The 69,316-nt window shown below is 50.5% G+C and overlaps 4 protein-coding genes across 7 annotated transcripts in view; 2 read left to right on the forward strand and 2 right to left on the reverse strand.

The window, feature by feature from the left end:
• Positions 1–8,476: 8,476 nt before the first annotated feature.
• map3k8 (mitogen-activated protein kinase kinase kinase 8) lies at positions 8,477–15,692 on the reverse strand. 3 transcript variants are annotated; one of them, XM_084703895.1, is made up of 8 exons: positions 15,383–15,692; positions 14,523–14,859; positions 13,962–14,132; positions 12,895–13,156; positions 11,344–11,450; positions 10,516–10,668; positions 9,483–9,729; positions 8,477–9,374 (listed from the first exon to the last, which is right to left on the reverse strand). In XM_084703895.1, exons 2-8 carry the CDS (start codon positions 14,838–14,840, stop codon positions 9,250–9,252), a joined length of 1,383 nt encoding a protein of 460 aa, XP_084560021.1. In that variant the 5' UTR covers positions 14,841–14,859; positions 15,383–15,692; the 3' UTR covers positions 8,477–9,249. The 3 variants fall into 3 exon arrangements, with proteins under 3 accessions (XP_084560021.1, XP_084560022.1, XP_084560020.1); XM_084703896.1 differs by lacking the exon at positions 15,383–15,692 and having other exon boundaries at positions 13,962–14,129; positions 14,523–15,060; XM_084703894.1 differs by lacking the exon at positions 15,383–15,692 and having other exon boundaries at positions 14,523–15,048.
• Positions 15,693–16,005: 313 nt separating this feature from the next.
• Positions 16,006–25,549, forward strand: mtpap (mitochondrial poly(A) polymerase). 2 transcript variants are annotated; one of them, XM_084703875.1, is made up of 9 exons: positions 16,006–16,197; positions 16,500–16,666; positions 16,884–17,117; positions 17,538–17,759; positions 18,995–19,206; positions 21,154–21,380; positions 22,520–22,612; positions 22,763–22,836; positions 24,318–24,802. In XM_084703875.1, exons 1-9 carry the CDS (start codon positions 16,044–16,046, stop codon positions 24,669–24,671), a joined length of 1,737 nt encoding a protein of 578 aa, XP_084560001.1. In that variant the 5' UTR covers positions 16,006–16,043; the 3' UTR covers positions 24,672–24,802. The 2 variants fall into 2 exon arrangements, with proteins under 2 accessions (XP_084560001.1, XP_084560000.1); XM_084703874.1 differs by lacking the exon at positions 22,763–22,836 and having other exon boundaries at positions 24,318–25,549.
• A 19,706-nt stretch (positions 25,550–45,255) lies between these two features.
• jcada (junctional cadherin 5 associated a) lies at positions 45,256–65,695 on the forward strand. The gene is made up of 4 exons (XM_084703572.1): positions 45,256–45,313; positions 55,442–55,890; positions 57,888–62,941; positions 63,063–65,695. Exons 2-4 carry the CDS (start codon positions 55,571–55,573, stop codon positions 63,095–63,097), a joined length of 5,409 nt encoding a protein of 1,802 aa, XP_084559698.1. The 5' UTR covers positions 45,256–45,313; positions 55,442–55,570; the 3' UTR covers positions 63,098–65,695.
• A 79-nt stretch (positions 65,696–65,774) lies between these two features.
• cubn (cubilin (intrinsic factor-cobalamin receptor)) overlaps positions 65,775–69,316 on the reverse strand; it is a 33,356-nt gene continuing 29,814 nt past the window's right edge. The window contains exons 60-67 of the mRNA XM_084702810.1: positions 68,747–68,952; positions 68,270–68,432; positions 67,937–68,145; positions 67,599–67,743; positions 67,300–67,481; positions 66,821–66,986; positions 66,325–66,560; positions 65,775–66,086 (exon numbers count right to left, since the gene is read on the reverse strand). Of these exons, the coding sequence (XP_084558936.1) occupies positions 65,979–66,086; positions 66,325–66,560; positions 66,821–66,986; positions 67,300–67,481; positions 67,599–67,743; positions 67,937–68,145; positions 68,270–68,432; positions 68,747–68,952 (1,415 nt within the window). The 3' untranslated portion in view covers positions 65,775–65,978. The remainder of the gene's footprint in view (positions 66,087–66,324; positions 66,561–66,820; positions 66,987–67,299; positions 67,482–67,598; positions 67,744–67,936; positions 68,146–68,269; positions 68,433–68,746; positions 68,953–69,316) is intronic.

Below are 69,316 nucleotides of genomic sequence, written 5' to 3' on the forward strand. Positions count from 1 at the left end.
ATTGACTTACTCTAGGACCAAGAGGCAGAGGGCGAGGGCGAACGGTGGGAGAGGCACCGTCTACGCCAAAAGCCGGCTCCAGTGCTTCCCTGCGGGTGCGGGCATATTTTTCCTGCGTGGGTTTCGAAAGTCACACATTTTCAGTGTGCTTAGGAGGCTAAGCCTCACGGTCACGCCGAGTGCTATTCATTTCGAACAGCGGGCTGAGGGAAAGCGTCCCTGGTGTTTATGCGTTTGGGCTAAAGGAATAACATAAATCCCTAAGTAAACGTAATCTGTCCGAGATTGTAAACAATCCGTCACAGTAATGGTTTGGGGAACAAATGAGGACCTCATGGTGCAGCGAAAGGGGGCCTCCAGTAAAAGCCCCCCCACCACCCCACCATATCACCCCCCCCCCCCCCCCCCCAACCAAACAGACACACTAACCCCCATCCCCCTTACCTCACTATCAACTAAACAGACCCCAACCCCCAACCCCTCGATCTAAAATGAGTAGGCCAGAGGGAGAGAGGGTGAGAGACAGACAGACAGATGGATCCCTGCGCTAGATAAGGCAGTCAGGAAGGAGACTACCCAGAACCCCGCAAATCCGCCCTAACGTGACAGAGCATCTATTCATATTTCAGGAGGAAAGAAAGAAAAACAACATCCACAATTTCCGAGGCAGTAAGAGACACAGAATCAAGGGGAGGGAGGGGTAGTGTGAGAGAGACAGAGATAAACAGAGAGAGAGCGAGAGAGAGAGAGAGAGAGAGAGAGAGAGAGAGAGAGAGAGAGAGAGAGAGAGAGAGAGAGAGAGAGAGAGAGAGAGAGAGAGAGAGAGAGAGAGAGAGAGAGAGAGAGAGAGAGAGAGAGAGAGAGAGAGAGAGAGAGTGGAAAAAAGAGTCAAGTGGGTGACTCGCCTTCTTCAGACTCTTTCATTTCCCATGATACAATCTACTGGCTATCTAACAAAATGTTTTTACAGTGAAGAGAGAAAGAGCGAAGGAGGGGATGAGGAGAGGGATATCGACATTCAAAGTATCTTGTCCTTTTATCCATGTCCCTCTGCGCATTGGATTTAACTGTGTCGGCATGTATCTGTGTATAAATGAACTAATGCTAAACAAGCATTCTACAAAACAACATCTTGCACCCAGACTTCCACATCTACAATAAACAGGAGGCTTGGGCTTCTGGGCTGGAGTCAGTTGTCTGTAAAGTTTGTTGGCGCCCTAGCAAACTAAACACTGGCTGTGTCAATTGCACGTAAATCATTCTACTCTCCCCATCGTCTGCTTGTTACACAGGAGCCCAGAACAATAGTAGGTAAACAGTGGTGGCGACACACACACACTCACAAACACACGCACGCTTGTACACACACACACACACACACACATTGTCCTCTCCCACACACATTCCTCTGGGCCAGGGTGTCTAGTTAGGGCAGATAAATGGTGAGAGCACCATACATCAGCCAGGGCAAACAGGCTGGACAGACAGGTCTAAGAGAGACAGAGCCATGCACACACACACACACACACACACTCAAAAGAATAAGGTCAGAGGCAAACCAGATCACGGGCGCGAATCCTCCTTTTCTTCCTCCTCTTCAAACTTGACTTCCGTCCTCTGAGTTGTGCCTCCCTCTGCCGCCAGCAGACTGACCCAAAGGTGCTTTCCCAGTACACAGGACCCGCCGGGACCCAAATAAGCAGCGCTGCCCTGCATACAGACGTGGAGGGAGTGGAGGAGTCTGGCTCAGGGGTCAGCAGGAGAATAGAAGTTTGAACGCTCTGAGCACATTGATAAGGTGCTGGCCCCATGACTGACACAGCAGTGGAGGAGAGGTTAGCGTAACCTTGCACAGTCCTGCAGGGCGTGAGGGATGGAGGAGGGGGGAGGTGGAGGTGGAAGGGAGGCCTCGCGCACAGGGGGTTGCAGGGAGGACGGCGTCCGCAAGTGTTCGGTGCCTCGTTTCGTGTGAACGTGTGAACGCTTGTCGCTCGAATAGGATGAAACAGGCACCAGCCAGGCCCTGGGGTCAAAGGGCAACACACATGCAAATCGTAGTTTATCAGGACACCCCCGCGCCTTCCCGTCTCCCCTCACACACACACTTAGACAGACACGCTCTTCCCCCCCTCATCTTCCAATAGGTTATCATAATGTAAACCAATGCACAGGTGGCTCACCCTCACATTTCGAATATTTCACACGTCATGTTTTACCCGTCGCAAACAGTGGAACATGAAACTGTTTCCTCCACAAGGTGAAAAGTCTGTTTGGACTCCACGTCCTTGCTCCTCATTGTACTCCATTCCCTGAGTTATGGTTAGCTAAAGATTCATGAGTTTGGACACCACAGAATAGGTTTCCTCCCTGTTCATTGAGATTTAGAGCGTCTCTTCGCGACACTGACCTGGGCTGTGTCTGAAAGCGCTGCATGCGTTGCCAAGTCCTGGGGAACGGAGAGGAAAGGTTCATGAGACAGGGAACATTCTAGCAGTTCTAATGCAGGCTCCACATTTAACAATACACTGTTGAGTGAAGGCAGGGTCTATTCTCTTCTCCCACCTTGCCAGTGACCCTCTCTCCTTTTCTCCTGTTAAAAAAAAAAAGCAGGGAAAAATTGAAAGACAACAATGTAAGAATTATGGCAAGTCCTCCAACCCCCCAACCCCACTGCTCCTATTTCACCTGTATTTACTTAGACAGGGCCCGCAGTCTGCTCAGTACATGTGAGATTGAATAGTGATTAGCCTGATTTGCTCAGGCGATTTCCAAAGCAGGAAAAACCTTTTTGGAGTTTTGAGTTTCAGCGGAGGGGAGTGAAGGAAGTCGTAAAGTTAACTATCTTCAGTATGAGACCGTTGATGATTAAAGCAAAACCAACAACGGTATCCTGTACAGGCAAATTAAATTTGAAGCTTGTCTGGCTAGCTCTGTTGGGCTAAGTCAGGACATTATAGTATGTCTTTGAACCTTCACGACGGAGAAGAGTTCCACCTTACCTCAGTGTTGACTTCTACAGCGGCAAAGGCCCTGAGAGGCAATAAAATGTTTAGTATATGGCTTCGATTGCCATTTGTTTATTCATTTATGGCTTCATTAAAACTCTGAGTTTGAGTATGGTCCTGAAGAACCATTCAGGGTTATTCCCGGGCTGCAGCTGGTGCACTGACCTGGCAAACATAGGGAAGGAACCACCACAACAGCACTGACTGTTGGTGTGTGGTTTTAACAGCGCTGGCCTAAACCATCCAACCCTCTGTCCACACATACATACAGACATCCCTCTATCCACCCATCCTTTCGTCCCTCAATTTATCCATCCATCACACCATCTATCCTTCTATCCATCCATCCATTCCTCCCTCCTTCTATCCATCCAGCCATTCCTTCCTCCTTCTCTCCTTCCACCTATCCCTTACTCCAGGCCTATCGCACGTTAACCACTACGGACTTCCTGGCGCTCTGTTTTAGCGTGCTAAGAACCAGGCTTCGGTGGGGGCTTACAGTAGCCTGCTGAACTGCTCTCATCTGAGGGTTTCCCGGCAGTCATCGCGAGGGAAAACATGTTCTGCTTGTGGAACCTGGTTTTCATAAAGGCACAATAAGATACAGAGGGATTTCACCCGCGGATCTTCAACTCCAGTAGCTTTTCCAGGCCTGTGACGGTCTTCCAGACGAGAGATCTTCAGAGTTTGGGTTGAATCTACATCTCAGCGGAGGTCTCTTGGGATCGGGGGGGGTTTGGGTTTCTGATCACATCTCATCACTGAGTCCTGGGGGCCAACAGGGATACGAGATGTCTGTACCGTGAGACTCACACACATGAACGTGAACACACGGCACTGACACCGCAAACATGAAGAGCAGACCTGCACATTGCAATGAGACACAGATGGAATCCATGGATTGAGGATGAGAGAAGGGCGAGGTGCTCTGATTATGATCGTCACCCTAATTAAAGGGCAGGGTCTAGCATTCCGTCTGACAACTAAGGCTGCATTCAAATACTTGACGCAGCCGAACAGAAGACGCCTCTCAGTAAAGCGCTTTGTTGTGAAGGAGAGAGAGGCATACCTGAGATACCTTACTGTAGTTAGCTTGCTACTGTGTCTCAACTGTTACAACTGGGACATTTGTTTATAAGAGGAGTTGATGAGCTGTCAGATTTCATGATGATGTTACCTGAGCAGTAAGCTGTGCTAACTAAGCTAAAATAGGACACCTGGCTGTAGAGGGCAGTGCAGCCAGCTAGCTAACAGCTAACTAACTAGCTAATGAAAAGAGACGAAAAGACCTTTACATTTATGCATTTAGCAGACGTTTTTATCCAAAGCGACTTCCAAAAAAGAGTTTTACAAAAGTGCATAGATCCCTGATTATAATAACGAGATCACAGGTAGCCAAAACATGAAGCATACATTGTGAAAACAGATGTCCCTAAGGGAAGAACCATAAGAGCACGTAGATGTTTGAATGCGAACTAAATGCGAAACCAACGTTTGGCATGCAAAGTGACTCACAGTCAGACTCGAAATGCATTCCAATCTGATTTGAGCTGTTTCACGACCAAGATTGACTTTTCTCAGATGAGTCGTGCGCCCGTCAAGTGCAGATCGGTCCCAAGTTATACGAGGGAGACGTGGAACGTGTTCGGGTTCTTTGGGAACAACTTGTGTTCAGGTCGAGGAATGTCAAGTCCTTCCCGGAGGGGGGGGGGGTTGGTGTGCATCCAGCCACACAGAGCCTGTGGGCATCTCTCTTTCTCTCTCTCTCTCTGCCCATAGATCTTGAGCCAGCAGGGCTGGAGGGTGGGAGTAGGGTGAAGTGAACTCACTTCTTAGAGAGCTGCTCCACAGAGTTCTGCTCGTCCCTCGGCTCTGAAGAGGGCAAGAAAAACAACCAGACGACACCAGAACACGACCGCGGCCAAGTCAAATATAGAGAATATGCATGCGCACTCACACAAACACACACACACACAACCTAACAACGTACCCGTGCTCAACACGACACGCGCTCGCAGGCAGGAACGTGCGCGTAAACTCAGTTGTGTGCACACTTCCATGCACACACACACTGACCCTGTAAACACAAACAAACATAGATAATTACACTTAACACATACACTCACACATCATCCTCGGAGTCAACAGACCCAACCAATTTCCAAGAGGAAAAAATAAACCAAAATATGAGTGAGCCATGCATATATAAACATTAGTAATATATGTATGGCAAACCTTACCCTCTGAATGTGAACCCAAGGAAATGAGTCATGCCCTTCCTCCAGAAGTTCATTCACAACACAGCAGGCCCCAACTGAGGGCCAGAGAGACACTGGGCCCTGCCAATGTTATGTCAGGGCACTAGGGGAGGGGAGGGGATTGGAGGAAAGGAAGGGAAAGGAAAGGACAGGAGAGGCGAGGAGAGGCGAGGAGAGGCGAGGAGAACTTCATTGTGTAAACGGCTCGTCAAATGTCACTGTTGGTGAATACCCTCCTGTCATGCTGGCCTGTTCTGGTCGCCAGGGCAGGGACCAGGCGCAGACAGGCACAGCTTTGTCAGAGCGGCCGGGAACAGCGCTCCTCAGAGAACACATATTTGCATGTGATGATGGAGACCTCTTCTCATTTGAATAGGGCTTGCTGAAGTCTCCAGGGTCGTCCACCTGAAAAGGGTTCTGGAAGACATCACCCCGTTTTGATTTGACAACTGTTCAACTGTCCTTTTTCAAGCATTTCAACGTTGACTTCATTTCTCACAAATAAACAAAAGGAACACACACGGGCACACACACACAAAACCTGCGACACGGAATGAGTATATACTGTATGGAAATCATAAACCTGAGAATGACAAGTTAGCCATGATCCTTCAGTACAGTGCAGTCATGACTTGCAGTGTGTGTGTGTGTGTGTGTGTGTGTGTAGTGTGTGTGTGTGGTGTGTGTGTGTGTGTGTTTAGATCACCGTTTCTGGGGGAGACAATGGCTTCATTGTGCCTAGTGGATTCCAGTCCAGCCTTGGATAAGCCTAGTACCCCTTTAGTGTAATACACATGCATACACAAACACACACTCACTTGTACACGCACAAACACCCACACAGACCACTGTCTGGGACGACTCACTTTACCTGCTCCAGTGGGAGGGGCCTCATCTCTACGTGTCTCTGTGAAGGATTTCACACCTGCCAGTTGAATTCTCTCTTTTTTTTTCCCAGATTCTCTCACTTTGTCACTCTCGACAAACACACACGTCGTCAGTAGGCTTCGATACTGTCACAGATGAACACGCCTATGCTGTACATATTCAAGTTTCTATTCTATGTGTATGTAGACGTGTACGGAGGATATGCGAGTCTTGCAGTATCGAGCCAACAGGTTTCTATATGAACCAGACAAACACTTGCTGTGGTGATGCCTGCAGTAATATTGATATTACACAGAAATGTGAAAAGGGCTTCTCATTTCTGACCTAACTGCCAGGACCATCGTGCAGGGTCAAATGTACACAACTTGAATTCCTTGTCGGCCCTCATTGTAACACCAACAGATTGCTAAAATATGAGTTGGTGTCCCTGAATGCGTTGTGTAATACTGGGTGAAATAGTTTCCACAGTGATGAAGCCCTCCTCTCCTCCGCTCTAAAACTCTGCTTTCCTCTCCTCTACATGTGTTCTTTCACCTGAAGATGTTACCGCAACCAAAAGACCTACACAATGCTTGCACGTTTTTCATTGTCTATCTTTATTGACAGACCCATACTGCCATCTGCTGGACAAGACAGGCATGAAACATCTGTCTCTTTCAAACGTGTAATACTTCTTACTGACCACATAGGGGCAATAACCCACCACCGAACATGCTTTTTTTGCTGAATTTATCTTCTGTTTGTAATTTTTTATTCTCGAGGAATAAGGAATCCCCAGATTATATTGGTTTATCCTGCATTTTCGTTTCGTAATTGTTTTATTAATTCATCAGCCAATCCATGGAAAGATCCCTGATGATGAACAGGTAATTCTGAAATTAACAAACGATATAGCAGACAATCAGTTCAATCAGTCATGCCAATTCAAAACACGTTTTGCATATATGAACTTCCCTAGCAGCTAGCATTGTGGCCATGTGTCATCTGCTATGAACACACACACACACACACACACACACACACACGCGTAGGCACACTTGGCCTAAAACCACAGTATGAATTGTTGTTGTGAAGAGTTCAGGGAATCCCTGCCACCCACCACCAACCACATCTCTCCAACATAACCATGACGCCAGAGATACCAAATTCTGAGAGGCCCTTTGATAAGGAAGTGTTTGGATGCTATACAAGATAGGGTGTTATTCTATTCAAAACATATCGAAACCTACCTGCCCTTCAGTAATGTCACAGACAGAAAGAACGGTGGTTGTCACGTACAATGCTATGAGTCGCTGATTAGAATGTAAACATATAATACTTAACATTGCGGTTTTTTTTACACTGTGTAAACACGAATGTGTGTAGGATTTTAGGATTTATTATTTTTTTCCAGCTGGCTGCCCTTTCATGGTCATACCCTAACAGAAACAATGTTTATTTTAATCTAATTTAAATTGATACATGTTCATTATACTTATATTTTTCAACACAAACTTGTGCAACACAGATTTTGTCAGATGCTTAAACGACGTCATATACAGCATGTTTTTACAGATACTTTTTAAGTATACATTGGGGAAGACAGTTGACATAAACTCTGAAGAAATCCCTTATTTCTTTCATAGCTACTGTACGGGTACATATGTTGGTATATATATTGCTTTCCTCTGTGTCTGGTATTGGGGTGTCGCCAACTTGGCTGATGGGGGAGATGTTAGGTAACAACAAGCCCCACCCTCTTCAACAGGTTTAAACCAATGTACATTGGTGACATATTGTTTTGTTGTCGTGTCCTTTCAGTTAAATCTGAAGAGGATCTGGGAGTTAGGGGGTAAACACTCTGTGATGTGGTCACAGCAGTGGTGAGAAGCTACTGTGGAAGCCAAAGTTCCCCCTCCTACTCCAACTCACCCACTTCTTTCCTTTGCCAGATACTTAGTTTGACCCTGTCAGTGAAATGTTTGTTTCATCACGGCACTTGATGAGATAGGAGTAATCTGTATTAGGATGAGGGTGTACATGTGTCTTCCATTGCACGAGTGTGCGTTATTTTCCACTCATTACTGGGAAAGACGATGATGATATGATAATCAGATAATTCACTTATTGCATGCAAGAAATGTTGGTTCAGCATTTTAATAATACAATGATTAGCTGCTAATGAAAAACATTATATATAAATATATATATATATATATATATATATACTCATATAGAATGATTGCAGCAATTTCTTCAGGTATACAAGTATGGTTTGCCTCAACAGTAGGTTGGACATAGAACATGATCACCATTAGTACTTAAAGATTAACAAAACACTGCAAGTGCCAGATTTTTTCATTTTAATGAATTTAAAAACAATCACAGAGCTCAAACTGAATTCAACAGGAACATTTCAATCTTACTACACCATCTCAAGGATGTACTGTACAACAAGTCAAAGGACATCATTTTATAACTTTATATGTTGATGAAAAGCATGGTGTGTAATATAATTTGCATAGCAATTACAAAAAAACAAAAAATATGTTCCACAGGAACAATTCCAAGGAAATCTGTGAAGCACTTCAAACAGATCAAACACTCAATTTTTGTACAAGCCACAACACATCTCAATACAAATCATGTCATATGAACATGACAATGGTTAGAAAAATGTTTTAAAGTCTTAAAACACAAGATAGTTTAACATTTCTACAAGAAACAACCTTGTACAACATTTATCAGAACAATGTGTATCTGGAGTACATCATTCAATATTTTAAACTAAAGGAACTTGACTTTGGTCCATTTCATTGTACCAATCAAGGCCCAGAGTTTATTGTGCCCTCTGGCTTGCTCTAACATGATCAGTTTCATCAGCACAGTCTCTGATACATCTGAACTTCAGCAAAGGCTCTGATTGGGCAATTCGCGAGGTCAAAGCATTAGCATTTTGCTATGCTAAATGAATTAGCGCCCATAGAACATCAGTGCTCTCCATGAGCCCTGTTAGCCGTGCTAGCGTGTGCTGGCCGTGCTAGCGTCTGATAGCCGTACTAGCTCAGCTAGCTAACATCAGTGCTCTCCAGGAGCCCTATTAGCCACGCTAACGTGTGTTAGCCATACTCCGTGGCCGGGGGTCCTCTCACAAGGCTGTAGTAACCAGCCAGGGCCACTGGGTCGATGTACAGAGACCCCTTCCTCCTCGTGTGGCCAGAGTCCTCAGAATACAAGGAGGATTCTGGAACAGACCGGAAGAAAACATCAGTAAGACTGAGGTCATAGAATGACCATGTAAAACGGCCTCACTGTGCATGCAAGGTGAGTGCGCCCCGTCTCCCCTGCCTACCCTGGGTGGTGTCCGGCTGCTGGCTGTGCTGGCGCAGCAGGGGGTGCGAGGCCTCCTCCATGGCCGAGTCCAGGCTCCAGCAGCGCGGCTGCTCTTCCCGGGGGGGATTGATGGCCTCCTCACGCAGCAGCTGGGAGGCCGAGCTTCGCAGGGCGGGGTCCCTCGCCAAGGCGCGCTCCAGGAAGGAGCGCATGGGCCGGCTGCAGTCCTCCGCAATGTCCTCCAGGGGAGGGGCCTGCTTGTGGATCTGAGGAGGGAGGGGAGCAGGGGCGAGCAAGAGGATAGGGGAGGGGGAGCAGGGAAAGGAAGGGAATCACCCAAACAAAAAAGATGTGATCAGAAAGAGGAACAATGTCAAAGCAGAACAACTGATGCATATGAAGAGAGATTTGTGGCACATCAGCAGTTTTTCAGCTAGGGACAAACTCTAAACAGGTTATGCAAACTTCAATACAACACACATCACCCCAGGTGTCCGGCAATGTGTCTAAAACCTGGTTGCACCAGTTTAACACAGAACTCTTTTATATCAAGGACTGTGCAAAAATCTCCAACCCACTTCCCCTGATAGGTCGCATAGGAGGAACAGAGTGTCACTATGAATCCAAATCTGAAAGTAAAATAAGGTTCAAAGACTGTCCCAAACAACCTAGCAGCTTCTGTTCAGAGTTGAACTGAAGTGAAGTGCTGGCTGGAAACTGGGGGCATGTACAGACACATACGCGTGCCTCAATCATGTTGCTGTTCGACGCTACAGGGTTAGGTCACATGATGAGGTGCTAAAATGAATCTAGGCTAGCTGGAAAGTGGAACTGGGTCATGCTTTTATGTTTTGCCTTTTACATGTTTTTGTTTCATAGCTTCATATTAATTGGACTCTGAAAACAACTAGTAGTACAGGTTCCCCCCCTCCTTTCAGCATAGTTAAAGTATGTGACAAATCCATTCCACATTATGTGATAGTTGGTCTAGCCTGATCCACAGCATTCAGTAGACAACAAGTTGCCAAGCAGTTAGCAGGAAGCCAACTTACTATGTAGAGGTAGGATGGGTAGGCGGTGCGTGGGTATCTTCTAACCCAGGGAGGGCTGCCTGTCTGCATGTGGATGATCGTCGTGCCCAGACTGTAGATGTCCGTCTTGGTGTCGTGGCCGTGACACTGAACCACCTCCGGACTCATGTACATCTGGGAGAGGAACATACAGCAAATGGAAGAAGTCTGAATTGATGTTAAAGGTTAGGGGTTTTAGGAGAGCACTCAATGACTGACTGTTTTGATCTCTCTCTTTCTCAGACTCAGCTGGAAATTCCAGCCTGGTTCCTCCGAAGGTCAGGCAGTAGTGCTGGCTTCTTGTGTCAATTTGTTTGCTCCCAAGCTCTCTCTCTCTCTCACTCACTCTCTCCTTCACTCGCCATCTCTTTCTTTTATTCACTCTCCCTCTGAGCTCTCATTCTTTCTCAGTCTGTCTGCCCTGGGAATTTCCAGGCAGGCCACGAAGGGGCTATGACAAGACACACAGGCAGGGGCCTGGAGGGGCTGGAAGGGGTCGTGAGAGGTAGCCATGCTTGCCTCAGAGAGCCTTTTTCAACGCTTGGTTTTAGAATCATTTAGAATAGCCCTCATTTAAAAGAATAAAGCACACATTGCTCAAACACCTCTCCTTCGTGATGATTTTCCTGCCTCCTTCCTTCTGCACAAAGAGGCAAAAAACGTCTCTGTACTTGCACGCTCTGTGTTTCTTGCTCAATTCTGACCAATGAGAGACAGGTCGTTTCTGGCGAGAACTCACCTCTTTCCTGTCTTCCAGTAAACACAACTGTGCAGGTGCATTGTGAGGAGACGAGAGAACGGATGACTCACCTCTGTGCCCCGCAGGTCCCTGGGAGTGAACACCTTCTCTGTCATCTGCACTGTCAGACCAAAGTCCACCAGCACGGCCTTGTCCGACATCAGGACTATGTTGCTGGCTAAAGGGACAGAGGAGGAAGAAAGAAAAGGGGAAAAGGTGATGAGTTCCAATTTGTTTACCGAGGTAGTTCACTTAAGGGGGTTGGGGGGGGGGGGGGGGGAGGTGACGAGCGGGAAGAGAAAGAGGAAGAGTAGGTGGAGGTGAAAAGGGAGGTTTCAGTTTCCTACAGCCAAGATCAACTCGGTAGGAACTGTGACTACTTGGCTGGCAGTCCTGGACAAACAATGAAATATCTGTAGTAGACATGAACATTTTCCCTATTGATCCATTCTGCCACGTCATCATAAAAAAAAGGACTTTGAAACTAAATGAATTGTATTTTTGTATTGTATCAGGAAACAACTTTGCTCCATTAGACCAGATATGAGGAACTGGGCATTAGAGGCAGTGACAATAATGCTAAATCAATCTCTGCCCTGATCTGTCCTCCATTGCTTTTTACTGAGTTCTGGGAAAAGGGAACATGCACACTATCCAAACAATTCCTGAGAAAAGCAAACATATGTCATGTGTTTTGGCAGACCCATAAAAAGCAGGCCTTTGTGGAACCTCACGCCCCCCTAATCATTTACTTCACTGATAAAAATGACATTTTGAGCTGGACACGCATTGCAAACTTTACAGCCACAAAGCTGTTTTTGTAGTTACTCACTCAGCCCCCTTTAGCACTCTGCATGTTCTGCAGGCCGGAGGAGGGACTGACTGGAATTTCCAGAGACCATAACAGCTTCATGCCAAGCCCTGATTGGCTGAACAACAGATCCACAGATTCATATGATCCCTGTGTTGCTACGGTTCCTCAGACGCACAACCCACTGTTCAAGCCTTCCTGTCTCAACCAAAGTTCCAGAGTTCCAGACAACCTGGAACTTCCTGTCTTCCATCCAATCACAGCTTGCGGCCGTAAGAAGCCCTGCTGGTAAGAAACGATCACCAACATTCAGACCACATCCTGTTCCTCTCAGGGCCCCACAAGGAGAGCACAGCTACCATCTGATTAAAACACATTCGTAGTGTCTACAGTTCCACCACCTCCCTGATAACCCTACATGGTCATAACGGACATTGAGCAAGAGAAAAGGAGACAGACAGACAGAGATAATTCTTTGGTGTTTACAACGCCGCTTCCTGATGTCTGAAACCCTATATGGTCCTTCCACGTACGCAACGTCAAACGTCATGTTTGACAGGAAAAAAAGGCAGAGGCAAAAAAACGTTCAGTGGCTGCAACAGAACAGTCGTGGTCTGTGGGGGTGGAGTGTGTGTGGGTGTGTGTGTGTGGGTGTGTGTGTGTGGGTGTGTGTGTGTGGGTGTGTGTGTGTGGGTGTGTGTGTGTGTGGGTGTGTGTGTGTGGGTGTGTGTGTGTGGGTGTGTGTGTGTGGGTGTGTGTGTGTGGGTGGGCGGGAGGGAGGGGGGGGGGGGGCTCCATCTTGTCGACGTACGTTTGATGTCGTGGTGGATGACGTTGTGGGAATGCAGGTATTCCAGGCCTCTGAGCACATGCTTGGTCACCCAAATGATCTCAAACTCCCTCATGGGCCCACAGCTGTCCAGCTTCTCCAGGACGGAGCCGCCCTCGCCCGCCTCCATGAACAGATGCAGGTTCTGGTCCCACAGCACCGCGCCGTACAGCTCAGCGATGTTCTCATGACGGAACCGCGCCTGGATCTCCACGTCGGCGGGCTTGAAGTGTTGTATGGGGATCTGGGTCAAACAAGACATGGAAGTTGTTTACAGCACGCCATTTATTCAATCCCATTAGCTATAGTCTATTGTCGATAACACTAGTCTATGGTTTAGAAGGAACAGGGAAAACTATCTGAATGCACCAGGTAAACTGCTATTAGGCCAGAGAGGAGTCAACCCTTTATGGTGTGGAGGGGCAGTTGGTATTTTTCAAAGGCAAGTCAACTTTCCCTTTTCACTGGTGTGGTCACTCTGCATGTTTACTACACTGCAAACCCACCAAGCTGGAGACAGAACAGGAAGACACTCCCATCCTGTGAGTAAAAAATCCCCTTTGTAAATCAAATTAAGACCACTGCACTGCCCGTAGATACCGAATGCTGAGGATTGGAGACTGTTGATGTAAAACCTGAATCTGTATTTACAACTGAATGACTGTAAGGGATTTTTGTCCCCAAGACACCATCTGTTTGTCATCCCTAAGTATCAAGGGGCTTTCTGTAGAGTTTCCTGTATGAATTTTTCACCCTTGCTGTTGTTCCTTCTCGACTGGCTTCAGAGTCATTTCTGTGTTACACAACAATAAAGTGTTTTTTGTCTTCAGTTCCAGTGTAAATGCAATGGGTTTCAGTTTGTTCTTGTGCATAAGTCACCTGACATTTAAAAACTGGATGTACCTGGAACCCTGCCAACACTGTTCACCGCTTTTACTGTTTGCTTGGCGATTAAAGATGATGCTGTTCAGCAGGCGAGAGGATTCCTGGCAGACTTGGACTTTTACCTCACTAATCAAACATGCCAGGCATTCCTTGGCTGAACTCACCAGTTTACAAGCCATTCTTTTCTTGGTCTTGGTGTCCTGGGCGAGGTGGACTTTCCCAAACGAGCCTTTTGGCACCAAGCCCGATCCTGGATTTTTGTACGTCAGTTTCCATGGAAAAAGAAGCACATCCATGCCAATGCGGTAGCGCTTGTTCCTGAGAGCCATGTCCTTCTGTCAACAAAACACCCGTTGAAATGATTTGACTCTGGCATTATAAAAGTTGGCAAAGTCTATTACAAATACATTATGCACATACTTGAACATTTGAGCAAGTGAATTCAAACATGTATAAAACATGTTTTATATTGTTAAGTATTTGGGTAGTTTATATTGTTTATTAGTAGTATTAGGTAGACTTGTGCCTTTAGTATAGTTAGATGACATATTCAAGTTTGAGGATTCCTATATGTTTAATGTATGCACATTCCTGGCAAAGTAAATTCGTTGTCTGTGCAAACTTTCATGGCAAATAAAACCCTTTCTGATTCTGATTCATGTAGCCTGCATAATGCTATTGTGGTGGTACACAATCGGACAACTATAGATTCTCTCAAGTCTCACCTTGTTGAGCAACACACCCATCTCCTCAGGCAGGTGTTGCAGCGCATCCAGCTGCATGTCAGAGATTAGATTGACGAAAGACAGCAGGTCCGTCACCGTCCCGTAGCGCACGCCACCGCCGTTGCCCTGGCAACTCGACCCTGAATCCATAGTCTCCTCGTGCTCGTAGATCTCTTCCTGGGACATACCCTCGTCAAAAGACTCCTCTGTGTCCTCTTCCTCGGCGTTATAAAGATTCTCCACCGCGTTTATGATGTCCTCTAGGTTCATGTGCACCATCAGGAGTTCTATTCCGGAGTTGTCGTATTTGTAATCCATTTTGATTATTTGCCCGGTTCTAGAAAGCGATACGGGATATTAGTTTCAACACAGAGATTTACCCATTTCACAACGATTGTTCTTAACATGTTCAATATGCAGGAGTGTTGGCCCAACTGACGCGCTACCTGTCTCCGACTGCAACTACAGCTGTAGTAGGAGGAGCACAGGCAAACGAATTGGATTCCCATGCAAATTAAGGGAATTTCACAACAAGCTGGGAAGCCCCTGAGTGTCCCCCTATTTTCTCCGTATCCAAACATGGAGTTGGTAAGCACACGGAACAGTATCCAGTCCTTGCATTTGCACCATAGAGTTAATGATTTGCACAGCCAATGATATAGCCTATCACCGGTCTTATGCTACACTTCAAAACATGCGTTGAAAAACTAAGCGATACATCGGTCTTATTCATAACTTCGAAGCATGCGTTAAAAAACTAAGCGATACAGTTTACGTGATTTAGTCCATGGGTTACTGTAATACACTAACCCAGAATAGGATAATAAGATAAGACAAGATACAATTTCTGTAGCACTTACCTTGGTCTGTTTATTTATCAGGGGTCCGATTATGCTCACTCCATTGCGTATGTGAGAGTTCAGTAACTGAGCAGTCTGGAACTGAGAAGAGAGGAAGTGCAACCACTGTGACGAACGTCAGGGTGTTTTATGGAAGACATATTTTGTGTGTTTCGTTTTCCTTTTCCATTACTTCCCCGACAAGAGACAGCCCGATTTCTTTCGATCGTTTTCTACGACTTGCAGTTCATCAACTTCCATTTAATACAAATGTATTTCCCCAATATTTCCTTGACTTGGCCCATGCATATTTGGTCCAGACAGCTATTGCATTACTTTTCATCCTCTCTCTCTCTCTCTCTCTCTCTCTCTCTCTCTCTCTCTCTCTCTCTCTCTCTCTCTCTCTCTCTCTCTCTCTCTCTCTCTCTCTCTATCGCTCTCTCTCTCTCTCGCTCTCTCTCTCGCTCTCTCTCTCGCTCTCTCTCTCGCTCTCTCTCTCGCTCTCTCTCGCTCTCTCTCTCGCTCTCTCTCTCGCTCTCTCTCTCGCTCTCTCTCTCGCTCTCTCTCTCGCTCTCTCTCTCGCTCTCTCTCTGACTATTACGCTTTGGCATAATTTGACTCCTCTCTCATGCCATAGAACACAACAGGCGCATGCGCTGTTTCCAATAGTCTCCGTGCAACAATGGCAGCCTCCTTTGGTGTGTGCAGGTTACACATGAGTGGAAGGCGAAGCCTGTCAAAGTGCCTTCAAACGTATGATCTGCTTGTTCGAAGACGGTTCGGAAAAAATAATGTAGCCGAACAAGGCAAGACATTGAATAAGACAGATGAAATTGGTATGTGTCTCGTTCTGCAAGGGACTGTCCAGTCCGTTATGACATGCCTTCTTAGAAAACGCATAGTTAGCTTGTTAGCTAACAATATTAGTTAGCTTCAAAACATTAACATTTATGATGTTTATTACCACATTAGGTAGAAAGCTTATAGCACAACCCGCAAGTCAATAACATTGAGTTTACAGTGATACAAGTTGCTTTGGACTGCTTATGTGACGGCATGGTGCAGCCCTCTAGACTCAAAGCTTCGACAATGTTTATTGACTGTTTGGTTTGATGAATTCTGTCCTCTACATCCACAGAACCAAAGGATGGGCTCAAGTCGTTTTATGCGGTCTTGGAAGAGAGACAAGAGCAAGCGGAAAGATCTGTGCTCATAAGCTGTCAAGCCAAAACCAACGAGAAGAAGTTTATAAAGTATCTTTCAAGACATGGACCAATAAATAAATGTTTCTTTTATGAAAGCTATGTAAGTTTTAGAATGATTAGCATCCAACAACATCTGCAATGCCATACTTTCAGACAGTATACATGTTGCCTTAAGACATACATCAGTAAACGTTTTATGTTTGTTTTCTACTTTCATGTGTTGCTTCGCTCATGGGATGGTATGCATCAAACACTGTATGTAATTAGGTCGATCATTCAACGTAGGATAACTCCTGTGTTGCTTCTGTGCCCTTCAGAGTACATATGCCGTGGTGGAGTTTGCCAACAAGGAGAGCATCACATCACTTTATGAAGGGACCGCCATCCCGACTATCAATCATGAAGCCATGGTGCCTTTCAAGTCCCGGCTGCTCTCTCTCAGAAGTAACGGCCCAGCAGACCTGTCTGACGGCCAGTCGCTTCCCCAGTACCAGCCCCAGACCACCATCCCCATCAGTGAGCTCATCCAGAGGCTATCCAAGGAGGAGAGTGTAAGTGTGGGCGCCTACAGCTGACATGGCGTTCAGTCCGTGGATGCTTTTGTCCGAAGCAACGCACACATTTACATTGAGTCATTTTAGCAGACGCTCTTATCCAGAGCGACTGACATTAAGTACAGGGACATTCCCCCCCGAGGCAAGTGCCTTGCCCAAGGACACAACGTCATTTGGCACGGCCGGCAATCGAACCCACAACCTTCTGATTAACAGTCCGACTCCCTAACCGCTCAGCCATCTTATCCCCCCCCCCGTACACATAGCAGATAGCAGGGGACAGCATGACAATCAAGGATCAGATCCGATGTGCATAGTTGTAACGGTTTGGAAGTGCACTTTATGGAGGGGCCAAGCTGGAGCTTTCCCCCGGGAGACCTCATGTCTGGGTTGTTGTCTCTTGGTCGGGGTCTCCAGATAGACCAGCAGATGCTGTCCTTGACGGCGATGTACCAGCTGACCGAGGAGAACATCTGCCTGCGCTTCCTGGTGTGCTCGCTGCTCCAGGACGTCGCCGCCGCCTACTTCCCAGAATGCCTCATCCGGCCGTTCGGCTCGACCGTCAACGGGTTCGGGAAGCTGGGCTGCGACCTGGACATGTTCCTGGACCTGGACCGGATCAGTGGGCGGAGCGTGAAGGTGAGGGCAGCGGCACGCTGCGTCCGCTCTGTCTCCTTTCACCTCGCTGTGGTCACTGGTGTCGAGGCACCAGGGTAGGGGACGGCCGTATGGAAGATAGGGTACAGCCTAGTGCAGGATGGTGCCTGTCTGTTTCAGCACTACACTGGGGGGGGGGGGGGAGATGAGTCCGTACTGTGCAAAAGTCTGAGGCATCTACTTTTCCCCCTCCACCATGAATACTGTTCTGTATTTGTGTGGCAGTCTAAAAGTGCAATGTTGAGAAACATTTTGAATGCAATGTTGAGAAACCGTATATATTTGCCATATATATATATATATTTTTTTTAAATGTTATTTGCACTTAATACTTTTGCACGTAATATATGCATATACTGTACGTACACACACACACACACACAGCGCACACACACACACACAGGATGTTTACTGAACATACAACTAAGAAATATGAGATTGTAAAGTCTTATCTTGTTGTTTGCTTTCCGTACAGTCAGTGGTCATAGTTGTTCTTGAATGCAACTAAAAGGATAGTAGGATAGTTTGAAGTGCTGTGTAATCCCTTCAAACAATAGATGAAGGTGTTGATGTTTGCCTATGATGTGTAATAGTGTATCTAAGATAAAGGTCCGGATAGACAGATTGCGGTAAACTGTCCCTACTCTGTTATTTTGTTGCTGATAAGTAAAAAGGAGCATTTGTTCAGGTAAATTGGGAACTTCTGTTCAGTCTAATTTGTTTACTTTTATATGGCGGGAAAAGCCCATTCAGAAGTTTCATCACATCTCATTGATTAAGCACAGACAGACACACACACACAGACACACATGCAGAAGCACACACTGGCCCAGGTGACTGATGCAATCACAACAAATCCACGTTTCCTTCCAGGCAGTACAGGTTGAATAGCACACCAACCTAACAACTAACTATGCCAGCTTACTGTACTAGGCATTGAAAGGTCAACACAGCGGCCTAGTGAAAAATACACTTCCTTCCTCTTTCCCCAAAATCACTCCCATCAAATGAAAGCAGATGGTTGCGAAACACAGCAATAAGCCTTAAATTGCATGTATGCGACAGATACATTTTCACTGAAAGTTGCCATTTACCAGACACCTTTCGTTCCCAAAGCAACTTGCGGTACAGGGGAGATTTGAACCTGTGACCTCGAGACTTGCAGTGAAGCGCTCTGACCACCGAGCGACCCCCTTGTGTTCCCCCCCTGTGCCCAGCCGAAAGCAGGCTATTCCCTGGAGTTCCAGTTGAAGAGGGCCAACTCGGAGCGGGCCGTGACCCAGAGCATCCTCTCCGTCATCGGGGAGTGCGTGGACCAGTTTGGGCCGGGCTGCGTGGGGTTGCAGAAGATCCTGAACGCCCGCTGTCCCCTGGTCCGCTTCGCCCACCAGCCCTCGGGCTTCCAGTGTGACCTCACCGCCAACAACAGGTAGGCCGTGTGCGCGGCGGCTGGATCGTCGCCTCTCTCAGCCGATACGCTCTCTGTGACCTGGCGCTTATGGATCCGAGGTATTCTCCGATTCGCGTTTGATCGGGCTCGCGTACAGGAGAGTGGAAATCGAAGACCGCCACTTGGGTCAGGGTTTCCGCTCTGTTGATTTGTCCGTGGCGGCCCGCGGCGGCTACATTTCTGCCGCCACGGTATCAGAAATAGGGCTGTACAAGGTGTTATGTTTTGGTTCGGACAGACCTGCCCCCCGCTGCAACAAAAAAAATCCTAGAGGTCGGTAGTTAGGTTTTATATTCGTTTTCAAATGTAGGCTAATACAACAGAGTTTATTTTATTTTATTACAAATGACAATCAGTTGAACAATTTGACGGAAAGTTGAATCTTTGAAAGTGTACGTGAGTTTCAGATTAGCTTTAGTATTTGGTGTGTTGCCCTTTTATTTGTGCGTTCAAATGGATGCCCTGCGGTACATGCATGCACTGACACACCTGTTCAGCATTAAACAGCAACCCAGTGCGATTGACCCTTTGACAACAAAAGGAACACCGAACGGCGATGATACGAAATGGCAACCGCTGTTTCTGTCTCGCGTAGCTGCACGCTCGCTGTGTGGCTGGAACCTGAAGCCATCTTTGGTCCATTAGCATTTCACGAGCAGAAACTAACGTGAACCACAGCGAGTTACTAGATGCCTACAGCCACGCGTGGCCACCGTAGGAGAGAGAGAGAGAGAGAGAGAGAGGTTAGCTTGTTTTTATTTCACTTCCCTCTTTCTGCCTCTGAGGGATACTGTGGTCTCAGTTGCCTGAGTGAGACACACACACACACACCACGCACACCTGCAACGTTCAGAAACCAGCGTTTCAAAGGAAACGGTGGGTAGCCACCAGGCTAGTGTGGGTGGATCGGGGGGGGGGGTTTCATGGCGCTCGTTTGACACATCGATGCTTTCCTGTTTGCTTCTGTTCAGTCAGCACAACAGGAAGTGGGGGTTGAAGTCCCCTTTTGAATACTATTGAAACCTATACCATATTTTTCAGACTTTAAGTCGTGCCGGAGTATAAATTGCATTAGTAAAAAAATGCGTCACAAAGAGGAAAAAACATTCGCACTGGACTAAAAGTCGCATTTATTTAGAAATGTATTTAACAAAATCCAAGACCAAGAACAAACATTTAATCTGGAAAGCCCAGCAAAACTATGAAGAAAGAAAAAAGTGTGACTTATAGTCCGTAAAATACGGTAGTCTGTTATGAAAAATGACTGAATCCATATGGATACATTGAAAACAGCCATGCCACCATCCACTTCTGTAAGGTCAGAGATGATCTCAGGCAATTCAAATGTTTTAAGTACCTACATGCATACAGTACACACATATGCTATTGTACAGATTAAACACAATGAATCATATGAATTCTCTTGGGCAATATCAAGGACATAAAGCAGCTATTGGCTGTTGCTTTAATATTGCTGGTAGTGGATGCAGAGTAATGAAGGGCTGTAGTCCTAGAAAGGTCACAGTCAGGATAAACACTGCCCTCTAGTGATCATAGGAAATATAGCACCGTGAGTTTCTTTTCTTTTACCCCCCCTTATCTGCTACGCTCAGTAAAGACTAGCTCCGGTATGTCTTAAGTGGAACCAAATGATCAGGAATGAAACGCATGGATAAAACAATGAATGTAGGAGCTAAGAAAACACTTTATGGCAGGGGTGTCCAATCCTGGTCCTCGAGGGCCGCTGTCCTGCATGCTTTAGATGTTTCCCTGCTCCAGCACACCTGATTTAAATGAACGGGTCGTTATCAAGCTCCGTGGAAGCCGGGTAATGACCATTCATTTGAATCAGGTGTGCTGGAGGAACGGTCAGAGCTCCCCCCCCCCAGCGGTATTCCCCTGACCCGTGCGCCGCTCTGTCCTCAGGGTGGCGATGAAGAGCTCCGAGCTGCTGTACCTGTACAGCAGGCTGGACCCCCGGGTTCGCTCCCTGGTGTTCAGCGTGCGCTGCTGGGCCCGGGCCCACAGCGTCACCAGCAGCATCCCCGGAGCCTGGGTCAGCAACTTCTCCCTGACCGTCATGGTGCTGTTCTTCCTCCAGAGACGCAGCCCGCCCATCCTGCCCACCCTGGAGCACCTCAGGGGCCTGGCAGGTAGGCCCTCTGATGCTCCCCCTCCCTCCCTCCCTCTGTGGGCCTCTCTCTCTGCGTGTGGACGTCTGGGTGGGAATGGGACTGGTCCCAACATGTCCATAGTGAGGGCGGAGGGGATCCCATGTGTTTGTTTGTTTGTTTCTTGGGGGAGAGGAGGACATTGGAAAAAGATTGTGGGGGGGGGGGGGGATTTTGTGTTTATTTTTGTTGGACGTGTCTGGTGAAATTCCTGGGAGGATTCCGATCCAAGTTGCTGGAGGTTAAAGACTTTGGGGCAGGGCGGGGGGTTGTTTGCCACAGTCCACTGCTGCTGCCTGTGAACCCCCTCCCCCTCCCAATCCTTCTCCCCAGCCTCTCCTTGGCTCACAGAGAATAGCCGGCCAAGAGCAATCTATCGTCCTCTTAGACCAGACACTATCACACATAGTGCTTACAGCACAATAAAGGCCCCATCACTCTGGCAAGAACAGTACCCACCCTTTCTCCCTCCCTTCCCCTCCCGCCCTCCCTGATACAAGAACACACACACACACCGTTCCACGGGGCATCCATTTGAAATGGCCCTGCCTCAGGTGTGACCCCCACTCTGACGTGGTCGAGGAGGCTGGCAGGATGGGCTTTGATGGAGAGCCAAGGACCCCCACAGGGACACACGCCTTGGGCTCTCGTCTGTCTGTGTCCATCTGTCTCCCTCTCTGTCTCTGTCATTACCTCTCTCTCTCTCCCCCTCGGTCTGGTTCTCTCTCTCTCTTCCTCTGTCTGGTTCCCTCTCTCTCGCCCTGTGTCTGGTTCTCTCTCCCAATGTCTGTTTCTCTTCCTCTCTGTCTCTGTCTCTGTCATTACCTTTCTCTGTTTCGCTCTCTCACTCTCCCTCCCTCTCCGTTTCTCTCTCTCCCTCCCTCTCTGTTTCTCTTTCTCTCTCTCTCTCTCTCTCTCTCTGTTTCTCTGTCTCTGTCATTATCCCTCTCTGTTGATCTCTTTCCCTCTCTGTCTATGTCTCTCCCTCACTGTCTCTCTCAGTATCCATCTCTCTCCCTCTCTAAGCGACGCCATCCATCAGAGTGTGGTTGATGCGTGTCGTGCCATTCAGTGCGTCTCTCCCTCTCTCTCCCCCCCACCCCTTCCCTCTCTCTCCCAAGGCCCCGGCGACAGGAGCGTCATCGAGGGGAACGACTGCACGTTCGTCAGCGACGTCAGCAAGGTCCAGCTGCAGAGCAACACAGAGCCGCTAGGTGGGTTCAGGTGCCCAGACCGTACGGTGACTGGGCCTGCGCGGGCACGCTGCTACACACACCCACACACACACACACACACACACTCTCACCATCGTGTGTCCCAGCATTGGACTCGAACGTGGTCTCGTCTGTCTCTCTGCCCCTCAGCGACACTGCTGCAGGAGTTCTTTGAGTTCTACGGCAGCTTCGCGTTCAACAGGATGTCTATAGACATCAGGAAGGTAAGAGCCCCTAGCTAGCAGGCACAAACCGACACCCCCCCCCCCCCTCCTTCCCCCGTTCACAGTCCCACCCCCCTCCCCCCACCCTCCTCCCTCAAGGTCCCCTACCGGGGGAGATGAAGTGCGTGTTCTCCGGATTGCGTCACTCCGTTCGCCTCCAAACCACAGCCGTCAAATAGGAGAGAGTGATTGATGCCCGCCCCGCCCCTCTCAGCCCGGTCCACAATAACAGCGTCAGCCTGCTCAGCGCAAAAACAAAAACACCCGCGCGCTAATCCAACTCAGACTGTCAGTTCTTTCGTTTGTTTCACGCGTTCGTGAAACGAACCGCCCCCCCGCGTGCGCGCACCTATCCGGGCCTGGGTCGAGCCTGGAGGTGTAGTACGATCTTGACCCCGGGTCAGGGATGACTTTCGTGGGGGGGGGGGAGGGAGAGGGGGCCTGTAGCCCTTGCGTCCCTGGCCTCTGCCTGTAGCCTTTCACCAGCAGAGAATGTGGCGTAAATCATCTTTAGTGTGCACTGTGTTTCTCCCTATCTCTCCGTCACTCTGACTGATGTCTTTATGCTGCTCTCTGGCTGATCCCCGGTCTAGATCCCTTCCCCTCATTCATTCATCCTGTTTTATAGCCGGGCTTTAAACAAGGCATTGAGCCCTCCCCCTCCCTCCTCTAAGATTCAGCCCTGACCTGTCTCTCTGGGTCATGTGACAGGGGTGGTATGGGATCCCAACTGTGCCCTACGCGACAGGAAAGTACAGTGTAAGAGAGGGGCCGGGATCGCTCGCCGTCACAGGGTCACACGGAATTGGTCTGGAGTTGGAAAGGGTCCAGAGCAGATTAGGAGAGGGCTGTTTTGGCCATCTCATCGTTTCTCTCTCTCTCTCTCTCTCTCTCTCTCTCTCTCTCTCTCTCTCTCTCTCTCTCTCTCTGTCTCTCTGTCTCTCTGTCTCTCTCTTTCTGTCTCTCTGTCTCTCTGTCTCTCTCTTTCTGTCTCTCTGTCTTTCTCTCTCTTTCTCTCTCTCTGTCTCTGTCTCTCTCTCTCTCTCTCTCTCTGTCTCTCTCTCTCTCTGTCTCTCTCTCTCTCTGTCTCTCTCTCTCTCTGTCTCTCTCTCTCTCTGTCTCTCTCTCTCTCAGTCTAACGGGTGAATCACGCACCTCGTTTTCCGGCAGTGATTCTGTCAGGCTGACAGTTTGATGAATGAGGCACGGTGAATATGTTAACTCACCTCGCGGCTGCTAATGCCAGGATGATGCTTTAAAAGCTCCCTGACAATTTCACTCACGCACGCACGCACACACACAAACACTCAAATGACATGCACGCCCAGATATGACAACAAAGACCTGAGCCTGCTGGGTTAAATAAGATAGCTTGACCTTTACGTGTGTTTCTCTGTGTGTGTTTTCTCTGTGTGTGTTTCTGTGCGTGTGTCTGTGTGTGCGTGTCTGTGTGTGTGTGTGTGTGCGTGCCCCCCTCCCAGGGGAAGGAGCAGAACAAGCCCGAGCCGTCGGCGCTCCACATCCAGAACCCGTTCGAGCCGACCCTGAACGTGAGCAAGAACGTCAACGCGGCCCAGCTGGGCCGCATGGTGACCCTGTGCCAGGAGGCGGCCTGGATCCTCCAGCAGCAGGAGTTCAGCGCCCCGCCCGCCGCCCGGAAATCCGGCCCCGGCGCGGGGCACGCCACCTGGGGCCTGGCCGCCCTGCTGCTGCCCTCCAACCAGGCGGCGGGCGCCACCAAAGGCCGCCAGAAGAAGAGGCTGGAGCCGGCCAGCGCCAGGATCAAGAGCCTGCTGGAGAGTCTGAAAAGCCCGGCTCAGAAGAAGAAGAGCTAGGCGAGCGGGAGAGGGAGATGAGCAGGCTCTCCACCAGAGGGTGCTGTTCACAACCATCCATCATTGGACTGAGAGGAGAGCGGTGGACGGGCCACAAGCGGCCACGCTCGTCCTGGCCCCCGAGGCGGGGCCGAGGCGGGACGGCGGACTCCACTAAGCGACTGTGCGATCGAGCGGTTCCGTGATAAGCAAAGACTCTGTCTCCGCGGCAGCGACACCGCTCCACCTATAGACGTGCCGAGGCCGAAAACCTCGCACGCACGTATGTCTGTTTGTCCGTTTGTTTACTTAGGAAGTAAATGTACATGGCTTTGTTGTGTTGTCAAATAAATGTCCTTATACAGGATGGACTTTTAAAACGTCACTGCAAAGCGGGGAAATGATTTTTGTGGTGAAGTTGATTCCGATAGGTGGGAAAAGACTTTGTCGCTGTGCGCTCCTGATGCATACCGTTTTGGGAACGAACCGTTCCACGGTCCAAAAGTGATGACGCAAAAGAGCGAATGCGTTTCTCCGAGGAATGTTTCAACTCTTCCAGAGCCCCATGCCGTCGGTCAGCTTGTCTTTGGATCAGGCCTTGTGGTGTGGCTGAAGAATGGACTGACCTTTCCCAACAAGCGACTGGTTGAGCAAGCATGCTGAAACTGTGGACGGGCACATTCCGTTTAAAACACAAGCCGCCTAGTAAACAGAGACAGAGGTTTCAACTTGGTTTCCAGAGTTTGCTCTGAACGCCGGAACGCCGATCGTGGCGTTTTCCCGATCCCTTTTCGCTCTCTTCAGGACATTGCATTAGCAACTTAACCCCGAAACACTATCGTTCTCCAGGTATTTTTCCAACATTTTAGAGCCACCATAAACAACATACTCTCATCTTCCGTTCAGCCTAATTCTTTGGCACTCGTGTGTTCACGAATGTATGTGTGCGTGTGTGCTAGCTGGCGTGTGTGCGATGGTGATGGGGAAAGTGTGTGTGTGTGTGTGTGTGTGTGTCTCTGAGCCCAGCGTCCCTGGAGGCTGTTCTCCGGGAGCTGGAGTGTGCGGCCCACAGCTGTTTTTCCGCTCGGAGCGGAGCGAGGTCAGGGGGGGTGAGGAGATCAAGTTTTAATGGTTCCTTCCCTCTCCGCCACGGGGGCACGGGAGAGAGCCCGTCGGCCTCACACACCCACACCACTCTGGCTTTGAACTTCCCCTCCACCCCGCCCCCCCTCCCTTACTCACTCTCTCTCTCCCCATCTCCCACCTTATGGATAGGTGAAAAGATGACGATGAGACCCGTGGATGAAGGTAAGTGTAGGGTGTTGTGGGTAGTGTAGTCCAGGCCACCTGCGGGGGGTTCCTGTGGGAGTTCTCACCCAGAAGTGGTGGTTCCCCGGGGTGGGGTGGGGACGGGGGGGTTGGTTGTTTGGCTGATTTGCCATCGCTGACCCCATGCTGAGTGTCTCCGGGTGGCCTCACGACTGGATCTGATTTATCGTCCGGATCGCTCCAAGATGGATGCTCTCTGCTGGACCTCCTGAGGGTCAGGGATACACAGCTCTGTGGTTGGAGTTTATCTGGGATTTTTCTTGGCTCCCTCCTCTCTCCCTTCAGTCCTTCCGAGCCCGAAAGAATTCTCTGGAAAGGTGGCTCGAGGGTTTGAAAAACACGGGAGGGATTTGTGAGGAGGAAAAAGCAAACGAGAAAAAGAAATAAAAATGGTCGTGGCTTGGATGTTGTGATTTGAAATTCCACGTTTAAACCTATGTTTTGTAGGCTTTTAACAACCTCTTTAGGGGGATTTTCTTTTTGCTTGCAGATGTAATTTTGCATTTTCAAACCTGGGGGATTTCGAAAAATCACCTCTTGGTTTTTATACTTCAGGAAAGCACATTCCGGAGCTTGATGTATTGAAGGGGGCCTTATCGACCGGACCATTTTCACATACAGTTTTATCAGGCTGGAAGATGTCTGCAGGTCCCTCTGTAGCTCCTCCTCCAGACAAACACCTGCAGTTTGCCGACCCGAGGGAGAGTCATCTCCAACTGCTTCCCCTCGCAGTTCCACGAATCGTCCTACCATTGTGCTGGGTCATTACACCAGCTCCCAAGAGTGGGGAAGACAACCGTCCGCCCAAGCAGGCCCCCCTAGTCCATTCGAGCGCCCGCCCAGACCAGTCAACCTTCCTCCCCCCCGAATCATCAGCGCGTGCAAAGTTGTCCCCTGTGTCTGTGTGCTCCCGTTTCTAATGGGGGGGGGGGGGAGGGGTGGGGGTGGGGAGGCTGTGGAATGCTCCTGTCGCTCGCTCAGAGGTCCCTGGGGGTTATCAGAGTGTGCTTCTGCTACCCGTCAGTTCCTTCTGCGTAGCTGTCGCGGCGAACATACTCAGGGAACCGTGCGAGGAGGTGAGAAAGATGGAGAGGGGATATTGGAAGCTACCGGAATCTGGCTAAAACAAGCAAGCCCAGCCAAACTACGGAAAGCCTTTTTTGGGGGGACGGGGGACGGGGGGGGGGGGATGTGGGGGGTCAGAGAAAGCCCTTGGAAAACACTGGCGGCCAGCCCAATAACACAAACCCTGTTTTCACTGTAAGGGAATGCCCAGGACCGACCCCCACTGTACCATGCAGGAGTGGCATTGTTTTAAGACGGCCTGAAAAGTGGGGAAACACTGCCTAATTGGGTTAGCCAGCAGTGTGTTGGTAATTCAATGGGATGGTTGCTCCCATGGTTCTTTCCACATTCCCTCCTTTTATTTCTGGGAGAAGGGAGATACAGTGTGCTGGACGAGCTGGAGTGACCTCTATTCAAGACAAGAGAGGCCAGGGCAGGCCCCTATTGATACCATATCTGTATGGTTGTTATTGATAAAACGGGGGGGGGGGGGGGGGACTGCGGCTACACAACACACACACGGCTCCCATTGTAACCAGCATCTCTTTCGGAACAGGACAGGAGTGAGTAACGAGGGGAATCCCCGTCAAAGGACTGAGTTATGTCTCCTCAACCAATCCTGGCCCAGCGCTCCATACAGGGGCCGGGGTGCAGGAGGACGAACGGAGGAGCGTTCGTGTGCAGCGTTTCGACTGGGCGTCCCGTCTGTCCGTCGCAGCCAGCGGAGTGGAGGAGGAGCTGGGATACGAGGACGTGGAAATGCCCCATTGAGGTCAAGGACTTTGGTTCCCCTGGTGGGTCGGTGTGGCACACCAAAGCCCTGGCATTTGGAAGACGGACACTAAGCCTCGCAGTAAAGCCCGCGTCCACTGTGGGTCCGGCTCTCAGGCGCTGGCTTGGCCCCCCCTGCCCTAGGAGCTGCGCGATCCAACCAAGGGCTGGATTGGTCCATTGCTTTGGCTGTAGAGGGGTGTGTAGGAGGCAGGGTCTGTGGATGCGGAGCTGGGCCTCTGCCAAGCGGATGATGGGTCACCTCCCCTTGGGCAGAACCACTCGTCTCTCGCTCTCTCTCTCTCTCTCTCTCTCTCTCTCTCTCTCTCTCTCTCTCTCTCCTACAGGGGGCTTAATCTATTGTCAAGACGGCTGCCAGAACTAACCTTATCAGCTGTGTGAGAGGCTGTGCGTCAGCCCTGCTCCTGGCTCCCTCCTCACACTGGTCAGACCTCCAGACACACACACACACACACACACACACTCTCTCTCACCCACACACACATACAGTCCTCTGTGTGCACAGCAAGCGACACTCCGGGTCTACGTTTACAGTGTGGCTGTCTCAAACGCTAACATCTGTGCGCGGCCCCCAGAAGCACCTAGCCTACGGTAGTCGCTGGCCCACTCGTCAGTTATGACATCCTTTCCTGGAAGTCATAAAGGCACAGTTCTGAGTTTCTGTTACTGCAATTAGAGTAGCTCCACTTTTTGATTTATTTCTTTATTTTTTTTAACAATATTTTCAAGCCACAGGATTTCGTTCCTATTGTAAAAAGGATTGTTAGTGTTGAGGCATGATTGCTCATACAGTAGGATCACCGGCTCTTTAGGGTAAGTTCTCGGGGATGCATATTCTCCCCCCTTCTTCTCCCGAGGACGATTCATTTCAGATGTCACTCGTAGGTGGCTGCCGAATTCCTGAAATAGTGTTTCGAAAGCTCACCCCGTGTTTTTCCCGTAACTCCATTGGCTGAATATGAGAGAGAGAGAGAGAGAGTGCAAGCGTGGGTTTATGTGCGCAAGACGGCACGCTATCTGTACAGTGCAGGCAAGGGATTGTTCCAAGACAAAAAGTCCAAGAAAAGCCTGACATGCTAATGGCACTGATAACGAACGCCAATCGTATCCAAAGCATGAATAAGTCTTTGGGAGGCTCTAATTTGAGTTGGAGTAATTGTATCCCCTGACCATGATCCGGCGCGTGCTGTTCAGATGCCCTTAAAGGGACAGTTCACTCAAAACACACGGAGCTGTCGGCGTCCTCGCTTGCGGATCGACGTTCGTTTCCTCTCTTGTAGGCAGAGAGGCGGACGCGAGGACAGACGAACCGCAGTCCGATGGTGGGCAGATGGAGTGGACCAGGGTGGGGAGGTCACAGTAGGACCGTCTGCGTCCCAGCTCTTGTCTCTGACTGGGGCTGGGACGACAGGGACACCCAGCCGGGTACCGTGTCTGTCGACGCTGGTAGAGACGCAGCTTCACTGTACGCGCACACACACACACGCAGGCTGATTCTAGGCCATCTGTCAGGCCCGGTAAAGTGAACCTTGGATCAGCTTGGTAGGGAAGAGAGAAGGGATGCCTACCATACTTCAATCCTTTGGTTGTATTGTTTACCCAGGGGAGTTTACCAACTGGGTTGTTTTTTTTCTCACAGAGAAAGCGTTTGACTTTGTCATCGTCAGGATGGGAGGGGGCGACGACAAACACTTCCTGTCAGCTGTCTTCCACATAGTAGGTTGAAGCGGGGGGGTTGAGCTATCGAGAAGAGAGCGAAAAGAAGCATCAAACCTCCTCTGGAGGAATAGTCAATGTGCTGCCTGGTTACTTTCATCCCCTTCACTCCTCCCTCCGTTCTCTCTCCTTCTCTCTCTCTCTCCCCCTTCTCTTTCTTCTCCACCTCTTTCCCGCAGATCAGGGAGAAAAAGGGAAACGGCCAGAAGATGAGAGGCCTCCGCCCCCGTCCCGCCCACCTTCCTCGCCGGGTCCAATTAGAGGCTACCCGGTTCGGCTTGCGTAATAACCGAGCCTAATAAACGGGCCTATCGGCTTCCTGCGAAGGTTCACAGTCTGGTTAATGAAGCAGCTACTGTACCCGCTCCCCAGAGTTGAACACGCTGCCTTGTTAAGAGGTGTGCATGCGTGTGGGTGGGTGGGGGCACATGTATAGGTGTGTTTGTGCGCGTGGGTGCATGGATGCGTGTGTGTGTGTGTGTGTACCATCGACTGGATCCCAGTGTGCAGCTCATTAGAGAATGTTGCTTGCTGCCCAGGGAGCCAGGCTGCCCAGACTGGCCTGGGATGTCTGGGTGAGCGGACAGGCTTGCATCCAGGTCCAGGGTCACATACTCCAAACTGAACTCCTCTGCTTGTTGTCAAAAACAATGGGATAGTCGGGTTCCCAAGGAATTTCCTCCAAACTAAGTCTTTTGGCTCTTGCCGTTGTGAAAGAGTGAGACTTCTTTAGTTGATTCGGCTTGACTTTTCCCTGTTATGGAAACAGCTCTCGTTTTCTCGGGCCGCATCAGATTGTTGCGGGACTTCACTGGCTTCACTGACGGCGACTAACTTGGACAGTTTCCTCTCTAAGGACTGCTTCCTGGGGGATCAGATGGGTGAGGGCGTGGAGAACAACCATCCTTCCCCCGAGCAGAGTCACCCGGTCACTGTCAGCGAGGTCGAGGGGTCAGCGCCACCCCCACCCCCCCCAGGTCCCATAGCGTGCAGCCCCTGTTACCCGGCCGGCTGCCCTTCATTACGACCCGCACGGGGGCCGACGCTGTTTGAGTTAACCCCCCCCCAACCTTCCAGCCCTCCCAGCTGGGAGTAACCATTCCATAGTACCACACCCCCTCCCTGCCACAGCCTCCTGCCTCCCTCCCCTATCCCCCTCGCCGACCCTCCCCTCCGGAGGGGGCTCTGGAAGTGGAAGAGAGCGAGTTATTGTGTGGACGAGGACGCGGTGTGGTCTGTGTGTTTCCGCTCAGGGTTGAGAGTTCATTAAAGGTCCCGTTTCCAAGTAATGCAGTCCAGTTGGCTCCTTTCTTTTCTTGATCTCTCTGTCTCTCGAGCTTTCTCTCTGTCTGTCTGTCTCTCTCACACACACACACACACACACACAGTGCAGTCCAGTGTGTTGGAAGCCCAGCAGAGCCCGGGCCTAGCCTAGCTTGGCTAATGGGATTCATTAAGGTAACACGATAGCTCTGTCTGGTAGAATGCAGGCTGGCTGTCTGGGGAGGAAGAGGAGGACATGCTGAAGACTTAAGAGCAGAACGATGTTGATGTTGTTTTCCATGGCCCGAGCCTTGCGCTGAGCAAACTGCCGACCCCGATGCTGGGAAACGAGAGTTGCTCTGGGGTGTGTCGTGAGCCCTTCGATGCTGCCTTGTTGGGGGGTAGAGTGCTTGTGTTGCTCTGCGTTTTGTCAGGGGTACGGCTGGAGACGCAGAGTGGAGGCCACGCACGCATGAGTGAGAGCCATGTTGGCGTCGACTTCCGACGACAGCCAACAGAGTGCAGCGGAAGGTCGCTCGAGGGGTTTGTTTTCGGGGGGAAGATCTCCGTAAATAGGTGGCTGTCCTCCCGGATGATAGAGCGGTTTCTCCACGGTGGAGGGTCTCTTCCTGTGCGTCGGGGAGGGGACCGGGGGCCCAGGAGCCCTGCCCACACCCCTCCCCCCCCCCAACCCCCCCAACAGCAGGTTCCAATTCCGGGCCGCTGGGGCAGGTTGACTCGCCCAGACACCGATGGGCCGACCGCGGCCAGGTTTATTTTCCTTTGATTAAGGAGGCATTTGGGGCATGTGCAGCCGGACTTCAGCCTCCATAATGCCTTTATTCTGCTGGGCCGCATGGGGGGCGGGGGGAGGGGGAGGAAGGGGGAGAGTGGGGGTCGCTGAAGGAGGAGCACATGTGCCGCTCCCGAGGTCTCTCCTCTTCCCTCCTCTCTTTCCTCACCCCTCTTTCCTTCCCTCCTCCCCGCTCCTCCTCTCTTCCCTGCTCCCTGTCAGGGCTCTGGCATGAAATTCCACACATGCCTTTAATTTGGAGAGAGGGAGACCAGGAGTGAAGCTATCTTACTGCTCTGGAATTTTCCACCCTCGCCTCGATGTTAACCCACATGCAATTAGGCAACGTGGGGCAGTCGGGGTGGGGTCCTCGGATTGGGCCTAGCGCTGCTGGGTGTGAATCAAAACATAGCACTCCGATCCATCAGTTTGGGCTATCGTTTACTCAGTCTGTTTGTTGTCGTGGAGGAGTTTGAGTGAGAGTGACAGGATGGAGAGATATTAATTGGAAGAGTGATTACGAGTAAACGTTTCTCCCTCGCCTACCTTTGACCCACCTCACCCCTGCCCTGAGCATACTGATCGGTATACAGACCGCTGCAGACTAGTCTAGACAGGCTGGTGAAAGAGGATGCCAGGGTACAGACAGCGGAGAAAGTGGAGTTGCTGTAATCTGGGATCGAGTCTGTTTATGTTATCAGGTTGATAGTCATCCTCTGCTTCCCTGTCACTGGTAAAGAGTTGTGGGCTCTGGATTGGACCCCCCCCCCCCCCCCGCCTTCCACACACACACACACAGCTGCCTCTTATGGGATGAACAGAATCTCAGATGAATATTGGAAGTAATGAACCCCCTTTTTCCTTTCTCCACTCCTCTCTCCTCTAAGCTCTCCTGTACGCTCTCCCCTCCTCGCCCCTCCTCTCCACTCCTCATCCATCTCACTACAGTCATGCTCCCCAGAGGTCAGCTGACCACTTTGTCATGTTTGGGACAGACACAGTATGTTGGATCAGTGAGGCGGCGTTCGGCTACACCGCCTGGTCTTCTACTCCTGTCCTTTGGTTTTGTTTCTGCTCCCTTTGTTTAAACTGGGAAAGAAAATCAGAGTTATAAAAAGAAAAGCTGCAACCCTTTGAAGTTTCCAGTGAGAAGTTGAACAGAGGAGTGGGGAAATGGTTGAGTCCCTTCGACTTGAAATAGTAATTACGGCAGGGCTTTGATATTTTGGATACTGGGGGCACACGTTAAAGCCTCCTTTTCTCCTTGCTGTAATGGAGAGAGAGAATTTCCTGTTCCCCTGCATAATAACCACCCTGATCTTTAGAAGAGATTTCCATTTCTATTTCAAAATGACTTCAGAGACATGGAAGTGGGTTTTTTCTACCCCCCAACCTCTCTCTCTCTCTCTCTGTCTCTCTCTCCTCTCTCTCTCCTCTCTTTGTTGAAGACCTGCATTCTGTGTTTTTGTGTGCGATGTGCAAGCTTTATTATGGATGTGTTCAATGCTTGCCCTTGTTCTCTGCCAATGGAACCGAGCCAACTCCACAGCTATTCAATTACATTACAGTAACACAGACAGTAAGCATTTAGATTACACACTGAGGAGGCTCAAATCTCTGTTCAAATAGTCCATCGTTAAAGTAATGGCTTTGGTATAGCTTGTGAATAGAGTGTCCATAAAGACAAGAAGGTGTGTAGATGTTCAGCATTCTTGGTAGAGGTCACTGTGTCTGGTATGAATCTAGCTGTGTTGCAATAAGCTACTAGCAGGAAGTTAATGGGAGAACAACGTCTGCCCTCGCACCAGTTTAAGTTACATGAATCCCACCCCTGCCGTCTGGCCAATTCCTGCACTCCGCCTTGTCCTGCAAATCAAAACATGGGTGTGCCGCCAGAGCGATGGAAGGAAGGAAGAAAGTAGTGTGTTTCACCTCTCGTTCCTTCTCTCTCTCTCTCTCTCTCTCTCTCTCTCTCTCTCTCTCTCTCTCTCTCTCTCTCTCTCTCTCTCTCTCTCTCTCTCTCATCTATCCCTCTCTCCTCTCTCCCCACTCTTTTTCTCTCCTTCTGTCTCATCAATCCCCTCGTCTCTCGATCCCCCTGTGCCCTCCGTTCTCTCCCTCTCTCTCTCTCTCTCTCTCTCTCTCTCTCTCTCTCTCTCTCTCTTGCTCGCTCTCTCTCTCTCTCTCTGTCTCTCTCTGTCCTCACTCTCTCCTCTCTGGCTGCTGCTGATATGCAGAGCACCCAGAACCACACAGGCCTCTGTCTTTGGCCCACAAATCTGTTTTTATCACGGAGAGAAGAAGAACGCTAGAGAAAGGGAGGAGAGAGGGGAGTTCTTTATTGTGTTTCTCCTCAGGGACATCACTTTCACAGTGTCGGGGTGAACAGTAGTGCAGTGGGTTGATTGGGGGGAAGAGCATCTGCTTTCTAGTCTGTGTCCTCTCTGTGAACCCACAAAGCGCAAGGTGAGGGTGCTTACACCTCCGCTCCTCTCCTCTGCTCTCCGTCCTCTGCTCTGCTCTCCCCTCCTCCACCTCTCCTCTCTTCCCCTCTCCTCTTTTCAAACTCCCTCATTATCAAACAAGCGGGAGACACATGAGGTATCCCTGCGTGCCGAGTGAAGACGCTTGTGCCGATGTGGATGAAACGTGGCAGTCAGCTCCCTTGTAGTTGAACCAGCCAGGTTGATTTCGACTGGCGTTTGATGCACCATCAGCAGACAATATGGCTGTGGAGGCATGTGTGTACACTTGTTGCTGTTGAATCTAAAGTTAGACTGTCTGTTCTCTGGTTCAGCCAGGTACGGCTGATCCAGGATCTGGGCTGGTTGTCTCCACCCGCCACACACACACACACACACACTTACACACACAGCTCTCTTGTGTAGGGGAGAGAGAGAGGCAGGTGGCTGACTGCCAGGATAACATATGTGAGCAATCTGTAGCGTCAGACTTGGGTAGGGAGTCTACGTGTGTGTGTGTGTGTGTGTGTGTGTCTAAGTGTGTGTATGCGTTACATACCTGCGCAATCATTTCTTTTAATCATACACTTTCATGTTGGGCTCTACATTTAGCGGACACATATAATCACAAGATGGTAGTTGAGGGTTTGAGGTGCAGTCGACTGCCAATGCCTTGCCCTCTCAGTCTGCTTTATTCTCACCCGTTTTTACGAGACTTCTCTTTGAGTCGCATTACGTTTCCACGTCAGGAACAGGGGAAGGCGCACTGCAAGGGCCCTTTTTCTCTCATCAAGGTACCTGTTTGTTTGTTCGGTTTTGTTTTCTTTCCCAAAGCCCAGATTAGGGTAACGTGTGTCATTGCTCAAGCATGCAAACCACTAACCGCCACCCCCCCATTCCCCAACCCCCCCACCCCCCAGGAGACCTGGGGGTCTCTGGGTGCTGACCCATAGGAGTGAAACACCCACTTCATTCCGCCCCGGGGATTGACCTTTGACCCCCCCTCCTCTAATGTTTGACCTGCCGCCGGCGCTACCAGCAACCCCTTCTGAGATTCAGGTAGGAGACTGGCTCTCACTTAAAGATTCTAGAAGAGTTTTGATTCACCTGAAGTTTATACTTATGCCACTGCTCCATCGGTTGGACTTCATCTATGAAGTCATAAAATCATGTTTAAGTATTGATTGTGTTTGAAAATTGTCTTTTGACAATTGAGTCTGCCAGTTAGTGTGACAGGGAGTTAAACGAATCATGGCTTGTTTTCCCTGTTTCCTGGCCTGAAATAGAGTTTCCAGAGTTCAGCTGAACACATTACTGTGTCAGACACAACTGTGTATCGTTTGTCCCAGAACAGTGTATTCGTCTAATTTCTCCCTTTGGGACAGCAAACTTCCATCATTTTCAACTTATCAGAGGCCGCCATCGCTACATATTTTATTTCCAACACAAACAAGGCAGCATGATACACTGTTTGTTGTGTGCGCGAGGTTGTCCTTGAGGCACGAGGCCAGAGTGCGAGGGATTGGGGGAGTAAGGGTGGTGGTTAGGGACCTGCCCTTGTCAACACAGTGTTGCAGGTTCAGCTGCTGACTAGGGCCCTGCTCTCAACTTGGACTTAGCACTTAGAGTGAACTCTCGATGCCATCAGTCAGTTTGGCGTGAGCCCTGTGGTGCGGGCAGTCGATTCCCAAGACCACTCATCACTCCCTCTTTATTGCAGACTGCAAATTATCAAACCAACATACTCAGACAGTACACCAGAACCACAAAGACATTTAATACACTGAAAATCCAGATAGGAAATGTGTTATTTTTAAACAATTGTGAGATCCAACTGCAAGAATAGACACAGACCCGTTATGGAATGCTCTGAGAGGAGCTTGCGCTGTTCCATGAGGCTGAGAAAGCTTATCGATATGAGGTTGTCTTTAAGTCCTGTATTTATAGTTTGTTGTTATCGGAGTTGTGTTTGGAGTGGTACAGTATCACAAGGCAACAGTATCTCTTTTTCCCAGGGTGATATCTCTTTTAGGGAATGCAGCTTGAGACCGTGGCTGGCTGGTTTCCCACACACAGAGGAGAAGGGTGTGCCTCCCTCTCTGCTTCTCCAGAGATGCCTTCTGTCGGACTGGGGGCTGGGGGAGCTAGGGGCTGGGGGGTGGGGGGGGCTGGGGGGTGGGGGGGGTGGGGGTGCTGGGGGGTGGGGGGCTGGAATTGCAGTTAAACGTGACACTTTTCCTGTAATTAATAACCGGTATTGACAACAGTCCTTGAAACGACTCAGCAATAGAAAGGTTGGGGAGTGGAGGGAGGAGGAGGAAGTGGGGGGGGGTGGGGTGGGGGGGGCGGAGAGAGAGAAAGTGTGGTACAGAGTAAGAGAGAGAGAGAGAGAGAGAGAGAGAGAGAGAGAGAGAGAGAGAGAGAGAGAGAGAGAGAGAGAGAGAGAGAGAGAGAGAGAGAGAGAGAGAGAGAGAGAGAGAGAGAGAGAGAGAGAGAGAGAGAGAGAGAGAGAGAGAGAGAGAGAGAGAGAGAGAGAGAGAGAGAGAGAGAGAGAGAGAGAGAGAGAGAGAGAGAGAGAGAGAGAGAGAGAGAGAGAGAGAGAGAGAGAGAGAGAGAGAGAGACATGGTGAAGGACAGTCAGAGAGAGAGAGAGAGAGAGACAGAGAGAGACAGAGAGAGACAGAAACAGCGTCTGCACCAGAGACAGATGTTGCTTTGTCGACCTAATTTAATTACAAGTCCTCAATGGCATCCTTGTTGTGTGGCTCATCCTTTTACCACATTGATTGACCTGTCACAAAGTGCTTGCTAGTCACCCATACAACTGACAAGACTTCCTCTCCCAATAATAATGTATCGGGGAAACGATACGGCTGTTTCTTATAGTAAAAGTAACCTCATCAAACCCTGTCTCATTTCTAGAAGGTTCTCAATGTTTTCTTTGACCTCTCTGCTTCTGCAGACATCAGCGCAGTGTGCCACCGGACATGCAACCCTGTAATATCCACTAAACTTGTGGTGGAAACCAACCACTAAACAAGAGCCCTACAAAGGCCTCTACGTTGGTGGTCTCTACTGCCTCAGGTTTTTATGGCATCGTCGAGTCAGAACATTCTCCCTTTCTCTCTCTCTCTTTCTCTCTCTCTCTCTCAATCCATCCCTCTCTCTCGCCCTTGCTTCTCTGTCTCTCCTCTCTCTTTCTCCCTCTCTTTTTCTCTCCTTCTGTGTCATCAATCCCCACGTCTTTCGATCCCCCTGTGCCCTCCGTTCTCTCCTTCCCTTCTCTCTCTCTCTCTCTCTCTCTCTATCCATGGTAGACAGAAGTGGTTCGGCTCTGTTGTAATAGCCTGGCATCTAAGTGGAGAACCATCCTGCTCTGAGTGAGTGAGTGAGTGAGTGAGTGAGTGAGTGAGTGAGTGAGTGTGTGTGTGTGTGTGTGTGTGTGTGTGTGTGTGTGTGTGTGTGTGTGTGTGTAGGATCATAGGCTTGTGGCGGTTAGTAAATCCCCCTGGACCAACTGTACTGTAAGTAAAAAGCAAGTAGTCCATTTCACTCTCACTGCAGATCCAGTCCACCCAGGTTCAAATATCCTATAAAAGCTTTGTAGTGGCTGATACAGGAAGGGTCTGGGATTACGTCTGGGTGGTTTCTGATACCGCATTTTATGTCTGGTTTTATCAACGGCACACTTTTTGACCTGCTGTGGTGTTGGTGATCGTCAAGGTTGATGACGGTGACAATAATGAGGAGGAGGATGATCAGAGGAAAACTCTGGTTTGAGTGGCCAGGCTGAACAAGACAGGCTTCCCCCTCCCTTTTGCACAAACACACACACGCACACACACACACAACATCTCGTGTTCCTGAGGGGCAGCTGGACAGCAGATTAGCAGTGTTTACAGAGGAACAGGGAGGTGGCAGGGCCGACTGGCTTCTGATCACAGGTTAGCTCCATTCCAAACCACAGCCAGGAGCCAGCCAGCAAAACAATTAAAAGCCAGCCAACCAGCTGGCCGACCAGCCAGTCAGCCAGTCATCCATCCAGCCAGCCAGCCAGCCAACAGGTCAGGCGGCCAGCTGGCTGAAAGCCGTTCTGCTTAGATCTGCAGCTGGAACAAGAGTGGGCTCCTAACCTGACCTGACGTGAACTCCATCCCATCTGAGAGTAATCCGACGAGTCTCATCCTTCTGTCCGCTGTTCACCTCCAGTCTTGTTTCCAACAATGGGAGCGTGTCGACTCGGATGATTCCAGCCTACGCATGTGTTTGGAAGCGGGGAGGGTCTTTCACAATAGCCAGGGTGGGACGGGGACAACAGAACATCCACATTTAGATCACAACTTCCTGCAGCCGCTCCAGTTGTTGTTCACTCAACTGTCCTCCTTCCACACGCCTCACTGTACAACCCCCCTCTACACACACACGCACGCACGCATGCACACACACACACACTGTCCTACACAGTCACCCCACACACACAAAGCCACTGTATTTTACAGCCCCCTCCCCCCCCCCCTTAACATGGTGCTGAAGTTCATTAGGTTTACCTTGAGCACTCCATTGACTTCATTCAAACTGACAGGAATAGATCAAATCACTTCAGGTAACTGTCAGTATTTTCAAATTGTATTTGACCAGAGCAGAACTTCACAGAGCAAAACAACATCCATGTTTGGAGTGGTCAGATTCCTTCAGGATAAGCACTATTTGAAAAACAACAAACCGTCTTTAAAACTGTCTGGCTCGACTTCCATACCCTCTGTGTGTACCTTGCTCAAACACATGCATTTCAACTCAACAAAAAATAACATTGTGTCATTTTTTCCTCCCCCAAAGTGATTTAATGTTCAATTGAGCCTGAAGAGCCAGGCGGTTTTGTTTGGATACACTCTCCCAGCACCTCTCCCTCTCCCCGTCCTCATCCCCCTCTCCCCGTCCTCATCCAGACCTCTCCCTCTGTCTGATGTCTGTGGTAGGTCCCGTCTAAGGGAGACCCGTTGAGGCCTCATCCGTGGTGAACCCCTGTCGTCAAGTTCCAAGGGTACAGTTCAGAAACGCTATCGACTTAGCTCAGCATTAATCTACCACGCCGGAGGTTGCAGGTTCGAAACCCCTCGGAAGGTTCCATTGGATAAAGGTGGAAATGAATCAACAAATGTGTGACGCACAAAACAAGGTTTCGCACAGTCACATTTGAGACAGAATTCTCAAAGTGTTCCGACAATTGTACCACTCACTTACCCAGCGGAAACGCAAACAACAGAACTTCTAAGGGTATCGCCATAGAGACAGATGGGTGTGGCCACCCACACGGTAGGAAGTCCTTTTCTCGCTCAGCCATTACACCCTACCCCCCCCCCCCCCCCCTGCGCAGGATAACATTCCTCAAGTATTACAGAGACAGCCGAGGTACGCGGCGTGCCTGCAGTGGACTAGCTGCCCCACATCTGGTGGGGGCAGAACTCACTGTCCAGACACGAGGGGTGGACCGGGAACACCAGGGGCGTGGAGAGGGCCGCAGATAGCCCGACACTATAATTAGTCAGCCGGAGGATTCGGCGAAAAGCAAACAGTGGCCGCTGTGAGGCCTGAGGACCGGGAGTGGACCCACTGAAAGCTCCCTCCTCATCCCTGGGAGAGATGTCAAGAGACGGGAAGGAAACCGAGAGAGGAAGCCCAACCGCGTGTGTGTGTGTGTGTGTGTGTGTGTGTGCGCGCGCACTGTATCATGGGGTGCTGTCTGTCATCCATCTCTCACACTGTGGGCCCCCACAGACTGAACTCTGCCGATAATGTTTGTGTGGGGTGTGTGTGTGTGTGTGTGGGGGGGGGGGATTCCCATGATGCAAGCTTTAGGTATGTGTTATTTATTTTGCAGCAAATACCTGTTCAACAATTCCTAGAATTCCAGCCATCAACATTGACTCAAATGTGCGGCAAACACCCAACCAGCCATCCATTTAAAAACAGATTAGGGCCACAGGAATGACTGAATGTATGAAGAATGATCCATACAGGAAGGGCCACTGGCCTGAACATCAACAAACGAACAGTCAACACCTTTCGTGTAACTTATGTTTCACTCTCGGTATTGTGGCTGTGATGAGTGCTGTAAAAAGTCACTCGACTCCGGTATTAGTCAGTGTCAGTGAGTGACTGAGGGTCGTGACACGCACAATGGACTCATTTCTCCTCGGCGTCTCTGTGTCGTTGACTGCTGAAGTGAGGCCCTGTTGGTGCTCCAGATGGGGTTTATCTCGTCACATGTTCGAGCCCCGCGCTCTACTGGGGTGCTGGGGGCGGGGGGGGGGAGGGGAGGAGGGGAAGGGAGGGGGGTCTCGCTTTCCTGTCATCACCCTCTTCTCTGGGTGGAGGGATGGGAGGCCGAGGGGGGTTGGAGGGGAAGGGGGGGGGGGGGTGGCGGTGGTCGGGCTGTGCCTGGTACCGTGCAGGGCAGGGGGGGTGACATCACTCAGAGCGCTCGCCACGTCAGCCCCACCAAACACTCTCCTTCTTCTTCTCTCCTCTTAATGGTCTTTTTATTGGCCATCGATCCCCCCTCCTACCACTTCAGGCCTTCTCAAATTCCGCATGTTAGTCTAAACTGTTAGTGGCTCCGAAGCTGTGTATATCCAACAGGTATAGATATCGCAGCTATGCAATGGTTCCTCTCATGTCCGTCGAGCGTAGCTATTTGACAATGCTGTGTGTGGGTGTGTGTGTGTGTGCATGGTTCCGTGTGTCTGCGCACGTGCGCGCGCGCGTGCACGTGTCTGGGATGGCCAGCTCCGTCCCGGGGGGAACAGCCTGGATTTCTTGGACTGCGTCGATTAAAAGGGCTCTGTGTATTCGGCCCTGTAGCAGCAAAGTGATACTTGGAGCAGGCAGCAGAGCAAACACCACACTGGGATGGTAAAACATACAGACGGAGTGATTCACTGAGCTGCCTGGCCCAGTCCTGAAGGAACGCACTGTGAGGATGGCCAAGCCACACTTGCATTGCTCAATGTTGTAATGTCACTCAAATGGCACGTCGATTAAATCGCTGGCGGGGCTCGGCGTCATATATTTTAGTCGAGACGTCAGGGCCATGTGTGTCGCGTCAGTCGAAGTTCTCCCGTGTTTCCTTAGGTGCTCCGCGTCCAATAGGAACGAGCGCCACGCTCGAATGATGTCATCTCTGGCAGGAGAATCCCAGAGGTCACATGCTTGTCCGAGCAACGGCGCTGCCCAAATTTCCACACACAGATGTCACATTTACATGTAGTCATTTAGCAGACGCTCTTATCCAGAGCGACTTACAGTAAGTACAGGGACGTTCCCCCTGAGGCAAGTAGGGTAAAGTGCCTTGCCCAAGGACACAACATCATTTGGTATGGCGGGGAATTGATCTAGCGACCTTCTGATTACTAGCCTGACTCCCTCACCGCTCAGCCATCTGACTCCCGTCACATACTGTAGTCAGGGCCTCGGGCCAGAGTACCTGTGCTAGTCTTGCTGTATCTTATCTTCTAAAAATACTATCTAAAGATATCTATCTTTCATTCAGTCTTCAGTGAATTACGACAATACCACATATCCTTTGTAGATACTTACGTGGGCTACATTTTATCAAGGGAGCTACTTGGTTTTTACCGACTTCAGATGAAAACTTGAGGAGACAAATAGGATGTATGCTGCACCGTAGGTGTTCCTGTTTGCACACCGTGGCCCTGACCACAGACTCCTCCAGAGTAGCTCTGTCTTGCCATGGGAAAGCCAGTAGCTGCTTTCCCATCGCAGTAGATCAAAGTGAATCTCAACGTCAACACAAGGCAGCTGTTTGCAGCATCAGTTCAGAGGTGAGCGAGGCTTTACATGATCCGCTACGTGTCAAGAGCCCCCCCCCCCCACACACACACACACCTAAACCCTTCAGCGCAATTCCCTTACCTTACAACAATAACCAGGTTTCCCAGCTGGGGCCCAAACTTAAAACCCCACAGCGCACTAACAATACACACACACAGAGCCCCCCCCCTCCCCCCCAGCCACCCCCCCCCCCCCAGCCACCCTCTGATCTCCCTCAGAGGCAGATGCCTCTGGGTGACTTTGCACCGCCAGGCCGGCGAGCCCAGAGACCACATACTGTTGGACCCTCTCCACATCTGGGCCGTGTTACACGAGGAGCTTTGCTCCGTCAAATCAGCCATTGAAAGATTAGCTTTGTTGCTGTAAGTCTACTGTGATTGTGGTTTTTATTATGTGTGAGTGAGGGGGTCGGAAAACTGTTTGGATGGTAGGCAACACGTCGAGTCCACTAATGGGGCGCTTCACTTCAGCTCACTGTGTGTTTGACTCTGTGTGTGTACCTGATTGTGTAACATTGCCCATAACCTTTTCAACTTCAGTAGATACAGTTGAAAAGCTGGGGAAAACATGCAAGCTTTCCGCAGGAAGAGACTGAGTTGATTAGATAGCCCGTGTGCGAGAGAGAGGGTTGTGGGCTATGTGGTGCAATGACATCATTCAATATCCTTCACTACACATTCATTTCTCCATTAAATGGATCAGTCCTGTTATTCAACATCATTCTGTGTGCAAGAGATGAGTGACATCATACCGTTTTTGCAGAGCAATCTTTTTTACTCTTTGAATTGGACCAACTTGAGCAGACATTTACATACATTTGGAATGTGTGGTCATTTGTTAATGCTTTGCACAGTCAAATGCAGACAAACCCTATTACATGCCTGTGTTTATAGCTTGACCATTAGCAGATATTTGCTGATACTCGTACACGTGTCATATGCAATGGACAGAATCAGCTTTGGAAAGTACCATCAAAATATAGTCGTTTTGTTTCCGAATGACATTGTGGTACAATTGTTTGGGTTAAGGATGTCTTGTGGCTCCATAGAGGCAATGAGGATAAAATGGAAACAGAATAGTCTCCAGATTCCTTAAATAGTCTAAATTATAGGTCCGGTGAAGACCCTAGATGGGAAATGGACAGTTTTGGTTTGTGGAGACTGCAAATGCAGAGCCGGTTATTATAGCTGGGCCAAGTTTAGCACATTCCTCTCGTGTAGTAAGAAAAAGCATAAGCTTTGTGATTAAATCTCAGTCCAAGGTACACTGAACACAAATCTACAGCAGTCTACATACTCTGGATTTCTCCTGACAGAAAAATTGCTATTACAACTTACAAATAACTCCCAAACACAATCCACCAAACGCAGCACAAGTTGGAAAACGATCAGTTGGTCTGGTACGGCCCACGAAAATAGATTTTTTGAAAGACTTTTGCTAGTCAAGGTGAAAACAAATAACACAGGAGGCCTTTAAAGGGACTCAGCCCTTCGAACCACTAATGGTCACAACTGGAACCAGCAACGCAGCTAGACTAACATTTCTCTATCCCCCAAGAGGATGAAGTAAGCTGCGCGACTCTGGAATCACTTAAGGGTAATCTCTACTGTCCTATGATACCAATCTCAGTGTAGGGAAGAAAGTGGCCCGACTAAAGCTTTTACTACTACCGAACTGCTCTCTGAAAGCCTGGGACCTGTTGATCTTAGGGAGGAGAAAATCCTGTTTCATGTGGGTTTCTCATGCTTCCTTGTTTTTGGGGGGCAACTTGCATATGTCTGCTTTATAACTACCTCGGAAACGTGGTGTCCCTCAAAAGAATCGCCGTGAGAGAATGTGAGGTCCCGACATGCAACGTCTGAAGTCTTGCCACCGAAAGCACGGTAATAAAATAGATCACATTTGCTAGGGCTCCCGAGTTTGATAGATTCTTCCTCTAAAAACAATCCTGCACCTCCAGGTGAGTGAATCAGAGATGAGATCAGCCAGGCCCTCCTCCGATCACAGGCAGCACAGCTCACTGAGCTGAGAAACCCAGAAACTCAGCCGGCAAACGAAGAGTGATGACTTCACCGCGTGAAGGCTGCATACTCGCAGCCTGTTTCAGTATACCGAGCGGCGTATGAGCTAGAATGAGAAACAGACACCAAGGATTGTTCAGGAGTGCACAGTATACAGTACAGCAAGGGTTCAGTGAATACAGTCTAATGAGACATACATTAAAGGGTTAACAAACCCCTTGGGCTTCAGGGATACTGTGCAGGTGCACGAGACAACCGGTCAGTCAGACTGAATTGGACAAACATCAGTATCTATGGCACATGCTACGGTGCTGAGAGTATTGAGGACAGCCACACAACTATTTGTATTGATTTAAATAGCCTATTTATATGTTGCCCCATGCTTTAGGCCTACTTGGTTTCTAACTTCAAAGTACATGTATTTCACTCTCCCTCTCTCTTCATCTCTCCCTACAATAACCATGCACGCACTCTCACGACTTACATGTTTTTCTTTTGGTCGCAGGAGATGATATTGCCGCAACTTACTCAAACAATGGGGTAGGTTAGCAGGAAGCAGATAAGTATCAAGTAGGTAATTTCATGTTGAGCTGACTTTTTACTGTACTGTAAACATGACCATTTTGCTGGGGGTCAATCACCAAGGGAACACATTAAGAGCAGCTGTGAACTGTAAAGACAGAGCACCCTTTACAAATAAATTAGAGGATGTATTTCAATGTTCAAATGAGTGAGTCATGGAGGCTAGACTACAGTTCTTTCCGCTGTGGGAATGCACAGGTTGAGTTGGCCAGAAAATAGCCCCCTTAGATTTTGAGGATTCAGTGATATTCAACATCTGTGTCAATATTATTTTCGTGGGTCGTGGGTTAGTGGGAACATGGCACGACTATCCATATGCTAACGTTCAGCACTAAAACACAGGTGGGAGAAAAGTGCGTGTAGTGGGATATGGGTGTTGTGGGACAATAATCCCAATGCAATATTTTATTGAGTTAGAACCAAGTTTTGTATTATGCTCATAAATTTAGCACTTAGTGGCACGCCTACTCAACTGGGTTTCGTGGCTCATTATTGAATTACCGATGTAAAATAAAAGTAAGTATCTGGACAAAGTTGGGCCCATGGTCGATATAACCCTCCTCAAAAATATCACACTCTAACTGCAGCAGGCACGTAGGAAAAAAACGATTCCCCTACCCTACCCTAAGCTCAAATATTGGGCGCGTTTAAGCATCTGCTTGCGCCCCTCAAGCAGCCGCCCCCGAAGAATAGTCAGGCTCAGCAAATACTCGGCAGCAGCAGTCCAGTGCTACAGCGGTACTGAACGCAGGGAACTACGAGACAGCAGCACGACGACGCATCTTCCAGGTAAAAAAAAAGTGTCTGGGTTCAATGGTCGCGGGCATTTTACCTCAGTCAATACGGCTAGTCGTATGATTGACATACCAACGACAAATTAGACAGTTCGCGGTTTAAAAGGCTGTTTTATTTGATAGCATATGTGGAGGCTGAATAAGTAGACAGACGGTGTTCAATATCGGTCCTCTAATGTTACTTGCTGACAATCTGCTGATCATCAGTGTGCATTTGCTAGCTTTTATGAAAAGCTGGACAGTATTGCTATTAAACACCGGCGCTACAGACGTTTTCAAGATATGATAGAGCAATATAGGATTTAGCAACGAATGTAAGGGACCCCTGGAAAATTTATTTTCAACTTCTAGTACGCTAGATGGAAGGGGAGAGTGCTAGCTAGCGCGCTTGCCGCTAGCATCACTCAGTTGAAGGTTAAACTGATTCAGATGGCGATGCGCTACCTGCGTCTGATGAGCCGTCATCGACCTTACTAATGACATGGTGAATGTTAATTGTATAAACTCAAGTGAGCACAAACATCCGTTTTTCTGTGTTGCTGGAAATGCTAGATGTTGATGTATTGACCAACAAATGGCAAACGAGATTCAGTAATGACCCCAGCAACAGCGGCAAATGGTTGACCAAGTTTAGGCGCTTGCTTTGATCTCCTTCTCAGTCACACCTGCAGCATATTTGCATGAACACTTGATCAAACGCAACTCCTGCCTGTCTCAGTTGTTGCTTCAGGCAGGACTAAGTGCGCAACACAGTAATTATATTGTGTAACAAACTTCAGTAAAGTATCCCACTGTTGGAGAAATATCATAAAAACCAGCCACGAGACAGTTCTCAAACAGTGTCAATACTATACATCAGGTAACAATTTAAAGTGCAATTTCTCTACCCCAGATAGAAATATCTCGAACATAACATTGCATGATTAGGCTGAATAGATTGTGAACATGCATGGTGAAAATTACATGTGTTTACTACTAAATAATGTACAGTAAGGACACGAAATTAATTGAGTACGGACGACAAGACTTAAATGTAGCCCTGTCAAAAAAAGAGCTTGTGTGTATTTACAGGTGGCCTGCATGCAATTTAATTATATATCGCTGGTGAATTGCACTAAAAAAGCAAATTGATAGCTTCGAAGGTTTTCATGACGTGTTAAAAGGGTTGAGAGCAAGTTGCTGTTTATCTCACCAGCTGTTCCCCAAGTGTCCTCTAGAGGGCAGATGTGATACCTTTAGTGGCCAATGCTCCCATGTCAGTCAGACCTATATTTTATTAACATTCACCGACCTGAGCAAAATCAGCCCATTGTTTGAAAATCATGAGTTTGGGATAGTTTAATATTGAGCTGGTTACCGATTATGGTCTGGCCTAATGTTAATAGCCACTCTTGATTGAGTTAGGCCCATGTGTGGGGTTTCATTTGAGTGGGCAAACATTCTGAACTCAGCCAGTTTTATTGAATCTACATTGTTCGATGGGTTGTTTATCCAGTGTGTGTGTATATGTGGGTGTGTGTATGTGTGAATGTGATGGTGGCATCACATGGTGGGGGAGGGGGGGTGGGAAGGCAAGGCCTGTTGAATGCCCTCAGGGGCACAGGGAGGGTCGTGGTGGAGGGGGGTGGCAGGGTAGCGCTGACGGAGTTGGAAGCGAAGGTGGAAGTTCCTCACTTCACTTCGAAGAGAGGAGGAAAGGGATGGCCAGCTTCACAAAGGCATTTGTGGCTCGGACGCAAAATGAGTCATGGAAGTTCCCTTCCAGAAGCCCGTGTTAAGTCAGAGAGCCTTTCTCTTTCTGTGTGGTAGTTCTCATAGAACCAGGCTGTTTATCACAGCCCATAAACTAGGAATGCCTGCTTTCCAATATCTGTGAACAATTCTTTTCACTCTGAGCCTACATCCCAGTCTCTTGTGTGAAAGGATGGGACTGTAAACAAAAGTGTGTGTTAAATACTCCCTGTGATAAACCCATACCGTGGCCAGGCCTTTAAATCGAGCGTGCGCCATTAGTCAATAGGGCCGCCATTTTGCTTGGCACCAGCGGCCTGTTATCTCTTGCAGGGATTTCCCTCTCCGATGTCACAGTCTGGCGGGTCATGTGACCCCGGACGGATGATGAGTCGTGCCAGTAGACTTGATGGAGATCCCTCTGAGAATCAGCACCTTTTCCCCCAAAATAAGTCGGCCTGTGAGAACACGTGGGCGTCTACTTAAGTATGTTTACCATTTCCGCAGGCTGCGGCACGAGTGATGTGCCACAACCACTCAAACAAAAAGGCTGTTGAATTCACCCATGAACAGCCACCGCTACAACATCTGCCAATGCTCTCTGGCCAGTGTGAAGTTGAGGTAATGAAGTGAGATTTGAGGCATGCGATTGAGCGCACATTTGCGATTTAGCGGCTATTACTAACCTATAGACAGCCATATGTGGGGCAGATGTCTGGTGATACCCCCACATTTCTGCATGTCACGATTGGCCTAGATGTTAGATCTCATTCCAGATTTCAGACTTTCAGTGCAGTGATTAAGCCCTAGGGAGAGTACTGGCTGGTATTGCGATCATGGGGAGGTGTTTTCTAACCCAGTTTGGCATTTGGGAATTGTAGTTCTCCACATCCAGGTTAATCTAAGACACAAAAGTAGGAATCGTAAAAAAGATTTGGGTCAACTCGGCTGCTGGAAGGCTATCCACAAACGGATTACATCATTTGCCAGAAACCGTGTCGAAAACAAACCCCCCTGTCCTTCGCCTCGCGTTTGGTTCGGTCGGTTGGTCATCCCGTGTGCACCCTACCTGTAACTATCCAGTCCACAGATGATTAGCAGGGCCCCAGTGTGCGCTTGTCCTTTGATCACAGTCTGATAAGCCAAGCCACTGTCAGTCCAAGGTAGGCCAGGATCTTGATGGTGCTCTAATGACCAGGAGACCAGCTGGGCCGTGGGACAGGGTCAGGACCTGCAACTCCAGCGGGCCTAGTGCAGGAGAATGGGGCCAAAATACAGCATAGTCCAATGCTTTAGGCCTAGCAGACAGGTTTGTTATTGAAGTGCAGGGCCTGATGACCGGTAGCACTCCCGCGTTCGCCTGCAGTGTGCACTGGAGTTGGGATAATTAGGGTCCAGGTTGCGTAACGGCAGTCGTTGGAACACAAAACCCTGCTAGGCAATGGGTACTCCGTATGAGATGTTGCTTAGCGATTGACCTAGTGTGGATGCCCCTGACGATAAATCCTATTGGAGCAGTGTATCAGACAGACATTTCCCTTTGATATCAGCTGGTAATCTTTCTGATGTTTTCCCAGATGTATTCTTACCTTAACTTATGCTTGCATTGGCTCCACCTTTGGGCACAACCTTTGTCAGGAGATTTCCACACGAGCCGGGTGTGCACCGAGCATTCAGTTGAGCGAAGAATCTCTTACGTGACGTCAATGGAAGTTCCTTTCAGCGAAATAAGGCTAAGCCCTCGAAACAAAGAAGAATTAGCAAAGTCTGTTACGTACAGTACTGTAGTCTACACACACACACACACACACACACATACGTATGTACATACACCGACTACACAACGCACTTTCCCCAAGGGTGCATGCTATGTGAAAGGCTGTTCTGTAGTATCCATATCTGACTCTTAATTGGAGTGATCAATAAGCAAAGTCAGTTGTAGAGCAACCCTATCAAAGCCTGACCCACACATGTAGTCAGGAGTGAGTGAGTCTTCATGTGGTCTGTAATGTGTTACTCCATGGTTTTGGAACGCATCCTGCCTCAATCCCTCTGCCAGTAGAGCCCTTCTGTAAAAGATTGTGGAGCGAAGCCAGCGTGAAGGGAATGGACCCTTCATGCTATTGTCAGTGCATAGCCAATCAGAAAAAAAGGGAAACAACTGTTGCCATGGGAGTTTGACAACAAAATAACGTAGTGGGTGTATTGTATAGCCTAACTCTTTCCGTACGAGCTTAATGACCCTGTGGGGTGAGAAGGGCTGGCCAATCTCTTGTCCTCCAGAAGGGTGTGGAATAGATGTGCATCGATAGCCAAGCCTAAGGAATAAAAAAAAAACAATAGGCCTGTAGACCAGGAGTCTGGGGTAGCGGGTAAGGGAATGTGCAACCCATCAGCCCTTTATCTTTAACCTAAAATAGGACCCAACCTCATTGACCTCAACTTGAAAACCCGCCAAACATGAGGCAGAGCGGGATTCACAGATGTGTTGCTCGTGGGATCAGCTGCTCGCATGCAAGGACAGCGCCCTCGACGGAGGCCTCGACTCGGAGCAGTAGGTTAGCGCCGAGCGACTTCAAACTCCTCACAGGGTATTAAGGGCTTTCCAGTCACACACCTTATGCTCTGATTCAGAACTATCTCATGCTCCAGTCAGAATCCAGTCAGATCACGCTAATCCCCGTGATGCTCCCACTCGAGGCGGGACGTAGCTAGTGAGACCTCCAGCCTAGACGCCAGAGATCCACAGTGTTCCAGGGGGGCTCAGGATGAAGCGTGGGCCTGGAAGATGGAAGGTCTGCTGGCTCTGGTAGTTTGGGTGGAGAAGAACACAAGGTGAAGTGCCAGACCAAGTTCTTTGTAGTTTATCGATAAGAAATGATGCGATCAAACAATGGATATACAGCACACGGGTGTGTCTCAGTCTAGATCAGTGATACCCGTCGATGTCACCAGTCTCGCTTCGCAGAATAGAGAAAACAAAGGGGCCCTCGTGAGAATGAGCTTGACGGAAATCCGAGAGCGAGTTCTGCCCAGTCCAATTCTGCCTGACCTGTGCAGGGCACACGGGTCTTGTACCCCTCCTGACAGGGAGGTGTTCGGTCAGGTGATTGGTCAGAAGGCGATGGGGCGAGGATGTCCTCATCCTATGCGATTTAAGAAGACGTTTTTGGGCAGCTAAGTTAGGCGGGCGGTACCAGGGTCTGGTGATGTCCCAGTGGGCAGACCATCCAGGGTGGCAGACCATCCAGTGGGCAGACCATCCAGGGTGGCAGACCATCCAGGGTGGCAGACCATCCAGTGGGCAGACCATCCAGTGGGCAGACCATCCAGGGTGGCAGACCATCCAGTGGGCAGACCATCCAGTGGGCAGACCATCCAGTGGGCAGACCATCCAGTGGGCAGACCATCCAGGGTGGCAGACCATCCAGGGTGGCAGACCCAAAGGTCCGATGATGTTGACCAGGTGCAAAGGATACACTCTCCTCCAAGGGATGCATCCTCCACCCCCTGAAACCGGTTCTGTCTCATCCTCCAGACCCACAGACCCACCCTCGTGTGGCCTAATGTATGTCCTTATCACCTGGTGTTGATTCTAAAGAGTTGTGAGGCCCATTGTCCCTCGGTGTGGTCATCTTGCCCCCCCCCCCCCCTCATGTCCAGTAGCTTTCACAGGCCCTGACCTCATTCTCTGTAGCCAATCACATCACCCCGTGCACCCCCCCCCCCCCCCTTGTCAGTATCCTGACTCATTGCATTCTTCTTCTCCCAAAAGGATCCATTCTCCTGAGCATGGTCTTCTTCTCACTTTCACAGACACAGTTCCATTCTGGTGCACAATCATACATTTGGAATATCATTTCATCGTTATTATATCTGGATCAGTGGTTATATTTGGAATATACGTTCAACATTGTCACTTTTGAATGAGGTATTTGTATTTGTATGTTTGTATGAGGTATTGCTTGTCTCTTTATTCAACAGAACATAGCAGCATTGAATTAGCAGTATACATTTCATTCCTCCACATTTGTTCCTTAGACTGTCATTCCAGGGCCCCCGGGCCCTGTCTGTTGTCTCAGGGGCCTGGTGGTGAGAGCTGATTGGAAACACTTGCGAGCGACTCGTCTCTCAGTCGCCCTAGCGACGCACATCCTCAGGAAGAGGGCTCCACTGGTCGAAGACGACGTCACAAAGGCAAACAATGAAGACGCTGTTTGCAGAGCGCTCTGTGGTGGGACCAGACAGCCCACACGCATGCACGCACGCACACACACACACACACACACCAACAGAACAGACATGAGCGCTTCACTCGCTCACTCACTGACACAATCTCACTCACACGTACACAGTACTCTCCTGGTTAGGGTTTGAGCCAGATCCAGGTCTGATTTAGAACAATATGCAGGGGTTCTCAGAGACCACTGGGAGACTGAGACCAGGCCTAGGCCAAGATCAGCAGAAGCACCCGGAAGTTTGGGATTCAAGCCTGGGACTTTGATAACCCATTTTTCACATTGCCAAGTGGACCTTAAGTAAGCGGGCTGTCTGAATACCCATAACAACAGAACAGTTCTCTTCTCCTTCATGTCCTCTTAGCGTCCAAGGCCAAAAACAATGTGAACGCCCAAAGCACTGATGAATGTCAGATGTTGTCATCGCCACAAAAACACATCACGTCTGAATGTGAGCGCATGTCTGCAACTCATCCTGAAGAGATGTTGACTTTAAACATTGCAAAATGTTTTGGGGAATTTGTTTTTGCCCATTAAACGCGCGTGTCTGAACCTCCTCCTGCCCATTGAATATGCATGGTTATTGTTTTGTGGGCTCCTGCCCGCAGGCCGTGTTTAGTTGAACATTAGTCCAGGCCTCGTTATTGGTTCAAAGTAAGCACAGGGAAAGAAGCCTCATTCCTCATCCTGATTCCAGCTCCTCACCTGTGTCTTCCTAGCCTGGTTCTTGCAGGACATGCTAGCTAAGGCACTCTCTCTTTTATCATTCGGTCTATTTTTCTCTCCGTCTTTCACTCTCGTCCTCAGTCTCTCCCACTCTCTGTCTAGTTCTCTCTTTCTCCATCTTCCTCCATCACTCCTCGCTCCATTTCTCGGCTTCGCTATCTACCTCGACACTGCTTTTCAGCTGCTCTTTATCTCCCCTCCCTCTGTCTTGTTCTCTCTCTCTCTCTCTCTCTCTCTCTCTCTCTCTCTCTCTCTCTCTCTCTCTCTCTCTCTCTCTCTCTCTCTCTCTCTCTCTCTCTCTCTCTCTCTCTCTCTCTCTCTCTCTCACACACACACACACTCCCCTCTTCTCCGCTCATCTCCATCCTCCTCTCCCTTCCTCTGCCCCTCCCCTCCCCCCTCTCCTTCCCTTGCCCTCGTCTCACTTGGGCCATGAATAAGTAGCTGACACCAAACTGTCAACCTGGAAGCTGTCAGCCTCCTCCAGCCTTCTGGTGTTGTAGCCTCCGTTAGTCAGGGCACGGGCCTGCCGCCTAGCACAGGCCCTCACACTTCTAAAAATGCTTTATTTAATTATAAACGAGACATGCCCTTGCCAAAAAGCACACTTGACCGCCGAAAAAACAAACACCTCTTGATCGGATTGGAGTCTCCTACCTCAGTAGCGCCAGTCAAACCTTTGTGGAGAAACGATTTGAGCCTTTGAGGTCAGGATTGAGCTGCATGTGGTTCTGTTTTATTCATTCTTTATACTTTTTTTGTTGTTGTTGCTGCTTACCGAGTATGCATGTGTTATTAATAAAGAAGTTCATTAATTTCTCTTTGGAAAATCATTAAAATGCTCCAGATTTGCACTTTTCCAGAATGGTGCCCAGCATGTTGCCAGGATGGCTAGGCCTATATTGCTCGCTCACACAAACTACACATTGTAGCACAACACAATGCTGTTGTGTTTGGTGGGAATCAAAGCAGACCTTTGTGAAAGCCCTCCGCCTGAATCAGGGTACTTTTTCTAAATTCAATATCAAAATGGGTAATTCCATTGCGTAAGAGAATTAGTAGTATTTTACTGAGCCTGCTGTGGGAAACCAGGGGGGTGAGGATGGGTGTGGGTGGGTGGTCACGAGGGGTCACGCTTTTCGGGAAATCCTCTGCCTCATTTTGACTGATACGCAAGATAAGCTTCCGAGCGACGCGTCATGGCAGCGGTGGTCGTAGAATTAGGATTAGCATTAATCGGGGCAGCATATGGACTCGCCCCTGAACCACGCTTGCCAGTATCACATGTCACTGCCAAAACAGCCCGTTTGTTTTCCAAACAGCCCTTGATCTTCAGATGCTAACGTGCTAATCTACAGGAAGGAAGGGCTGTGACATCTGATCTTCAGCTACGAGCTTTGACTCAGAACTCGGAGCCAATCGAGCTGCCGTAATAGTCACATCAGTCATTTTTTGACACCGTGACACTTAAGAATCCATCTTCTCCTCTGGTTTCTATTAGCAAGTTTCATGGGATTAGTTGAAGTGTGGCGGTTTTCATCAATGGCCCAATCGGACAGTCCATTAGGTGCACAGTGTTGACAAACACTTTCTTACCAGAACTGAAACAAGCACAGACAGGGAAAGATAGGCTACCCCAAATAGATGCTGGCAAGAGCTAAACCTGGAAAAAGCAGGCCAGGTCTATCACTGAGGGAGCTCCGAGAGTCGATCCTCCAAAACTAACAGGTTTAAAGTTTTAAATGAGAAAGTTAATCGCATTAGCGGGGTCCAGATATACAAAGAGAGCAGCATTTCACGCTCTTAGATCCCGTTAATCAGCCGGTATCATTAGACACAGGTGGAGGACAGAGCCACAGAGCCGCAGGGAAGGTTTCAAAGTTGATCCGTGCTTCGAGTGTAGGTCAAGGCAAATCCGTTCCTTTATTCCTATGTTCTGATTTGGTAACTGAAGCGTAGGTTTCAGTTACTAGGCCTATGTAAATTCTGTTGCCATCCCTAAGGGGCTTAGTCTTGTCGTTGGTTAGTCTCTATGTGGGACAGAGCTATGCAGTAGCAGTGCTGTGGCATCTGCTGTGGGGATGTAGTAAACATCAGTTTACCCTGGCCTCTACAAAACAAACAGAATAATCACTTACTGGCAGTTTTTTTTTAGACGGATGCCTACAACCTCCCTGAGCCTGTGTGTGGCTGGCTGGATACCTCACCATCAGGAACTGAGGAGGAGGAAGGATGGTTGGATGGAAATAATAGATGGATGGTGAAGGAAAGAAAGAAAAAAGAATAGTTGGAGAGGAAAGAAAAAGGAGAGGAGAAAAAGGAGAGAAGAGCCCTGCAAATGTTGATTAGCCCATTAGGAGCTTGCCAAGCCTCATCCACCCTCTGGTAGTACCTATCCCAGCCTAGCAAGGCTAGCCTCATCCACCCTCTGGTAGTATCTATCCCAGCTTAGCAAGGCTAGCCTCATCCGCCCTCTGGTAGTACCTATCCCAACCTAGCAAAGCTAGCTATCCCTCCTCCACCCACTGTTTCTTAACCCAGGATAGTTAGCCTTGGTCCCTCCACCCTCTAATACCTAGCCTAGCCCCCCTCCACCCTCTGTTACCGACCCCGATCTAGCTGGCTTGGCTAGCTCTCCTCCACCCTCTGGAACCTACCACAGGCTTGCTAGCTTAGCCCCCCTCGACTCTCTGGTACCAGCCTGGCTAGCCCCCCCCCCTCCACCCTCTAGTACCTGCCACTCGTCTCCCTCCAGACGCTGGACATTCAGCACGCTCCAGTAACTGCGAGAGGAGACTGAACGTGTGCTAAGAAGCGGCGCCAGAGGCTACAGGTCCACAGGGAGATTCCCGTGACTCCAGCCTGCCTCTGTCTGGTCCATCCCGCCACAGCAGCCCTGTCAGCCAGGACACTGCTGTTAAGGGGCAGGAGCCCCTTAACAGCAGGAGGAGTGATGATATAGATTCATTTGCGGCTTGTTTTTAGTTTACAGTACCTCCCCCACCCCCCCTCCCCTCTCCCCAGCGAGCAGGGGTGGGGTGAGGTTGCTGTCTCAGCTCACGGAAAGCGCCTCGTTGCGGGATGCAGAGAGACGAGGAGCGCAGGCGGGGGGAAGAGGAAGGGAGGGAAAAGGAGGAGGAGAGAACAAGGAGAGGAGAGACGAGATGGGAGGGGGAGAAGGGGGGGTGGGGTCTGAGGCGGCGGAGGAGAGAGCGGTTTGTCATGGAGGATTGAAAAGGCGGGGGGGGGCTGCTTTTGTTCTCCTTCAGACCGTCCAACAGAGAGCGAGACGGGACACGAAGAGTTAGGAATGAGGAGTGATGACGATCGAAACAATATCTCTCTCTCTCTTTTCCCCTCTCTCTCTCTCGCTCTCGCTTTTGCTCTCTCTCTCTTTCTCTCTCCCTCCCTCCCTCCCTTCCTCCCAGTGATGGCCTCAGCGGTGCAGCTGTGCCGAGGTGCCCGCCACCGCTCGTAGGGGAAGAGGCCGACCCCGTCGCAGCCCCCGTCCCTCCACACCTGACACAGACCAACACACCAGCCAAACCAATGCCACCATGTACAGCGTGGAGGACCTGCTCATATCCCACGGATACAAGCTGCCCACCCCCGCCCCGACGCCCGCCCCCACCCCTGCCCCCGACGCCCCCTCGCCCTCACCCCCGGCCTACGACGGCGGCCGCCACAGCGACTGCCGGCGGGAAGTCCTGGAGAACAGGCTCGGCCACGGGCCAGTGAACGGGTTCGGGCGGGACGGGGATCCGTACGGGTCCAGGGGGTACCCCCCCAACGACAACGAGTGCCGTGACAGAAATCAGCCCGGCAATAACCATGGAGACACGCAGTCGCTGGGGGATTCTATGACGTCCGATAGCGGGTGAGTGATTGTGTGTTGTTGTTGTTTTTTGGGGGGGGTGTCGTCTTTGTTGTGTTGCCTCCTGGGTGAAGGTTTCATTCTTTTGTTATTTATTGACCTCTCTAATATGCTGTTGTTGTGATGTGGCCACAAGGTAGTGAAGACAGACCTCAAGTCAAGGTCCTCTGCATCAAGGATGTTGCACCACTTAGTGAACCTCCTCACACTGCTCTCTCTCTCTCTCTCTCTCTCTCTCTCTCTCTCTCTCTCTCTCTCTCTCTCTCTCTCTCTCTCTCTCTCTCTCCTGAGCTTCTTCCCTCCGCTTCCCCCCTGTTTTTTCCCTCCCTCCCTCCCTCCCTCCCTCCCTCCCTCCCTCCCTCCCTCCCTCCCTCCCTCCCTCCCTCCCTCCCTCCCTCCCTCCCTCCCTCCCTCCCTCCCTCCCTCCCTCCCTCCCTCCCTCCCTCCCTCCTCAGTTAAGGCAGGGGAAAGGGAAGAGGTAGAATGCTACTGGAGGCTTCATCTGACACATGGGACTTCACTGTTGTTGTAAACACACTCAGCCAGCGCCCCTTTCGAGCATGCCTGGATTTGCACATGCACGCACGCTCGCACACACACTTACGGAGGTGCGAGGAGAAACCCCCCCCCCAGAGCATGATCGATAGCCCTCTCTGTCGCTGCAGCGAGTTACACTTTCTTATATAACACATTCCCATTAATAATGGAAACACAGCAGCATTTAAATATGTATATTGAGACGCGGCTATTTTTAGTTCTGCCAGGAGTTATGCAATTGAAACCTTTTTCAAGTCGGTCTTTTCGCAGCGAAGCCTGTGATTTGCCTAGCGACACGCTCTGCTCTGTGATGTCATCTCGTCGACGGGCAGGCCAGTGGAGCCAGTCGTGGTTTGGGATTTGTGGACTCGGAGACACAGAGTCAATACAGATGCTCGCGTGTCCACACAGTTAGATGGGCCCGTCGACTACCTTGTCTTTGTTTAGCATCCAGCCTGCCAAAGAGATAGTGACATCAGTGTGTGTACAAGCCTTCAAACAGTCATTTGACCTTGAACAACATTGACGGCTGTATTGGGATATTGGCCTCGCCTATAACGTTGTCCCTACTTGGTTAGGCATCCGTGGTCATATTCTGCCTCAAGTGCCTCAAGTCAGTTTGCCCGGCAGCTTAATTGAATAAGAAAGAAATCAAGCTCCCTTCAGTCAGTCAGCCCATCACATCATGGCTGCTCACAGCGATCGAGGCTAACGATTGGCGGGCGCAACTGCACTGCACGAGCCACAATCCCAACGTAAGTGATGATCACGGTACGGTTCACCCGGGCGTATGTCTGTGTCGGACCCACGCATGACAGGGCAGGAGCGCTCGGCCCGAGGAGGGGGGCCACGTGCTGGTTTGTTGACGTCCCTGTCACTCACTCTCTCCAAGCAGACAGAAATAGCCCGGCGAGCCTCTCGACGCAGGGACCCTCGCTGTGTCGTGGTGAAGAGGTCCACAGAGCTGGACACAGTATGGAGACAGCCCCGCCCCCCCTCCCCCCCGCACGCAGTAGTCAGGTTTCCTCGTTGGTCAGCCAGTTTGGTCTGCTGGGACGGATATAATGGCGTTTCAGAGGAGGTTGGCTTAGGACTTTAAGCCGTCCGCATTACGATCGCTTTGTCTGTTTTGAAGGACAAATGCCCGATATCTCACGGTGTGGCGATCCAGAATGTGTGCAGACTGTCACACGTCAAAATTATGATTTTCCACTTGTGGTGAGCTGGCGCCTCCTAACGGTTTTAGCAAGAATCGCAACAGAGCTACACTTGCAACCAGGCATACAAGCTATAAGATGACAAGCTGAATAACATTGTATTCGTCTAAAATACTAGCATGTTGTGGTCTGACAAAAACAAAAAGTACTGTCAATTGTAGAATTTGATTGTGTCAAAGACAGCTGACAACTGTGTTCCACTGAACACGACGAAAGCTGATGTTTGGCCCGTCTGTGTGTGTTCAGGTTCTGTGACGGGCCCAGGGGTGTGTACCCCCAGTCCAGAGCACCCAGAGAACGAGACGTGGCCTACTGGAGGAGGAGAGGCCAAGACTTCTCTGTTCTGCTGGACTACGCCGACTTCAGAGAGCCCAGAGGGGGAGGGGGAGGAGGAGGGGGTTACAGCAGAACCGATGGGCAGCAGCAGAGAGGGCAGGATGCACCTACGGAGGAGCGCCAGACAGAGAGGCAGATCTGGGCCAACCAAGCCCAGGTTCAGGCCAAGGCCCAGGCCCAGGCGCAGGCCCGCTCCAGAGAGAGGGAGGCCGCCCTCCACCAGTGGCGGATGGCGGCCGAGAGGAAGTGCCAGAGCCTGGGCACGGACGAGTGGCGCCCCGCCTCCAGCTTTGGCCGCCAGATGTCCGACTGCGAGGCCGAGAAGTGGGCTCGGGAGCAGATGCGGAACCACGCCCGCACGCCAGATGGCGCCGTCCTGCCCAGGACCAAAGCCAAGTCCCAGTCGCTGCCCCGCATGCTGCCGCCGGACAGCCTGCAGTACGTGGATGTGTCTGGCTCGGGTCACAACCTCTACAGGAGGGTCAACGGCCACCCTGGCCAACCCAGCAGCCACGACCCTTACGGCCGGCGGCACTTTGAGATCAGCCGTCCGGCCAGTGCCAACCAGGCCGCCGTCACACCAAAGCCCCGCTTTTCCCGGCCGCTCCGCCCCCCCTCCTACGAGGTGCACCAACAGACCCGGGGTAGCTGTGAGATGTTGTCTGGGGACAGCCCAGCTCCCCAGGCCAGGGACAGAACCCCCATCCCCAATCCCAGGTCAGGCGACCCCCGACTGGACTACTTTGCACAGGAGTCGGGGGGGTCTGGTGTGGAGCCTCCAGGCTACAATCCTCCCCCGTCTTATAAGAGAGCCCCAGTCCTGAGAGGGGGACATAGGGGACCCTTTGGTGAAATCCCTGTGGGCTACAGGTACAGAGGGGAGGTGGTGTACCAGCAGGTGGCGCCAGACGGAGTTCACTGGTACACCAGACACCCAGGGGGCTCCTGGCCCGACCCCCAGAGGGAGTGGGCCCACCTCCCCAGCAGAAGGAAGCTGTACCCCGGCTACAGCCCCCAGCCGCCCGGAGTGGTCCAGTACATCCCCTTCGACGACCCCCGCGTCCGCCACATCTCAGCCAGTACCTCCGGCAACTCCCTCGCGGACGCCGACAAGGTCCGGCACGTCCGCAACACCGAGCTTCCCAGCGTCACCGTGTCCGAGCCCCCGCCCTCCTCCCAGTCAGACGACAGTGCCTTCCTGCCCCCGCCCCTGGGGCACCGCGCCAGCCCCTTCCCGCCGCCCGGCCCGCCGTCCCCGGGCGACCACGACGGCAACCAGAACAGGTGGCCCCACGGCGATTTGCACAAAACCACTGAGAACAACAACTTCCCAGCGACCGACCAAAACTGTAACGACAGATATCCCAAAGGCCCGTCCTCAGCCTTCCAGCCCCCTCCGCCCTGCGGGCAGAGCGCCTGCTCCGAACAGGCCTTCTCCGAGACGGCCACCATCACGCAGGTGAAGAAGATCGCTCCGGACTCAGGCCCGGACGGCAACAGGAACTCCAAGAGGAGGGTCAGCGAGACCATCTTCTGCCTCGTATCCGTCCCCATCCAGATCCAGGCCAAGGCGCCGCCGGCCGACCAGAACAACAACAGCACGGCGCCGGGCGCCGCCGACACCGCCGCCGTCGGGCCCGCCGCCGGCCGACCGCGGAACAGCCAAAGCCTCCGCAGCCAATCCCTGACCGAGATGTCCCTCAAGCCCCACCCCCTCCCCCACATCAGCACCAGCAGCTCCTACTGCATGAGGAACTCGAAGAGAGCCCCTCTCAGGAAGGAGATCGTGGACGCCTGGTCGCTCCAGGCCATGGCCGACAAGGAGCTCTGCTACGCCGGCTCGTGGCCCGGGGACCAGTACCGCAACCAGGAGACCCAGACTGTCAGCCCCCCTGTGGTAGCCAAAAGCTCCCCTCAGAGTCCTCCTGGTCCGGGGGGTCCGGAGCCAGGCCAGCCAGCCTCCTCAGAGATCCCCGCCGACGGTGGCATGGGGACAGACTGCGGCGCTGGCTCCTACGGCTCCTACTCCATGGCAGGCCAGAAGAACCTCCACCCCTCCAGCAATAGCGCCTTCTCCCGCCTCAGTATCAGCCTAGCTCAGCCCCTGTCTCTACCTCCAGCTGGTACCTCCCAGATGCCGCCTTTACCCTCTCCAGGCTCGGGCCAGCCCCAGTCTCTCCCAACCCCGTCCTCCGGGCCTGTAGGGGGAGCCGAGCAGCTTTCCTCCCCTAAGAGGAGTGGCCCCAAGCCCGCAGACGAGCCATCCAGCGAGCAGGTAGCCTTCGGCCAGTTCCTGCTGAAGCCGGTGAACCGGAGGCCGTGTGACGCCATCGAGGAGCTGGAGTTTATCAACAAGGAGATGGAGGAGCAGATTGGAAAGCGGCCCGGCGCAGAGCCGTGTCTGCGAGACCTGAAGGAGGCCGTCCAGAACACCCTGGAGCTCGGCCAGGCCGGGGGATCCCAGCACACAGCCGCCGTTGACCCGGCGAGGGAAGCGACCGGCCTGGGCGAGCAGAGCCAGAACCGGCCGAGCCACGGGGAAGCGAGAAGCGCCTTCTCCAGACCCGCGCCTGGCAGGACCCCCACCACAGTCTCCTCCACCAGACCTCCCAGAGAAGACATACCCTCGCACCCTGGTCCCAGAGACTATGCCCCCCTACCCCAGACAGAGCCTGGCCGAGCCTACAGGCAGGACATCCCCGTCCCCCAGGAGTCCCTGCTGAGGGACGTGGGGCTGACCGTGTACACGGAGGCCCCCGGGGGCCCCGGGGAGCCCCGCCGGCGCTCCCCCCTCCCCCTCTCCCACTCTCCCCTCTCCCTCCCCCTCTCCTCGCTCTCAGAACCCCAGGAGGGACCCCCGTGCCTGCACATGTCCTGGGAGAGCCGACTCTCCGTGGTGAAGCACCGCGGCGAGGACGTCCTCGACGCCGCCAAGCCGGAGCCTCCCTCCGGAGCGGTGGAGGATGTCAGGGCCTCGGAGAGGACAACCATCCCCACCCTGAACCTCCGCAGGGCCAGGAGTGAGACCGGCAGGCCCCTGAGAGCCGAGGGCTCCCCGCGCACCGCCAGGCTCCCCAGGGAGTCGGCCCTCGCCCGCGAGGACGAGGGGGACGCTCGCTACCGCGTCCGCCAGGAGACCCCGGGGTGGGGCGATGAGGCCACGCTGGCCGACAGGCACCTGGAGAGCCTGCTGATCCAGGAGAAGGCCAACGCTTTGCCGGCGGAGGACCTCAGCAACCTCTACGAGGTCAAGTGCGCCAAGGGCATTCCCGAGAACGAGTCCATCGAGCAGCGGGCTGCCCGGATCCTCGGCATAGCAGTGCCCGTGGAGGCCCTGGGGTCCAGAGATACCCAGGATGAAGGGGAGGGGCAGGAGGCCACCAGCCTGGCCCGGGGAGGGGGGAGCGAGCAGGGAGACCCAGGCGCCGCCAGCCCATATGGCGAGGGACACCCAGGAGACGGCGAAGACCTCGGCTGCCAGGACAACGAGGCCGTCAGAGAGACGCAGCAAGTGAGCAGACAGTCAGAGCAAGTGACAGCGGGGTCCTTCGAGGAACACGGACAGCAAGCAGCGGAGGAGGAGGAGGAGGAAGAAGAAGAGGAGGCAGGAAACGGTGGAGAAGACAGTGAGGACAAGCGTGAAGAAAAGAGCCATCCGGCGAAAGAGGGCGATATCCAACTGCCGCCAGGCGGAGAGAGGAACTCGCTGGTTCTGGATCTGCCGGAATTCCCCCCCAGCAAGCTTCCCCTGTCTCTCCCCGTCACCCCGGACCAGGAGCTGGCCCTCAGCATGAGTCGCGGGCAGAATGCGGCCCATGGGGACCTGGCGGAGGACGAGCTAGCCTCCTCTTCCTCAACCTCATCCTTGTCCTCCTGCTCGGTTGTATCGCCGGGCCGAACTGTCATGGAGGTTCTGGCTCATGTGGAACAGGGACACTCCGAGTCCTGCGTGCCGGGCCTTGGCATCGGGAATTCGGAGTCTGGAGGAGTGGAGGAGGAAGGAACGGGAGAGGTGGAGGAGGGAGAGAGAGAGGGGGAGCTGGGAGGAGGAGGAGGAGGAGAGGAGGACGGAGAGAGACCCGAGAAGCAGGGGGGAGGAGGAGAGGAGCGAGAGAGAAATGAGCAGGGGGGAGGCGGAGAGGAGGAGGGCGAGAAAGACGGAGAGAGCGAGGGAGCGGCCGTGGGAGATCAGCAGGGATATGGGGACAGCGGGGAGAGGATGACTCCAACGGAGGACAGAGAGCAGGAGGTGGAGGTGGAGAAGGAAGAAGCAATAGACTGCGCCAGCGCGGGGAGAGACTGGGGGAGAAACGAGGCGGGGGAGAGCACAAGGGAGCAAGACGAGGAGGGAGAACTGGGAGAGGAAGATAAAGAACAACAGGCAGAGATGAAGACCGAACATGAGCACGAGGACAGGACAGAACCAGAGGCAGCGCTCACTACCGATCAGAAGGAAGAGGAAGAAGGAGAGCTGAAAATAGAAGAAGAGGAGGAGGTGGAATTGAAAATAGCCGAGAAGGTTGAGAAAGAGGTGGAATTGAAAATAGCAGAGGAGGAAGTTGAGAATGAGGTGGAATTGAAAATAGCAGAGGAGGAGGAGGAGAAAGGGGGCGAGTTGAAAATAGAGGAGGACGAGATTGAGAAAGAGGTCAAATTGAAAATTGCTGAGGAGGCGGCGAAGAAACTTTCGGATGAGTTAAAAAAAGAAGGGGCTAGAGGACAGACTGAATCGGAAGTGAACCGAGGGGAGGAGGTCAGGAGGAAGGAGCGCGACGAGGAGACGGAGGGAAGGCCCAAGCCCCTTCCTAGGCCCCAGAAGCCTCCTCTTCTGCCCAAACCCAAGCCCCAGCCCAGGCCTCGTAGCAGCGCCACCGTGGCCAAAAGAGAGATCACCCTTCCCCTCAGCTTCAATGTCCCCTGTGGCTCGATGACGCTAGAAGACGAAGAACTGCTGTCGGTCTCAGGTACGCACCAGACACTCTTCTCTTAGCCTGAGACATTTGTGTCTGTTTGTGTGTGTGTGAAATGGCTCTGTGTGTGACTTTTCAGACAAGGCCTGATGGTACGTTTCTGTCTTCTCCCCAGACTCCTATGACCCCAGCCGTGTGGAGAGAGTGTAGCCCGACTTCTTCCAAGGCTTCCGCAACCAGCTCTGCTCTGGTTGGTTCCGCCCGCCAAGTTGTCCGATTAAAGTCCTCATCGTCATGTCACGACCCTATTGGCCCCTCACAGCACAACTTAGTACAAACACACAAGTCACACAAAAACGCCCAACAGGAAACAGCCTAACACAACAGCTGCAGTGTTTACACACCCACCTGGTGCTCCGAACGAACCTGTTAACTGCCAAACTACGGCCTTCACCCCTGTCCATCCTCCTCCTCGTCATCCTCCTCTTCCTCAACTTGCATCTTTCATCTGGGTTTTCCTGAACCGAATGGTCTTCCTATTTTTCTTTTGTTGCTGTTTTCAACCCTTTTGTTTTTTTCTTGTAAATGCATGTCATTGACTTCCAGAGCACTCCAGCCCCCTAGTGGCTCAGTGCTGAAATATGAATGTAAACGAAACAAAACACAATACGAGAAACACAATAAGAAGGACGTGTTGCGTTACAATCAGTGTTACCCTACACCAAATGTACATAAGAGGTTTTATTCAAACCGTCGCTTAATGTTTATCGCTAAAGAACTGTATATTTTCTTACTTATGTTGGGAATAACCATTTAAGAAGTAGTCTTGGGGGGGCAGGGGGGGAGGGGGCATAACCAATAACTAAAGCCCCCCTAGTCTTTATTCTTGTACGTGTGTGTGGTCATGGAGACTTAGAATGTGCGTAGTGAGGCTGGATCAAACCTTGGGACACTGTGCTTTCGAAAGTGTCATTAAGAGCAATGCTGTTGCACAATGTTGTTCCAGTTCAAGGAGCTCATCAAAATCTCATCTGAGCTCGACATTTAGCAGCCGCTTTTGATGATCGACAAATGCACCAACAAATAAACGGTCGGCTAAAACTAAGTTGATATGCAATAAAGGGTAGTGTTACTGGACGGTTTGTTGGAATAGCTAAATTGCTGATAGGTGAATTTCCGTAGGTCCACTTTTAGAGTAACTGCTTTATATCTGTACCATGTGTTACCAGCATCCGCCACCAGGGGGGTTGCATTGCTTATAGCGATGGTGTGTTAGCTGTTAGCGTACATTGCGTCATGCCGGTGATGCAGGCCCTCAGACCCCTTCATACCGGGTTTGAGCTCATCGTTCAGGATGAGCAATCCCAACACGTATCAAACATGTAATTCCACATACGTATTTATTTTTGTTAATGAAACCTCATATTGTACAAAAAAAAGAACATATATTTTAATGTGCAAGAGGTCTAGATCCAACCGCGCAATTGTATTTGCTCACGTACATTCACTTTTGAGATGTCACGTGAGTATGTCACATTTTCAATAGTGCTCCCCCCCCCCCCCCCCGCAATAAAAAAAAAGGAATACAAATATGTAGCTGTATAGATTGCAGTGTGCCTTGGACACACTACTGTGTTTGTTCCAAAGGTCCATTTGTGTTAAACATTACAGTATGTGTAAAAAAAATCATCAAATGTTATCCTTTCCCTGGATTTTTTTTTACCTCATGTCACATTTTATTTGTAAGAACGTATTTGGTTATCATAACAATTACATGTTATGCAATTTGGAGAAACCCCTGACCAACTGCAAACACTCAAACTGTCAAGAAACTATTAACAGAATGGGAATAGTGTAATGAGTGTCTAATGACCCTCTACATACACTCACGTACAGACCCATCCATAGACCAGGTGAACTATCCAAATAAAGGTTGACTAACAGTACTGAGTTCATTATTAAGGCAATAACCATTTGAAGCTAAATGTCACTGAAATAAATATGTCGGTACCTGGAAAGCTAAAGACTATTTTTTCTACCTGTAACATTCAACAGTGTCTAGGTTCGGTAAGATGAGAAGGCATAGCACGTGTTGGGTTGACATTGTATTCACATCATCGGTAGCAATTTTCACTCATAAACTTGCATACCATAAATGACTAATGCAATAATCTAGATGCAGATGTATTTTCCCTCTATTGAACTGGAATGAGTTGATACCTGGTCAGGGACGTGTGTGAAAAGGGGGGTCAGCTTTGAACTGATGCGATGCAAGTGTTGGTAGCCAGTTATCGGACACTAACTCTGGTCCTGTACCTCGCTGTTCCAGGTGGACTGTTGTTATCTGGTCATTCCCTTTGACCTTTTTCTATTGCAAGGTATTTGTAACATAATTGGTGCACATCTTGGTTTGATATTTTCTATTTTCATACAGTCTATACAGCCTTTTTGTATGCACAGGCATCCATATTGTTTTGTTCTTGCATGAAATGCGTAAGATGTTACAGAGAGAAAGATTATTTGCATATATTTGCATTTGGTACTATAGTATTACCCAATAAGCAATGGTTATATTTCATATAATGCATATTTTTATTTTCAAAGCGTAAGCCAAGTATTTAAATCAGAACAAGGTATTTTTTGAGTATTGTAAAAAGGGAACTGTTTTTTGTTTTGAAGGCACACTTTTATGTTTATGCTGCGATCATTTCAAATGAGCATAAAGAGCCCAGAGAAAAGTCAACAGAGTTGCCACTGTTATACAATACTGCAAACTATTAACAAATAAAGTCCTTGCATGTAAATGCTCTGCTGTCTTTTGTGGAAATGATGTCTCAGACACACATTCAGTCCAATGTAGATTTTTTTTTTTAATTGACTACGCCACCTCTTCACAAACTCACTGAAAAACACAGAATAATTCTTTAGAAAATTATCTACAAAAATTCAACTTGATTCAAGTACATTCTTAGGTACAATTTTAGATCATTTGCAAGTATATACACGTAATTGGTCTGCAAAGATGGCACTTCATGTGTTTAGTTTTCACTCGATTCTAGAAGGTGTAAACTGTGTGTGTGTGCTGTTCCTCCTAGCTGCTCCACGTAAGCCTGAACCCTGAGGGCAGGACAGCGTACTGGGCCTGGAACACGATGTACACGTGATGAGAGGACGCCGTGAAAGGAGCAATGTTTGTCTCCTAGAAATAAAAAGAGAAGGGGGGGGGGGGTTAAAACAGTGACTGTGTGGTCCCTGATGTAATCCCATGATCCACAGAGCAGCGTGACAACAGGAAGCACAGAAACAATATTACTAATTAAAAACCGTCTTGAGAAGAGATATAGAACAGAGTCTTCATATCCTCTTACTCTATCAGGATAAACCAGAAAGATACAAATCGCCAAATGTTTTTTTTAGGTCATCGTTATGAAACTCACGGCTCCACAGTATGGACCAATAGGAGGAGTGCTGGCGTCATGGCCATCGTAGAGCTTCAGGAAGTTGTTCTGGCAGTCTCCCGGGTCGTCGATGGCGATCTGGGCGAACGTCACGGTGACCACGCGTCCGCTGGGGGCCCGGATGCCCCACTCACAGTGCGTGCCGTTGGCATACGTGCCAGGGTAGTTAGGACTGGCCACAGACCCATGGCCTCCGTATAGCATTCCCCCACAACCTGGCAAGACAACACATACAGAAACACCCATAGCAACGGAATCCAAGGGCCGTCAATCCAATCAAATCTCTAAACCCCTCAGCCTTGAGGCTGAACGTGATCCTGGCTAACGCCAAGTCTGTGGCTTTGATTCTTGAATGGATCCCATGCCTACAGAAAGACACAGTGTGGCCAGTTGACACTTCCAGACACTGGTGTGCGTCCGTGTCTTTCCCCAGGAAAGCGTGCCCGGCCGTGATTCCAATCTACGGGTGTCTGACCTTGAGGCGATGAGGTCCACGTGGCCTGGAAGCCGTCGCGGGTGCCCGAGAAGTCGCTCTTGAAGCGGAGGTACAGCTGGTTGGCGCGGGGGAAGACAGGATCGGGGGTCGTGCTCCCACAGAACTTCCCCAGGAGAGGGGCGTCCGCTGTGCTGCCGTTACGCACCTGAGGCAGAGCGGGGAGTAGGGAGCGTGCTGAGCGTGCACAACGAAAAGGCGGGGCATCTGTATTTATGTCTTTGTGGCCTAACTGTGGAAGTAGTTCAGTGTGTGTGTGTGTGTGTGTGTTCTTTGTGCACCACTCTGGAAGTTGTTCGATGTGTGTGTCTTTGGGCACCACTGTAGAAGTATCTCAGTTTGTGTGTGTGTGTCTTCGTGCCCCGCTGTGGAAGTAGTTCAGTGTTTGTGTGTGTGTCTGCACCACCGTGGAAACAGTTGAGTGCGTGTGTGTCGGCTCCGTGTCCACCCTGGGTTCTCACCTCCAGATAGTCGTAGTTGCAGGCGCTGTGACTCTCCAAGTCGAAGCTGTTGAAGAACAAGGAGATGGAGTTGTTCTGCGGAGCCTTGAGGATGATGGTGCAGTCCATGTTGTGTGGGTAGACCTCCGGCCAGCCCGGGCTCTTCAGGTACCCATACTCCTGCTCGTAGGTCCGACTACAACCTGGGAAGAAGGCAGCGACAGCTCAGACCAGCGCAGAGTCATCCAAGAGTGGAAGTTTGGGGTGAAAGGGAAGCAGGAGCTGTGCGATGTGAAGATGTGTTTGTTTGTTTTTTTTACCTGCCACCTGATAGGTGAGGCTCATGCCGTTGCCGGCGACAAAGGCTTCGGACTTGAAGTTGACCAACATGGTCCTCCCGTAGCTGTAAAAGTCAGGGACGTGGGTGTCCGCCGCGCAGAACTTGTGCGACTGCCCATAGTCTCCCTGTGGATCACGAAACAGGGATAGAAGTTCCTGAGCATGACCGACAGTTTCACCTTGACGAAAGCCCCCCGAGGCACAAAGGACAAATTCATAATCAATTTGAAATAAATTGAGGATTTTTTGGGGGCGAATCTGTCTTCATTTTTCATTTGCCCATGTTTCTACACCCGTCTTCCTCCCCGGGAACTCTCACCAACGGCAGGTCCGTCAGCTCCAGGTAGTTGGTGCTGCAGCTCTGACTGGGCTGCAGGTGGAACTGCTGCACCACGATCTTAACGCTCTCCTGGGGGGGCGCGTCCAGCACCCACCGACAGGACGTGAAGTCCGGGTAGGCGTTGGGGTGGTGGGGCGACGTCAGGGTCTGGGCCGTTGTCGTGGCGTTCAGGTTGCCTCCGCACAGTCCTGGATGGATGCGGAAAGGCACACACAAACACAAACTAAGCACTGTGCGCTAAGTACATAACACAACTTTTCCACGGTGTTCATATTTAGGCTGCCTCTGGAGGCGTGATTAAGGTTGTCTTACTGTCGACCGCCCTGTAGGTGGCGTTGAAACCCTTGCGTTGGACCACGCTGTCTGAGACAAAGTGCACGGTCAGGAAGTTACCGGCCGACACAAAAGGACCTGGGACGTCGTTACCACAGAACTTCCCAACCAGCGGGTAGTCTGAGTTTTCACCATCATAGATCTGGTGGGAGAGAGAGAGAGACAGAGAGAGACAGAGAGAGAGAGAGGCAGAGAGAGAGAGAGAGACAGAAAGAGACAGAGAGAGACAGAGAGAGACAGAGAGAGAGAGACAGAGAGAGAGAGAGAGAGAGAGAGAGAGAGAGAGAGAGAGAGAGAGATGGAAGGAAAAGAGGGAAAAGAGACGGAAAGCGAGAAAGGAATAGGAATGGGTATGGTAGTAGCTCACAATTTTGCACATCCGATTCAAATGAACAAATGAATAAACAAACAAAAGGATGAATGGACCAAGGGACAAGCAGGAGCTCCAGTGTTTACCCTGACGGAGTCGTATCGACAGTTGGTGGTGGGGGAGCCCTCCAGCTCGAAGGGAGAGAAGGTCACGTTGACCTGCTTGTTGACAGGCATGGAGATGGTCCACATGCAGTCCAGAAGAGGTTCATACTGACCGTCCATGTTAATGTCTGGAGAGCCAAACATTCCCATGGGCGTGGAGAGGTAACCTCCACACCCCTGGGCCTCACCTGGGGGAAAGAGAGACACACCACACACACACACACACACAGAACACACACACACATACAGCTAAGTGTTGGTTTCTACCAAGCAGAACATATAACCACATCATTTCCACTCTGTACATTTCTTCATTGCATGGATGTTCTCCTCTTATTGCCCAGCAGGTGGCAGTAACAGGTCATACACTGGGGTGACTGAGGTGCACTTCAAATAGCTTTTCCTTCTTTTTTTTCTCCATCCTCCTAAGTCATGTAGCACTTATCTGCTCAGCTGTCACCCCATACTGAGTCTGAGTTGGCTTCCGCTTGGCTGGTGTATGTAGACATTTGTAGACCGATCCTGGATATAGATACGGTTGAGGCTGTGACC

This window comes from Hypomesus nipponensis, chromosome 8, assembly GCF_054491055.1.
Source record: "Hypomesus nipponensis isolate SF chromosome 8, ASM5449105v1, whole genome shotgun sequence".
In the NCBI taxonomy this organism is placed as follows: Eukaryota; Metazoa; Chordata; class Actinopteri; order Osmeriformes; family Osmeridae; genus Hypomesus; species Hypomesus nipponensis.

Bases quoted from the DNA above. Each gene is read 5' to 3' on its own strand.
- map3k8 (XM_084703895.1), bottom strand. From the start codon at position 14,840: ATGGATTACAAATACGACAACTCCGGAATAGAACTCCTGATGGTGCAC. The intron at 13,157-13,961 runs GTGAGTTCAGCC...TGTTTGACCCAG, and splicing joins AAAGAATGGCTTGTAAACTG to ATCCCCATACAACACTTCAA. The intron at 10,669-11,343 runs GTGAGTCATCCG...TTCCTCTCCCAG, and splicing joins GGGACCTGCGGGGCACAGAG to ATGTACATGAGTCCGGAGGT.
- mtpap (XM_084703874.1), top strand. From the start codon at position 16,044: ATGGCAGCCTCCTTTGGTGTGTGCAGGTTACACATGAGTGGAAGGCGA. The intron at 19,207-21,153 runs GTAGGCCGTGTG...CTCTGTCCTCAG, and splicing joins GACCTCACCGCCAACAACAG to GGTGGCGATGAAGAGCTCCG. The intron at 21,381-22,519 runs GTAGGCCCTCTG...CTCTCTCCCAAG, and splicing joins GCACCTCAGGGGCCTGGCAG to GCCCCGGCGACAGGAGCGTC.
- jcada (XM_084703572.1), top strand. From the start codon at position 55,571: ATGTACAGCGTGGAGGACCTGCTCATATCCCACGGATACAAGCTGCCC. The intron at 55,891-57,887 runs GTGAGTGATTGT...GTGTGTGTTCAG, and splicing joins TCTATGACGTCCGATAGCGG to GTTCTGTGACGGGCCCAGGG. The intron at 62,942-63,062 runs GTACGCACCAGA...TCTTCTCCCCAG, and splicing joins AGAACTGCTGTCGGTCTCAG to ACTCCTATGACCCCAGCCGT.